Source organism: Eimeria necatrix, genomic scaffold (genome assembly GCF_000499385.1).
Source record: "Eimeria necatrix Houghton genomic scaffold, Enh_scaff77, whole genome shotgun sequence".
Classification (NCBI taxonomy): Eukaryota; Apicomplexa; class Conoidasida; order Eucoccidiorida; family Eimeriidae; genus Eimeria; species Eimeria necatrix.
The window spans coordinates 1-66,929 of record NW_013651754.1 but is presented as its reverse complement, the minus strand read 5'-3'; the positions used below and the strand labels follow the sequence as shown (position 1 = coordinate 66,929).

The following is a 66,929-nucleotide window of genomic DNA, read 5'->3' as shown; positions in this document are numbered from 1 at the left end:
CGTCGCAGCTGACCAGAGTCTCGGAGAGTTTGTGCGGCTGCTGCGGCAGACTTACCCTCAGTCTGCGTCAGCGATCAGCAGCAGAATGAGCAGCAGCAGCAGCAGCAGCAGCAGCAGCAGCAACAGCTGCTGCTGCTTGCCGGGCAAATGCAAGTGCAGTGGCGCAACTGCAGGAGCAGACTCGCAACAGAGAGCCTCCTCTCCTGCTGCTGATGCAGCAGCAGCAGCAGCTGCTGCTGCCGACCCACCAGTTGCTGCTGATGCTGCACAAGCAACGCCTGCTGCTAGTGATGCAGCGCATGCTGCTAGTGCTGCAGCGCCAGCAAAGGATGCTGCTTCACCTGCTAATGCTGCAGCAGCTGCTGCTGCTGCATCGGATGCTGCTGCCGCAACCTCTGCGGCCCCAGCTGCTGCTGCAGCTCCTGCAGCTAACGCAAAGACTGCAGGGCCCGCAGCAGCAGCTGCTGCTGCTGCTGAAGGCCCCCAGCAGCAGCCAGATGGTTTGTGGGTGTCCGTGTCAGCGCTGCTGGAGCTGCTGCAGGAGGAGGAAACAAGTGAGGCTGGGGCTGCACATGCTGCTGCCCCCGTTGCTGCTGCTGCTACGTCTGCTGCTGCAGCAGAAGAGAGTTCTGCGGCAGACGCAGCAGCAACGGGGCCCCCCACCTCCTCTACGCAGAAACCCGCAGCTGCTGCAGCACATCCTGGCAGCAGCAACAACAAAGAGTGTCCCTTAAAAGTGCCGCCGACCCGTGGGGCCGCAGCTGATATTTCAGAAGTTGAGAAGGAGGCACAGAAGCAGCAGCAGCCAGAGCAGCAACAGCAGCAGCAACAGCAGCAACAGCAGCAGCCAGAGCAGCAGCAAACACAGCAGCAGCCAGAGCAGCAGCAGCATCAGCCAGAGCAGCAAGAGCAGCAGCAGGAGCAGCCGCAGGCGGATGCGCTAGAGCAGTGCAGCCAGCAGAAACCGGAGCAGCAGCAGCAGCAGCAGCAGCAGCAGCAGCAGCCAAGTTCAGCAGGAGACGTTCCTAAGGGGGACAAGAGGCCTCTAGAGAGCGACGAGCTTGGGGCAGCACCTCAGGCTGCGTCAACAGCAGCAGCAGCAGCAGCAGCAGAGCTGCCGGCAGCAGCAGCACGAACGGAGGCGGCAGCAGCAGCAGAAACAAAGACAGCAACGACAGCACCGAAGCAAGCGGACACAAAAGCGGCAGCAGCTGCAGCGCCAGATGCAGAGCCCGCAACGCCTGCAGCAGCTGCAACAGCCGCAGCAGCAGCAGCAACAGCAGCAGCTGCCGAATCCGCACTGCCTGCTGCTGCACCTAGCCCAGCAACGCCGGCGCCTGCTGCCAGGGACTCCAAGCAGCAGCCGCTGCATGTAACTGCTGCTGCAGTGCAGCAGCAAATATGTGAGTTTGTGAAGGAGGCATGCCGCGCGCTGCCGCCTCCCCATTTGCTGCTGTGGCACGCTACGTGGGCTTCTCAGCGCACGCAGGTGGAGATGCTGCTGCAGCAGCAGTTGCAGCAGCAGCAGCAGCAGCAGCTTTTGCTGCAGCAGCAGCAGCTGCAGCAGCAACAGCAGCAGGAGGCTGCGGCACTGCAGCTGCAGCAGAGCAAAGCCTGCCACTTACCCGCAGCGCTTGCCGCCCAAATAGCTTACAGGGAAGCCAGCAAGAGAAGAGCTGCAGCAGCTGCAGCGACACAGCAACCAGCAGCAGCAGCAGCAGCAGCAGCAGCAGCAGTCGCAGCGCCACCGGAAGAAGCAGAAGAAGGACGGGCTCCACAGGATGATGCAAGAGGGGGGCCCCCCAGGGGCCCCTCGGGGACACCTCAAGGCCCCTTTGCTGTTCGAAGAGAGCTGCCGTGGGTGCGCCGGCCAACTGCTCCTGCAGCAGCAGCAGCAGCAGCTGGCAGTGGGGGGCCCCCGGGGGCCCCCAGCAGGGGCCTGTTCACGGGCCCCATTGCTGATGGAAAGAGCCGTGCTTCCTGCCAGGTTCGGGCGGACTCTTCTTACCCGCTGCAGCAGCAGCAGCAGGAGCAGCCAAAGCAGCTGGAAACGCTGCAGCAGCAGCAGCAGCAGCAGCCGGCGCTGCAGCAGCAGTGGAGCCTATTGAGAGGTGGAGAAGCAGTCGCCGCTGCCGACGAGTGAGGCCCCACCACCTCAGCGCCTGCTGCTGCTGCTGCTACCTCTATTCGTTTGCTGCTGGTGCTGCCTCTGTTTATTTGCTGCTGCTGCTGTTTCTTCGCTCATTTGCGTTTCCTCTCTATCCTTTCCTCTGGCTCGGAAACTCCCTTCCCTCTTAGAAGCTGCTGTTCCTTTAGTGTCTTTTCCCAGCTTTGCTGCAGCCCATGAGGGCCTGGGGCGGGCAATTGTGTGTCTCCTGCTGCTTGCTGCTGTTTGCTGCTATCTGCTGCTGCTTGCTGCTGCTGCAGAGATGGGCCCGCGAAGCAGCAGCAGCGATACAGCAACCACGGGGGCGACCGCCATTCGTCCCGTAAGTTTTCTGTCACGAATTCCTTAAGGCCAAGTGCCTGTATATCTACCAATTGCAGCAGCAGCTGCAGCAGCAGCTGCAGCAGCAGTAGCAAGAGCAGCAGAAGCTGCAGCAGAAGCAGCAGTAGCTGGGAGCGCGCGCAGCTAGAGTCAAATGCCTTAGTGCTGCCTTTGCTGCTGCCTCGGGTGTTGCTTTGCTGCTTCAGTGGATGGAAGAGTGAAACATCAAAGACCCCAAGACGACCTTTCGAGTACCCAGGGCAAACGGTGAGCATGCAACAGCAGCAGCAGCAGCAGCAGAAGCTGCTGCTGCAGCAGCAGCAGCAGCACTAGCGTGTTCGACTGTGGCTGAAACATGCAGCGAGGCCCCAGTACCCAGGCCGTCGCTACGAGGCGCCTGCGCAGCTTCGTTGGGGCCTTTGTTGAGCTGAAGTGGTCCAGTGGTTCGCCTCTGGGTCTGGCGAATAGCTGGCGCTGCGCTGCAGTGGTCCACTGGTCTGTTGCCTTTGCTGCAGGGCCCGGAGCCGCTGGTCCCCCGCCGAGACCGCAGCCTTTGTGGAGGCTGTGAACCACCTGGGCGTGGGCAGCTGGCGGCAAATAGAGAAGTGTTACGGGGCCGTGCTGGGCAGCCGCAGCAACTCGCAGCTCAAGGACAAGTGGCAGAACCTTTTGCTGCACGGCCACGTCGTGCGGCAGCAGCCGGACGGGCCCTGGGTATTCACCGGGCCCTGACGGCCCTTAGGGGCCCCCCGAGGCCCCCCAGAGCCCTCCACGGGCCTTCAGGAGGCCCCCGAAGAGCCTTCAGGGGCATTCAGGGGGCCCCTGAAGGCTCTGTAGGGCCCTGCGGCGCCCTTTGGGGGAATCAGGGGGCCCCAGAAGGTCCTGCAGGGCTCCCCGGGGCCCTAGAGGGCCCTACAGCGCCGAAGGCCCTCTGCGGCCTCACAAAAAAATGCTTTCAACTGCTCTTCAAGCTTAAGGGCTCATAAGTTACTTCTAGCTCTGTCTGAATCCCCTGCGCGCACCTGCCCGCAGGGAAAGTGCACTGCGTTGAGAAATCCTATCTTGAACAACAGCTTAGCTTTGCCAAATTTCAGCTTTTACGATCATTATGGCTGTCACAAATGCGACAGTGTGCAAGATACCCTTTAATCCGGCCAAAGACTTCTGAACCCTTTGTGAGGGGGATGCGGAGACTTCTCATAATTTCACTGCTGCTTAGAGCAGCACAGTCCCATTAGGCATTCGTTAAGCAGCTCAAAGTATGCAGACGGCTAGGTGCGCCTTGTAACTATGATAGTTCGGTCTTTTTTCACCCAGTATCCTCCAAAATTCTGCATTTCAACTTCAACGCAATGCTGTCTGAACTGCCCTCGGCCGCTTCATCAAAACAACTTTTAGACTTTCGCACGCGATGCCTGGCTCCCTAGAAATCGCCAGAACATCACAAATCATGGAAATCACAAGTTATGGCAGCAGCGGAAAAGTGGACTGCAGTGCTGGCATTGGACTTCCTTCCTCCCTACACCGACTTAGCGGAAATATGCCACAAAAGACCGTGGCATTCCTTTAAAAAGGAAAGGAATTTATGAACAGTTGAGGCCAAAAACAAAAAAAGGGGATTTCGAGGCTATGGGACTTGTAGTTCGCCTGCAGTGGAATCAGCTGGGCGCGATTCGGAAACTGCAAAATGCGAAAGAGGCAAGTTGCTACTGCCATTCCAAATGGCACGCCGGATCGGCGTCAAGAATGCAAGACAGATGAATTTCCACGAAGACTAGCTTTAAGTGGTATCATCCAAAGACAAGATCAAACCGTCATCGTACTCGCTGGCAAGTTATAGAACTTAAGCTCGCCTGCAAGCACGCTGCATAACTTTATAGGGGAACAAAGAGGCGTGCAGGCATTTGCCAGGTGCATATTCAACAAATGGAACTTCCTGAAAAAGCTTAATCTTTTGAAGTTCGAGGTGGGCGCAACCTCCAAGTTGAATAGAAAAGCCATCGAGATTCCCTAGGATCCCTACTAAAGAGGAAAGAAGCCAAAGAAACCAGCCAGTTAGTTTGCCTGTCCTGTGTCCATCTCAGGGATATTGAACAAAGTGTCGCGCTGCTGCAGAGATTTAAACTGTTACCTTTTTTCGCGTCATGCATGCCTCAGTTGGCACAGCAGTTTCTCTCGGAAGAAGAATTTGCCTTCCCCTGAAAGCGGTTTTGGAGCAAGCAGTAGGAGATTACAAGAGTCTAAGAACCACTCTTCTACTTCTTTGTAGCCTGTTTCTAATCTGTTATGTGATGAACTTTTTCCAGATCGGCACGTTGTAGCTCAGGGGGGAAATGAACGCTGCAGGACAGCGGTTGGCTTCTTTGCAAGTCCAGCTGGCAAGCTGGATCTTTCCGCTATGTTTCTCTATATGAAAAGCAGGGTATTTCCCTGATGCATATCCTCTTAGAGCGGCACGCAAAGGAAGTTGTTGTGCTTTCGTTCACGGAAGAACATGGGCAGCAGCCTTATCCGGGTAGCAGACATAGCTTAAGCATTCCTTCTCCATAATGAGCAAAGTATTTAGACCCGCTCTTTCCTCTTTGAGTCCAGGCTACGTGGTTGTACCAGCAAAATGATGTCCTTCAAATAAGATGCTTCCCAACCAGTGAAGAAGAGCTGAGTCCCGTTTCTAAGGGAATCACGTCTTGTGCGCCCCCTCGTTTGCAGTCTTTTCTTTTGTTTTTTAGCTTGTATGTTCTGTTTCTCCTTTGCTTAACTCCTCATGTGCCCCCTTGCCTCCTATTGCGCCAGCGTCTTCCATTTCCTGTTCATCTTTGTCCTCTTCCGTCTTCCTTTTCCTGATCTTTGCTGCCTCTTTCTTGTTTGTTCTTCTGCTGCCGCATTCGCTGTCTCGCCCTTTCCTTCAACTTTTTTCTCAGCAGGGGTGCAGCGTTTCCTTAAGAATGCCCAAAAGGCCCCAGCTTATCAAAATAACTACTGGTAACATAGTTTATTCTTACACAACATGGTGCGGGAGACTAAGTGAAAGAGTGTGATTAAGAGAAACTTTAGAGCAATGAAAAAAGCTCTCACGCCCAATCGGAGATGGGACTAGCATCAAATATGCGGTAAAGGCGTTTCAAGGGATTAGGCTTACAGGACCGACTAGCACTGTTGGGAGACTGAGCTATTGTTACATCGGGAGAGAAATAAATTTCTTCATTCTTCAGTAATTAAGTTAAAAAAAAGACTATCAAGGAATATGTTTCAGTAGGATGTCGGAGCAAGTTCAAAATCCCCAAAATTAGTCAATGGCACAGCTCCTGAGAGAGGTGGTGGCAGAAATCGCACCCATTCCCACCCACAACAATGACAACAGAGGAATTTCGCCTTCAGATCCCATATAAAAAGCCTCTATCTAGAAATAGGCAGAAGAAATCCCAGAGAATGCGTCCTTTTAGTAGTGGACAGCAAAAGCGCTTTCCTACTGACACAGTACTAGGCATTGCTCCAGCTGCCTAGCGAGTCCCATGCCTCATGCCATTGTCTCTCTGCGGCATTAATCTTCATCTCTGCACAAAGGCTTTTATTTATCACATTCGCTTTGTCACAGCGGCAGTTACAAGCCTATTGCTGTCCTCAGCAATACATACGGTGAATCTCGCTGGTTCTCTGTGGCGACTGCCATTTATTTATTGAATAAGTTCGTGTCCTACACTTGGCGGGCAAGGTATTTTACATATTGAAAACAACAGAGACGTTTGAGAGAAACAAGACCTCAGTGCACGCTAGAACCACAAAGGCTCTTTCGGCGAGCCCGCCACAAGTAACTACTTGATGGTTGACTGTAAGAAATCGCGTAAACACATAGGCCCAAACGCCGCAATCTGTTGTGTTTTAGATCATAATTCCCAAGAGTAGTTTTCTTTCTGGGTTGGGCATGCTTGCTGGTAGTTCACAGCGTGCAAGGAGATCTGAAGCCGAATTGTGATTTCCGCATTACTTTGCGAGGCCCAGAGTGCTGTCAAGCTCGAAAGACACCCGTTAGGAATTTTTGCGCATTGATTGATACTAATTTACATAATGCAGACAGCAAGCAACACGCGAAAGAGTGCTTGGGGCCCCAAACGAGGGGAGTTGTGACTGGCTCTCACAAGAGACTCGGCAACTATGAGTTCTGTTCATCGGCGCGCCTAGGCCCCGTACAGCAGAAGTCAGCATGTTGTTTTTCTTAATATATCAAAAGAGCATTTATGTAATTCCGTTGTTTCATTCCTTCGCACAGCAAGTGAGCTGTCGCGGACTGCGCGTGAGCTCTGAGGTCATCCTTCCTACACATTTGCTCCGGCAGCAAGACCGGAGAAGAAAGCTCTTGAAAAGATGAGTTTCTCGGCTTCTCCTGTTGATGAAGGTCACATAGTCTCAAATGAATACGGCACCAGCCCGATATTCAACTTGAAAAGGCGCACTTCTCCCCGAAAGACCAGTGAGCGCTCGCTGGTGGCGGTCGCTCTCGCTTCATTCATCATTGCCACTGTGGTATTCTTCCTTATAACGAGGTGCAATGTGCAAATCCGTGGCTTGAGGAAGAGTACAGGGAGAAAACTGGCAAATGGCGTGAGGCCGGAAGCGTTAACAGCCCAACCATAAAAGAACGATATAGTTCCTGCTGTTAAAACAGCAACAGCCGCAACTCCCATTGATGCTGTTATTGCTGCTGCTACTTCTCCGGCGTCGAACTGGATTTGTTGTGTCCTTCGTGGCCCATTGGCGCTACTGCGTTGCTGTGTGAGTTTGTGGAATATGCAGTCTAACCATCGCTGGCCAAGCCTCAGGGATCTGTGCTTTATGCACGAAGACACAACGAACCCTGAGAGTTCCTCAGCCTCAGCAGAGCTCTCATCGGAAAATCAGCGTGGCCCTGCACGTTATCAGGTGCCTGTACCCTCTGCGCTTATCTCAACTGCTCCAAAGAGCTTTTTTGAATTCCCCGACATCCTAGGCAACGATGTAAGCAGTGCGCGCACGCACGGCTCAGTTTTATTCCTTCTGTTTTTTATCCATTTCTATGCGCTAATGAATTTGAGACCGTTTGTCTTTGATGTCAAAAGGCTGGGAACAGACTGCTGGGGCTGAAAGTTGTGCAGGCTGTGAGCCCGAGTCTACACTGCTCAGGCAAATGGCGGGGCAAAGCATGTTCTTCAGAGCATTCTGGCGCATATCTGCAGCATGAGAAGCAGTTCAGGACCAAGAAATGTAGGTAGGTGAAGCTCTGCTACCTCCACTGCCAGAACTTTCTGGACCTGCGCTCTTTGGGTTTACGGTTTGGGACTTGAGGAATCTCATCCGGCCCTCGCACATGATGTAATTATTTACCTGCACTTTTCAGGACCATACGCACGCGTTTTTGGAACCACGTATGCAGGAGTAACTCTGAAGATTTTTGTTGAACACGAAGTGAGTTGCCAGTTTCACTTCTCGTGGGTTCTGCATAACCCAGTGCGTTGGGACTTGGTGTTATACCAGACTTTGTGCTTTTCGCAGAAAATTCGCTTTTTGTATGATTTTTTCATTGCAGGGAGTCACGCCCAGCTGGCCGCGGAAAAGGGTAAACTACTCAGAATAGATAGCGGCTCAGCTTGAATGTCGCAATTACCAGAGTGTCGCTTTTCTTTTGCAGTTGAAGTTCCTTTTTGCTCCACAATATACGCAGGCATTAAAAAAGCTGGGAGAACTTCTACAAAGCGCGGTCCTTCTTGCTGCTTCCGACGCGGTGCACAGCAGGCGTAAGGAGCGCCCATCCCAAGGTTGCTGATGGTGTCACCAAATTATTTAAAAAGGCTTCAGCGATCATCTGCATTCTGCGAACAAGTTAGAAAGCATTTAAAGCGACGAATGCTAGCTGCTGGGTTTTACGTGTTCTCTCTTGTTACTACAGCTGGCGAATGCTTTTAACGTTTGTCATTCATTATTTCATACGATTGCTGACCACACTGTTGTATATTACTTCGATTCATGTAATAAAACAGAGTAGTGTGTAACAATGGTATTAATAATAAGGCTGGCTGAATATATTTGTGTTGCACATCCTCTGCAGATGGAGAGCACATGGCACGCACATGCAATATTAGTTTAAGATACCCCTGGGGGGAAAGGGGCAAAGTAACTGTAACAGTTGTTGGTGAGTCTTAACCGCAGTAAACTGGACTGTTTGTAATTATACTTTCGATTTCGGCCCAAGCCGGTATAGTACAAGTTGGAGCGGGATGCGGATTGTAGCTTCTTTTGCCTTGCGTTGCCAGATGGTTCGCCTCTCTTCGTTTAGTCTTTAGCTGTGTGCTCCATTCCGTCCTTTGGGACCTCAGCTTATGCTTGCTCTTCAATCCTCATTTCGGGATGTTTCCTCGCCTGCAGCAGTGAAGTGTTTGAGTTCCAGCAGTCAAGCACTCGACATGTACCGTCAGTGTTCATGCTCGGACACCTCTTTGAAATACTTCACGTACACGAAATGGTGCACTACGCATAATTATGAGTACACCCTACACAGTTATAGAGTGATTTCGTTGCGTGAGAGGGAATACACTGAAGGCTTGTCGCTCACTGGCCAGTGGCATTGTATCTTTGCGTTTTTCTCTTCAGCTGAAAAGCCCTGGTTTCCGTCAAGAGCAGAAGGGGACGAAGTTGAGTTTTACGTATAACCCCCTGTGGGAAAGCTCTACTGCACCTAGGCTATTTCTGCGCGGGCTCAGACAATTGTGGACCTGTTCCATGCACCTCCGAGGTTTCTGAGCAAGCAAAATGGGGGCTAAGACGTTTTCTTTTCAGCCCATCGAAGAGCGAGGATGCAGCAGGGGCCAAAATATGCATGGCGAGAAGAAGACGCCTTTTGCTTTTTCCTGCCGCCCTCCTCTTCGATGCAAGACAGTTGTACTGCGCTTTGCCCTTTTCTCTTGAGCAGGGTTATTCCACTTCATTGAGCTCTTTTATGCGTACCCCCATATTTCCGACGCCAGAGACTCAGTGCATTCCTTCGGGTCATCCTGCGGCGGCTAGTTTTTTTTGCGCCTTGGAGAGGTTAGCGTAGGTTTGGCTACCGGACAGACACAGGTTCGATTCCTGCTTTTAAATGGAAAATTCGCCACTTTGCTGCTCCTACGATGCTGCAAAGCGGCCTATGGTTGGACAGTTTGTACACAGGGTCCTCTGCAGCAACTGCAACTGCCGGCACTGTGCGCCAAGCTGCAGCACCCGTCAGTGCAGAACGGTCCAGAATCCAATGCCAATGGCTTTTGTACGCTTGGCTTGTTTTCTGCAAGCTCTTATTTAATCAGTGTGCATCCTCCTGGCAAAAGGCGGTGGTGTTCAGCCTTTTTTCAGGCCGCAGAGCTTGCAGCCTGTTTTTAAGCGCCCGTGCCTGCCTACTTTTGCTTTGCTCGCCACAGAACTTCTGCATTGCTAAAAAAAGATCTGCTCTCACTGCTTTATCTATGGCTATAGAGAACAGGACCAGTGAGACACACCTGCTCCCCGCGAGCCCGGTTCCCGTTGCCTGTCTTCCCGCCGGCACACAGCAAGCTGTTCCTCGAGTTTTCTAGTTCATTTCGTTTTCTTTACTGTGCTAGTCGTGATGACGAGGGCAATTCGTCCCTCTAGCGTGCAAAAATCTACAGCTAAGCACTGTACCAGTGAGTCAAGTTCGAGTCAGCTCTTTCTGAGCGCCCTGGTCTGCGACGCAGCCCCACTACACCGCAGATTAACAGCAAAATAACTACTGGCTAATTGCTACTTCATGATGAGAGGAACTGCCCACACGGTTATTAGCGTATGACCAAGTGGACAGCTTGTGCCTCTCCACTTGTGGGGTCATCGATATCACAGCCAGGGCGCCTCGTCAACTCAAACGCGGCTCGAGATGGAAGCAGAAAATGTTGAAAAGCAAAGACAAATAGGTCCATGTTGTGCAAGTTATTCCTGGAGTCATGCTTCTCCGTGCCAGCGTAATTACCAGCCCTGAACAGGGGCTGAGTGGACAAGAGTTGTGGCTTGACCACACTACTTTTTCTCTGCTGCAGCTTTCCTTAAGAACCCTTTGAAAGAATGCTCGTTATTTTACAGTCTCAGGAGACTCTTATTTCTTGAGGTTGCTGATCTAGGTAACGACTGGCCTTTTGCAATTAGAGACCGGGCAGCTGCGGGAGTCTCGAGCAACTAACTGGAGGTGAAAAAGTGCAACAGCAGCTGTCTGCTATTCGCTTCAGAGTGCATCAAGTGATTCTAGAGTTATTACAGTGAAGCGTACTTTTAAATTTTATCCTGCACTTTTACTTCGGGCGTTTATTCAACTGAACGGTCTCACCGTTGCAGGGGGGCGCTGCTTTTCCAGTTCGCTGGACCACGTCAGCTCCAGTCTGTCTACTGCGTCATCCCCCGGCGTCATCCGATGTTAACAGTTATTTCATTTTTCCAGTAAAATACCTGGCATATATTTGAGCAGCAATGGAGCAGACGGTGCCCATGGGCCCTGTAGTGGGGGAGCCTCAAGAAGCGCCGATTGATGGTCGTGTCCACAGATGGAGAGGCGAAGCAGAACTGCGCCTCCGAGAGCGAAGGCAGACAAGACATATTTCTTCTCTTCTTGTTGTGGCCCTCTCGGTAGTCATGTTCTCTGTGCTGCGCAGGGCCCTTAACCTGGTATGGCGCGCTATCCAGTATTAGCGCATTTCTCGCTTACCAGATGGCTGTTCGACGCAGTTTTCTGCAATTCAGTGAAAAACGTGGAGTTTGATCCTCTGTCTTTGTTTCGCCAGTCGCGCTCCTGGCAATATGTCGCTTTTCCCTGTGAAAAGTTCCACAGAACTACATGCTTGCTTGTTTGTTGTCCTCTCTGCGCAGGCCTTCAGTGTCCCATCTCATATGTCGATGTCCTCAGGCAGTGAGGACGAGGCCGACTCCCAGAGTTTAGTAGACGAGGGGGAAGCTTTCGATTCTTTTAAGACCCTCTATTCGTTTCCAAAGATACACAATCCAGCTGTGAGGCAGCTAGCGTGGAGGCGGGGTCACTGTCGTAGAACTCTTATAGAAATGGTGCTCCAATAAACTCAGCAGAAGGAACTTCATTGGATTTTTGGAGCCTGTTGGGTATCCTGGGACTTCGCTGCATTGTGGTCTTCCTGCTGCTCCAACCTCTGGCAAAGAACACTTTGTTCCGTTAAAGCAACTACAAGCATTCTCGTCATGTTGTGACTGCTTTTTGGGCTCAGATGCGAGAGATGCTGCAGGAGGTGTTGCACTTCGTGGGGAACTATCGACGGAATTGGAGAGGCTACCGTGCTCGTGAGTTCATCATCACCGTCCTATACTGCTGCTGTATCTTTGGTTCACTGGACGCAAGCCCTCGATAGATCTAGATGCTGCTTTTTGCTCTTGAAAAGTCGACAAGAACTGCAGCACGAATTTAAATCCAAGTGCGTGCACTTTCTGCAGACACCTTCGTGTCGGAGTACCAAGGGCTCCGCCTGCACGTTCAGGTTCGATTGAAGGTGCGTAACTGCCTCTTTTGGGGGGGACCCGCAAGAACTTTTAGGAACTCTTAGGAATAAAACCCTCACGGAGTCATTTCCTGTTTCTCGTAGGGGCTGCAATGATAATTGTAGCCAGCTGTAGTGTGTCTGTATGTGCTGCAGGAAGAAGGAGAAAAGTGGCCCGACATGGACGTAAGCACACACAGCACATTTGAACGTAGCACTGAGAATCTGTATACACTTCCCTACGTTTCACTGGCAGCGTCTGCGGCATGTGCTGTCATTTGCCTGTACTGTTTGTGTGTCTGCGTGGCACTTCAGACGGCGGAATTGGCGGCCATTTACCTCGAGGCAGCCATTAACGGGTCTGTGAATGACGCGCAGGACTCAGGTATGAACTTTAGCCCGAGGTTGGGGAAAGTTAGGTTTCTTTTCGGGTGCACGGATATCTGGTTTTCTTGTTGGACAGAGACCCCAGTGAATGAGAAATTTAAACTGCAGCGGGGCCCTGCTTGCCTATATTTTTGATGGACGTCTTTGCAAGAAGGAATGCTAGTTTTTGCACGGCTTCGGGTGTTATTGTTTGCATGTCATTGTGCGTGCATGTACTCTCTTCCGTTTGTACCTGCTGTACACACCGTCTACCCATAATGCGTGTGTTGTGTTTGTCGCGCTACGCGTGTGCTTCCACGTTTACCTGAGTTCACAATTGCTTTCGTTTGTCGCGTTTCGTTTGGACTTGTTCCTAGTCGGTTCTCCCTTCTCGGTTTACACTACCTTTCTTCCACTTTTGCAGCTTGGTTACCAATCCCCTTTGTTTCGTGCATGCTGAAAATATCGCTTCTGTCTGCTGTAGGCCTTACTTCGTTTCGTGAGTGTTTTTGCCCCCATTGCCTTGTGCTTTACAGCCGGGGATACTGTTGAAAGAGGATTTAGTCTTTTCTCGTTCACAGGCAAAGGTCGTATGGATGTTGTTGTCCGAGGTAAATTTTAACGTTGAGAAAAATCAGCTGGAATTACACTGAACTTCTTTTGTGTGCGCCACTATATCCACTATATAGGGAACGTCAACAGTAGTGTGTAGATATTACCATTGCCACATACATCCACCCTACTGCGTCATGGGTTTGTCCTTGCCTCTGCTTTAGTGTCACCATACAGTCCCGTGTCTCATTTTCCTTTTTTCTTGCTTTTTTGCTTTCTGTTCAGCTGAGCTGCGTCATACGCTTGTCTGAAAACAATAGTGGTCAGAGACAGCGTGGAATAACGTTTGCCGTGGAATGCGTTTCATTGTCGACACTGGTACACATGAAGACACTGCAGGTATGCAGGAAGCATGACTTAGGATTGTCTGCTGTGTAGCCCTAGAGCAGCAGCAACAGCTGGCGCAAAGTGTTTGGCGCTTCATGTGGCTACCTTTTCTGCATGCATTTACAGTGCACGCCACCCCTACATTACAGAGTGCTTTTGTCACGCCAGCAACAACAGCCTTTCACCTTTTTATGGGCATGTGATGCGTGCACAAACAGTGAACGCAGTGTGTATCAAGACATTGATAAATGCAGTCGATTTGCCGAGGGTTGACACACAGTTGTGGCGGATGTAGATCGAGCAAAAGAATACAGACAGAAACGCTTGCAGCCCAGAGCACCAAGCAAAAGAAGGTGGCAGGGACACGGAGAAGCACAGACGCACAGACAGATACTACAGCAAAGCGGGACAACTTCTCCGTTCGGTTGCCCTTCAACTACTTCGTAGACCGCGGAAAGCAAAGCTTCGATTAAATGCAGCGACAGTCACTGCGTGCCAAAACCAACACACAGACTACTTCTGCTGTTGCTGAAACTGCTGCTACTTGCGGCTCCGCATCAGCTGCTAGAGCTGTTGCGAGTTAGTGGCTCATTTGCTACTTATTACGTATTCTGCGGTGCGCGGCTTAAAGATGCTTTCTCCTCTCTTTACAGGCAAAAGATCAAACACTCTTGACCCTAAATGCGTCGTACGCCGTTCGAGCAGTCTCGAATAAATAATGAAAGACAAAGTCAGAGAGCTCGACACTCCCCATTAGGAAAGGTGTGAAGCCCCCGTAGCCCTGCTCTTGCTGTTAATGCAACCGCATAATACAGCAGCCCGTGAAGAGCTGTATTGAGGCTCCCTACCATTTTTGGGGGAGGCCCTTCAAATTAAGTCAACAGCCCTTTCGGCTTCACCAGAAAAAGGGGCGCCAGTTCCAACTTACTTTCTCGTTAAGGTGACCCCTGCAGCAACAGCTGCTGCTGCTGTGTACGTTTCTGATGATCACAAGCCGCACTACGCACTGCCATCCTCATCAGCCCCGTCTGCAACAGCAGGAGCAGCTTCTGCTGCTCCCGCAGCATCTTCTCCCAATGCACCTTCTGCTGCTGCAGCTTCTCCCATTCCTGCTGAGCTTTCTGTTCCTTCCGGTGCTGATGCTACTGCTGCCGCATCTTCCACTGCGCTCCCTGCTGCTGCGTCTGCCGCTGCATCTGCTGATTCTGCTGCTGCGGCATCATCCGTAGATCCTCCCCCAACTAAACCGTAAGCTTCAGGATTTTCAACGTAGGCTGTGGGCGACAGCATCAGCAGACGCAGTAATGGCAAAAGTTGAACACGGAGCGACAGCCGCTGCAGCAAATCTCTATGCAACAGCCAAATAAACAACATGTGGCAGCAACAGTGGAAATGAGCAAAGCCTCCCCTTACATGTAGCGGAGGCGAGAGCCTCTGCAGCAGTCATGTCCTGCTGCAGATACTGATCGTAGAAGTACTGCAGCAGCAAAGGCAAAAATAAGTCAACATGCATCCCATTTGTTACGGCCGCAACCCAAATAAAAAGCCCATAACCTGAAGCCGCAAAAAGCGCTCAACACAAAATTCATAGAGATTTAAACCAAAGGGAATACTTCCGATACCTCAATCAGATCCTTCTTGCTCCATCCCTCCAAATATGCTTCTGAGGACAAAAATTCCTGCGTCTTAGATGCGAAATAATCGGAAAGCGCCGACTGCTGTTCTGCTGTTCTTTCCCAATCGCCAGCAGCAGCGCCGTCTTCATCTCCCTGTTGTTGCTGCTCCTGTTCCTCCTGTTGCTGCTGCTGCTCATCCTCCTCTTCTTCCTGCTGCTCACCGTCCTGCCGCTCCTGTTGCTCGCCCGTTCCGAACTCTTGCTGCTGCTGCTGCTGATCCGCAGGAGCTGACCCAGGGTCACCCTCATTCAGCCCGACGCCGCTCTCATCCTCCAGTGCGTCCTGCGTCTGCTGCTGGCGCTGTTGCTGCTGTTGCTGCTGCAGTTTCTTCTGCTTCTTTGCCTTCGCCTTGTTCGCAGACACCTTCCTTTTCTTCAAAGCCGCAGCAGCCATGGGGGCCCCGGGAACCCCCGGCCCCCCAGGGGCCCCCATTCCTGGATGCCGGAATGGCGGGGGGGGGGGACCCCTGCCATACCAGACTCCACAGAGTCCTCGAGAAGGGTCTGGAGGAGGCGGCGGCCCAGGGACGTCTTGAGGGGGCCCCTGCATGGGGGGCCCCGGCATGGCTCTTGGAGTTCGCAGTATGAAAGGAGAGGGTGCGTCTGGGAGGGGCCCCCCAGGGGCCCCCGGTCGCCGTGCCCTCAGGGGCCCCTGCGGCCCACACCCGCCGTCCATGGGAGGGGGGCCTCTGAAGGGGGCCCCTCCTCCATCCTGCATGGGGGAACCGAAAACTGGAGGGTACTGCTGCATGTCGCGGGTTGCACCTCCCTGCAGGTTGGGGTAGCTGCCCATCATCGGGGCCCCTGCAGCCCTGTGAGAAGCCACATAAGGGGGCCCCCCGAAGACAGGATGAGGGCCAGGAGGTCCCATGGGAGGGTTAGGCGGAGGGGCCCCAACAACTCCCCCATGCATGGAAGACTGAAGGGGACCCCCGTGCATAGGGTGCCTCTGCAATCCCCGTGGCTGCTGTTGCTGCTGGTCGTACATCCTCTGCTGCTGCTGCTGTTGCTGCTGCTGCTGCTGCTGTTGCTGCTGCTTGAGTGCCACATCCGCAGCGTAACGGCGACGCAGCTCCGCCGCCTCAGATATGAAGGGCCCTAGCAGCAGCAGCGTGTGCGGGTTGAATTTGTGGTACACCTGGGGAGGAATGTGCAGATCTAAACAAGAGGGGCCCCTCGAGCAACGGCCCCCCAGCAAAAATTCCCTGCAGGCGCGAGGCGGGGGACCCCCAGTACCCCCCGGGGAGCTTTCAGGCGGGCGGGGGCCCTGGCTAGCTGGGCCCATGGGGGCCCCCCCAGCAGGCGCATCTACAGGGGGTGGTGGAACCGCTGCCCCTGGAGATTCTATTGCTCGCTGCTGTTGCTGCTGCTGCTGAAGCTGGGGTGGTGGCTGCTGCGGATGGTGCTGCGGCTGCTGCGGCTGCGGCTGCTGCTGCATCCGGTGGTGAGCGTACTCGTCGGGGGGGCCCCTGGGGCCCCCGTAGGGCGCAGTTTGCGGCCATCCTGCTGAAAGAAAGCCATCATTTCTTGATGCTGTCCCCCACATGCTGCTGCTGTATTGGTGCTGGTGCTGCTGCGCTGGTGGCTGCGGCCAGCCTGCAGCAGGAGGCCCTTGCGGGAAGTAGTGTGGGGTTCCCTGAGGGGAGTACGCGGGAGGAGGCCCCTGGGGCGTGTATGGAGGTCCTGGGGGCCCCTCTGGGGGCCCTCTCTTGACCCTAACTGTAGGGCCCTGAGCACTGTAGAAGCCCTCAGGGGCCCTCAAGTGGGGATGCTGCTGCATGGGAGGCGGCAGAGATTCACCAGCAGGGCCCCCCCATCCGTACCCCATCTGCATTTGCATCGGTTGCTGGGGTTGCTGCTGCTGCTGCCACTCGACCGCGGGGGCCCCTGCAGTCCCTGGTGCTGCGGGGGGGGCCCCTGTTGCTGTGGGCCCCGCTGTTGCTGCTGCAGCAGCACCACCTGCTGCCACCCCGGCAGCAGCGCCGTTTGCCGCCCCCCGCAGCCGGCGCTGCAGCTGCTCTCTGCGGTGCCTCCATCTTTCTCTCTCGTCTTCAAGAGGGGCCCCCCCTTCTGTTGGGGAAACGCTTCCTCCCCTGGAGGCCCTGGTCCCCTCCAGGGGGGCCCCCGGTGACCCTGAGGCCCTCGAGTCATAAGAGCGTCTGCGGTGGTGCCCATAGCTCGAGCTGACGCTGTGCCTGTTTCGGCGGGTCCTGCTGCGGCTGCGTTTGCTGCTGCTTCTGCTGCCGCTGCGGTAGCGGGGGGCCCCCTCTCGGCCCTTTTGCCGGTCTCTGGGGGCCCCTCCTTCCTCTCGCGTGCAGCTGTTGCTTTGTCTGCTGCTCCTGCTGCCGTGACTGTTTATCCGGGGCCTCCGGCTGTGCATGCGCACCCTTCTGCTGCCGCTGCGGCTGCTGCTGCGGCTGCGAGAAGGGGGGCCCCCTGCAGCTCCCCGGCCCCGGGGCCTCCCCATTCTTTCTCTGGGAGAGCCCTGCGCTTCGGGCATACGTCTGGGGGGCCCCCTGTAGCTCCAAGAGCGGTCTCTCGCGGCCCCCGAGTGGTTCCGGGGGCCCCCCTGGGGGCCCCTGCGGGGGTCCTCATACGCGGGAGAAAAAGACCTTTCGCTTTCGGGGCTTCTCGGGGTTCCTCTTTCGTAGGCCCCGCTGCCTCCCCCCTTCCCCTCCCACTCTCTCCGCCTACTTCTGTGGGGGCTGTAGCGGGCCTCTCGAGGGGAAGCTCTTCTGCCTCTGGGGGGCCCCCACTCCCCCGCCGTGTCCCTGCTGCTGCTGCGGTGTCTGGGCCTGCTGCGGCCCTCCAGGGGGCCCCCGTGGGCCCCCCCGGAGTGCCTCATAGTGCTCTCTTTGGCTGCGTAGCGGCCCCTCGAAGAAACCCGCGCGGAGCTTCTCTCTCTCGAGCCCCGGGAGCCCCAGGGGCCCCTGTGGGGGGCCCCCCCCGGGGACGGCCTGTGGCTGTGGTGGTGTCTTTGCTGGGGCCCCCTGTGGGCTTCTTCTGCAGGGGAACTGCCCCTTCTCTTCGAGGCCCACCTCTCTCCCCGGGGGGCCCCCTCGCTGCCCCCCCTGCCTTGGAAAGGCTCGGGAGAATGCCTTCGAGAGGCCCTCCGGCCTTCTCTTTCTGCTTCTCTCCAATCTCCACTGGACCCTCTGGGGGGCCCCCCGTAGGGCGAGCCCTGGGAATCATATCCTTCCCCGCTCCCCCTAGGGGCCTCCTCCCCCGGGGGCCCCTCTCCCGCAGCGCGGCCTCGGCCTCGGTGCCTCCGCAGCTCTGTCTCGCTGCGGCGGTCCGGGGAGGGGCCCCTGGGGGCCCCTGGGGCCCCGGGGGCCCCCGGGGCCCCCGGGGAGCGCGAGGGCCTCTCCCTCAGCCGCGGGGGGCGAGGCGCCTCGCTCGAAAGATAATGGGTACCCTCTCCGGGGCCCCGGGGGCCCCTCGACCTGCTGGCGTCTGCAGAAGACTGGGGGCCCCCGCTCAAGTCCCGGACTCTGCGGTGCTCCCCAAGGGCATGATGCCCCGGGGGGGCCCTCCCCTGGAGGGCCCTTTCAGATCCAAACAGCGCATTGCGGGCAGAGCCGTGGTGCTGCTGCTGCTCGTCCTGCTGCTGCTGCAGCTGCGTCCTTGGTGGGGAAGGGGAGCGTTCTTGCTGTTGCAGCTGTTGCTGCTGCTGCCCATGCAGCTACGGCCACACAGCACAAACACACAGCAGCAGCAAAAGCAACACCAGCAGCAAATCGTCATTCTGTTGAGGGCCCAAAGACTCCTCAAACGCGCACAACACTTGGAAGCACAAACCAGCTGCTGCTGCTGCTGCTGCAGCTGCAGCTGCTGGCTTCGCAACTGCCAGGGGCAGCTGCAAAACAACAGAGCACTTCAAGTCAAAGCACCATGCAAATCATAGGACCACGTGCCGCCGTAGCTGCTGCTTGTCAATGGGCTAGTGCCCATCTGCAGCAGCAGCAGCAGCAGCGGCAGCAGCAGCAGCAGCAGCGGTGGCCGCTGCCGCTGGAGCCGCCACTTTACAAGGAGCAAATGAAAGAGCAGCAGCAGTCGGTTTTGCTGCTCGCACAGCTGGCGCGGCAGCAGCCGCAACCCCTGTCAGTTGCACCAAAGAAACAGAACAACAGCACAGGCGAGCAGCAGCAGCAGCAGCAGCAGCAAACGCAGCAGGTATTGCGGCGAGATGGACACAGCGCTAGACGCTCGCAGGAGGCACAGTTCAGCGAACAGCAGGCGCTGCAGCAGCTCAGACACTCCAGAGCTGAAGTGCGCATGCAAGGCAAACTGGGGCTCTACGAAAAGCCCCAAGTTCTTGTCCCTAGAGGCAGCCTCTCGAGCCCGGGGGTCCCCTCTGGGGGCCCCCAGACAGCGGAACCCTTGCGGGCCTACAGTGAAATCCCTGTCTTGCATCCTACAGCAAGCCGTTCCGCTGGAAGGTCTTATGTGGCGAGAAGCGTTAAGTGTGACTCCCCGTGAAGCGTGGGGCCCCCCAGAGTGTCCTGGGGGCCCCAGTGCTTTCTGAGGCTCCCCCTCCGCCTCCCCTCCTAACTCACTTTTCCTTTCATATGTTGTTGCCGTATGATGTCGCTAAGTGCCATGAAGGGAAGCTTCCGCATTCCCCCCGAGCCCCCAGAGCCCCCAGGGGCCCCCGCAACGGAAGCCTCCGCGGGCGGGGGCCCCTGCCGGGCACTTATTACTGGGGAGCTCCCTGAAAGCCTTTCTGTGAATCTACCAGAGGACTCCAGAGACCCCGGAGAGCCCAGCGGCCCCCCCCGGCGGGCCCCCGGGCTCATCACAAGGACTGTGCGTCTCGTGCTGTCCCTGGGCGCTGTGTCGCGTGCTCGGGGCCTATCATTCTCCCAGGGGCCCCCCGACAACTCTGGGGGCCCTCCCCTGTTGACTCGCCTACTCATACTTGAACTGAATGACAGCACAATCCGCGGGGCCCCAAAGGGGGGCCCTTCCCCTCTCCTGGGCGTCGTCCTATGTGCCCGTGGAGAGTCTCCCACTACCAACAGTGTCTCACAGGACGGCTCCTCAAGCAAATTTAAATGCAGAAATCATAGCCAACGGCCCGAGGGTCCCACAATCATCCGCGAATTTCAGCGGCTACAGTGGGAGGGAGCAGCAACAGCAAGTTGCGCTTTCGTGCGATAGGCAGCAAAAGGTATGAGGAACCCCCAAGACCCCCAATGTGCATACATAAAACCAACAAAAACGTTAAACAATACAAACAAAGTCCAGGGAGCCACACAAGCAGTTGCTGCCAAACAGCAGCAAGCAACACCTGCAGCAGCAGAAGCAACAGCAGCAGCAGCCGCTGCTACTGTGGCGATTCGTCCGAAGCCCCATGTTCCTGAAACGAAGTAGAAAGACACCAACAGTTTCCTACAAATCTTGTCACTTATTTTAGAGTTCTTTTTATCGCAAAGGGGCTCTCAGACGGAACTCTAGCCGCTGAAGCAACACCGCAGATGCTGCAGTGCATCGGCCGTTGAGCAAGTAAGCAGCAGCAGCTTCTGCTGCGGGCAATTAGACAGGCTCGACAGACTAGAACAATCCGGGCTGTTCTGGAGCCAAACACATCCTGTTTTGGCTGAGCAGGTGTAGACAGCCCTAAAGTGGGTCCCCATAGGTTTGAAGGGTCCTGCACTCCTCACATCTAGTGGTGGGAGGGCCTCCTCGCTCAATTGCATACGCTTAATGTGCAAGTCTGTTCTATCTAGTGTAGACGCATGAGTTCCTAAGGAAAATGGGGCCTCCTCTGCTAGTATGTGCGGCGTGGGAGCTGCACAATAGGCAGTACCGTTGCAGCATTCACGCAGCGACACAAACGCAGGAAGTACACTTACACATGGACAGTGATACAATCTACAGCACAATAAGAGCGAAAAGAACAGAAAGACACTGGGAGATGCTCCGTTGAGACAAGCTCAAGGCAAGGGCGGTGGGAAGCAACCGCTCGTTGCTTTCTGCTCGTGCCTGTTGTGCTCATCTTGTGAGAGAGCGTCGTGTTTCTGCTTGCGGTTTGCGCGTTTCTGCGCAAGTGAATTTCCATTCTCATACATGTGCTTGCCTTTAGCGTTCATTTGTCTGTCTGCTACCCCTTTGCGGTATTGGCGCTTCCCTTCTTGCCTCTGTGCGCTCTTCTATTGCTAGCTGCTTTCTGTATGCTGGCGCTTCCGCTCCTTCCCAGTCTATCTGTATTTCTGTGTGGCTTATCTCACAGTTTCGCGTGGACTGAAAACAAGAGCTGGGAAAGAACTGGAAGGGGAAATGAGCCTGTGTTCGTGCTTCTTGCACATGCTGCTTAGCAGCAGCAAGGGTGGTAACGCCACGTTCCACCTCTAGACAACTATAAAAGTAAACGTAAAAGGACAAATGAGGAGAGACGTAAACGCGCAACAGTCATCATCAGCAATCTCGTCAGAACTCGTCTCCCAATAAGGAGGCGAGCTGCACATTTACTCGAAACTATAATAGATTAGGGGTTGTCCGAAGCCAACAGTTTTACAAAAACAAAGATGCCACCGGCATGCAGATGCTGCTGGCCTTCGAGGCCTTCTGCCTCCGTCTGCTAGCTGCTACAACACGGGTCTTAAATGCCATTCTCCGTAAGTTGGACGCATACGCGCTGTTTTTTATTTCCCCCACAAGTGGCTCTACCCAGATGAGGGCAATTCCTGGCCGTCCCACCGATACCCGAAAACGTAGCTGCTGCTTCCGCGTCGCACTGTGCAGCACGAGCTGCTTCTCTGGTGTCCGCTGGGACAGCTTTGGGGACTACATCCACGCGCTGGAACTTACGTTGATGCCATCTTGGTGTGCCCCCATGGACACTTCGAGGTTGTCTTGTGCGTAGGCCTCGAACGCGTTGCGGCTGAGCATTCGTCTCCGCAAGACGAAGCAGCTGATGAGAGTTATCAGCAGCAGCACGCCCACAACTGCTGCCCCTATGATGAAAGGGATAAGATCGACCGTGTCCTCCACACACTTCGGCTGGCCGTCGATAGTGTCCAGCTTGTAGTTTTTGTTGCAGACGCAAGTGTAGGTCGAAATTCCGGGCTCGCAGCTCTTAGCTGCGGTGGAATCCCCACAGGGATCGAATTCACAGGGAGAGAAGATGCACCGTTTTTTCCGCTGCTCGGTCACCAGTCTGTAGTGCTTGTCACACACACATTCCGGGCCTTCTGCGGTGTCTGTGCACGACAGCAGTCCTTCCGTGCCGCAGGGTTCGTCGGCGCAGGTTACCGTGGCTTGTGCAGCGATACACTTCTTTACCGTGCCCTCAGTGCCGAATTCGTACCCCGGGCGGCAAACACAGGTGTACTCAAAGGCCTTGTCAGTCCTGCACTCCAGTACAGCTTCGGGGGGCCCGCAAGGATCCCCGTCGCACATGCTAGCAAACGCGCATGTGGGTTTGTAGGGATCTGTCCCGTCCCAGGTGTACCCTTCGGGGCACTTGCAGTAGGCGCTGCCGTTTGGCCTGCTCTTGCAGGTTCCTGGAGAACACTTATTTTTGGTGGAGTCCGCACAGGGGTCGGGGTAGCAGGTGACCCCGTCGCCGACGTAGCCGTCTTTGCAGCGGCAGTAGACGCCGCCGTAGTTGCCAGTGTCTTGTTCGTCGCAGACAGTGTTTTGAGGGCACTTGTGTTGATGTTTGCTGCAATTGCACTCCGACGAACTCATGACGGCCCAGCCCCCCCCCGTGCAGGAACTCATACAAATGAGTTCATCTACGTCGGAGGCGCAGCAGTTCCCAGGCGGGCAGTACAGGGGCACTGGCCAGCCCTTGAACTGTTTGCTGCCGTAGAGGCCAATTGAATCCCAGCAAGGAGCGCTGAGGGCTGAGAACCGGCACAGATAGTTTCGGTAAATGTTGTTTTCAGGCAGAGTCCAGCCCTCTGTTATAGACCAATCTAACTTCGGAGTGTCCTCGGCAATCAACTGCGCTATGCGCTCTTCATCTGACAACGCCTGCTGCGGGGCAGCTGTTGTTGTGCTGCTGCTGCCAGTGCTGCCGGCGCTGGTGCTGCTGGTGCTGCCGCTGATGGTAGTGGTGCTGGTGCTCGTCGTAGTGGTGCTGGTAGTTGCTGTGCTGTCAGTGCTGCTGGAGACTGTGCTTTCGGCTGTGCCGGTGCTGCTGCTGCTGTCAATGAGGCTGCTGCTGAAGCTGCTGCTGACACCAAACGTTCTGCTGTGGCCTGCCTCCAAGCTGGCAGGGCTGCTGCCGCTGCTGCTGCTGCTGAAAATGGCATTGATTGGTGACTGAAAAGATGAAGACGGCAAATTGTTGGCCTCCACGAAGCTGAAAACGAGGAATTTGAAATAAAACAAACTCAAGAACCCTCCAACCGGTGGTTCGGCTCCTGCTAGTACTGCAGTTGCTGCGCATTGCAGCAGCAAAGCAGCCCGCCTCATGCTGCTGAAGCCCGGAGAAACCACCCTAAGTTCCTACCAGCCGTTTTCAGTGCATGAGGACCCATGGAATCGCAACAAGGTGGCAGTGGGGGTTGTTTATGAAACTGTGGTGGGAGAGCTGGGCAAGGAAAAGCGGAGCCGAAGTCTAGGGGTTGTTTGAATAAGCGGATATGAAGCTAAACTCCGCAAGACACAAATATGCAAATGATAAAGGAGGGAAGAAATGTCTCCCCCTTGCATGTCTCTCCCTCCAGAGTTCGGAAACACATAGATGGAAAAGGGCGAGTGCAACGAAATGGCAACGAAAGGCAAGATCTTCGTGAAGGCCCGACACGGGATCCGCACCCACCTGAACTGATTCTCCCGGCTAAGACGGGGCAAACCCAGGGTAAAGCTAAAAATTTCATGCAGAGTGACACTGGGCCACAAGGCTGCACTTCGAGGCTCTACGTGCTGAATGCCTTCAGAGTAACTCGAGCGGCTCGAAGCAGACCAGACACAGTATTGCAGCGTCGCCTACGTGGCATATGCAATTCCAACTACCCTTCAGATTCATAAAAAATCTTATGGAAAATAAAAAATGCGTTCTTTTTGGGAACTTCGAACATTTAAGGTAAGTGAGCCTGGTTTCTTCCACTTTTGCGTGCTGCTCCGCAATATACAACGGTCTCAGCCTGCCCCCAAACCTTCCTTGACTTCGGCAGCGGCACGAAGACAGAAACAGAGCTAATTTGGTTCCAAATTTCTTACGTTGGAGTTCAATCCAAAATAAGGCCACTCTGCAACAGTTTTGCTAAAACTGTAGTTGCTGGTGTTAACTGTTCAGTCGGGCCTCATGACAGAGACAGGCGATGAGTCTCGATCTGCAGACGCCTTCTGGAACTCCAAGAATGGCGCTCAGGATTCCATAAATATCGGCAGCTCTTACATGAGCTCAACTGAAGTGTTACATTTTGGATAGATGCACACAAAGATAACCTGATGCTTCATTTCGCGTACGTAACCGTGACGGAAACCAATGGAGAACTGCATGCGAAGCGTTCGGTCTGTGTCTGTATATACGCATAGAACCGTAAACAGACGGAAATGCCATGCTTTACAATATACTTTGCACTTTTACGAGACTATGGGTCATATTTACCACCAATAACTGGAAAGTAGCGTATCAAGTCGCCCCCGTACCTGCGTTGGGGTGTGATCCAGATACGGGCTAAGCAGGCCTCACTTGCTAACTACAAAGGCCGACGCAGTCCTTCCTTGAATGGTTCTGCTGAATGCAGCTAGCGCCTTTTCCTATCCACATTTGCTTTGAACCTGCCGGCTGCCACTGGACGAAAGCCATAGCGGCCTTATTTCCTTTACAGGCGCTCAAAGATGAAACTAGCCAAGAAGAATCTCTACTGTACAAGAGTTGCAGCTTAGCTGCATCTCACTGCAGAGCCCTTGTACTGCGCAGGTACTACAAGAGGGCTTACTAATGACCTTGAGATGTTAGCTAGCCGGTGGTCTATAAGAGTTTAGGACTCTTAAAGAATGCGGATAACTTCTTATCAGTAACGCAGTAAGTCAATTTATAAGCAAAATCGCATGCGTAGACCACGAGTGTCTGTAAATACCGTAAAAGTGAGGTAGGCGATGACGCCGGCACTGGTGTGGGGCATAGCCTCAAGTGGGTCAGGAGAGTCAGAACTAGGATTCTCGCCTTCTAAGGTTCGACTTGCAGACTCGAAGGATGACGAGATATATGTCGAATATAGAGGATTTGTCAGAAGGTCGCCCTATTCGTGCGCCAGGAGGTACCGAAGTGGAAGCAGAGAACGTGTTGTCCCACACTAGCAGCCTAGGGGCACCCCAGTATTTGTTAGCTAGCTGGAGGCCCCCTAAGGTTGGAATTAATCAACTTGGGCAGGAATATTGATTCCCTTACGGAATCCGTAAACTCGTACGGTTGCGTGTAACTATTACTTGGACGCGAAAAGCTGGAATGGATACATGGTCCAAATGGTAAACGTGCCAGCAGCCACCTACGGGCATGTGGAAAGGTGCGAGCTTGAATAGGCAGCATTCACAGTCTAACCACATGAGCTTTGACCCAAAGCGTAGCACTTTTGAAAATATGAACGCATTGAATCATTGGGAATTCGCTTCTCGTTGCCCGCAGCACCAGCCGAATACTGCATGAGTATATCCTGGAGTGCCAAATATAGGATAGCCGCTGTTAACACACCTTAGTCAAACGGAGGACATCCCAGGCACAAGCTGCAGTACAATGCGTTCTCTACAGCGTCTACGATGCTGCACTACCCACAACTCTGGCGCTCTAAGAAATCTTCTCTTCTACAGAAGCATCGGTCTCGTAACGTCTACTAAATTATTAAAAAGACAATTTTGTTTCAAGTTCCCAAAAACCGTATTTCATAAAAGTCACTTCTTATGGTTCTTGCTTTGCTGGTCCGGTGAGGATGTGACGCGCACCGGTGCCGGCGTTGTCGGCATCCCCAATCTTAGGGCACTCGCAACAATTTCTAGTTCATACAGGTTAATCTGCTAACGAATTGCGTTTCTATTTCACTAGTAAGAGGTTACAGCGTTCAGTCCACGTCTCAACCTCTTAACCGCTTATATGTCATCAGTTAGCTATCCTCTATAGCTCACCAGCGAGCCCTATTGTAGTGTCTGCGCACTACACAAGCTGTTTATAAAGCAGCTCTGCAATCATAAAACAAAATGTATTTAAGGCCTAGCCCCGTATGCATTGCCGAGTTAACGGCCCATGCTACGGGCGAAGGTCCCATTCGTGGCCATCCTCACTGACAAAAGGCGCTTCCAGATAAATAATCACTACAAGAATTTCTTGAAGTGACTTGGCCTACAGTACTTCTTGCGTACTTCCTTAATCTTGGAAAACTAACGCCATATAACCACTACGGGCTGTGGACCATTATTAGACACTATTGCTGCCGGCAATACCACATGAATGCCAAAGATGGCACCTGTAGCTTATCTGAGGGGATTGATCGTGCACAACTCGCAAAGAAGGTAATAAAGACCACGGCAAACGGAATTCCATAAACAATTTTGGGTAATGGCCCTAGTAAACGGATGACCACGACCCTTCCGGAGCTCTTTTCCGGCGGCATACAAGGAAAAATGACAGAAAACGTTTTCCTTGCGCACTGACAACATTATACACAGGCGTTTACGTGGGATCGCACCCGATGGAAGCATCCCTATGGCCTTCCTTCGCCCGAACTGTTCTCGTTCTTGTCAATACAGATTTGTATTAATAAATACCCTCAGAAGCACTATAAAATGAAGTTATTGCAGCACCTTCTGGTCCACCTCATTAGCAGCGGTCCCACATCTCGTATGACCGGGCAACGAAGAGAGCTCTTTCGGTGGTCTAAAATCGCGATAGCGACTGCTGCGAGCAATACATATGAACTGTTTTTAGAGCATTGAAGGGAGCTCTTATCTTTGGCTCGACTACTTTCGGATTCTTCGGTCAAATTCCGCATTAGCTGTGACACCCACCAGTATCACCAACTTCGGCACCCCATCGTTTTACAGGCTACACTGAGAAATAACATAGTTTCAGGGTCATAGAAGCAACGTCGCTTTGGGGATGAACTATCATTGGGGGCTCAAGATGCTTGAGTAAGCGAACTAGTGTTGCAGCTTCAAAATGAATTCGCAGCTAATGAATCTCATTTACCTGGCAGACCTTCCTGTAGTGCGTAGCTCTACAATGTTGCGCCAGTACAACCCCATAAGGTTGCAGCATTTGTTATTCTACGCATAAATCATTCTTAGAAAGCTTGTCCCTAAAAGGCCCTGGCTCTTGCCAGATCATAGGTGACTGTAAAGGAGAGAACTTTCCAATTTCGAACAAGTAAACAGGAAAGCCATGGTGAGTTTTGTTAGAGACTTCTCCTTACCGTATCCCCGTTCAAAATTGATGAACCCTGGCCTTACGATCAGCTGTGCTATGTTTGCTGTTCCCCCTGCAGAATATGAGGAAGCGCAGTGGCCCAACACACATATCTTGCAGTCGCCACTGCTACTCTGCAATGCTATAGAGCCTTCTGTTTGAGAGCGATTAAGCCCCACAAGTGTAGCTACCAGAGCGCTTGCATTTAGCGGAATCTCGAAATGGTTTCTGTACTACTGAGCAACAGAAGAACACAGCGCTATTGGGGATCAAGTGAGCACAGGCGACGACGACCAGCAACACAAAACAATGGCGGAACATGCAGTCTTAGAAATGAACCAAGGCACAATCGTAATCTTAATTCACATGGCTACAGACTATCTTGCGACCTGCAGGAAAGTTTTGCCAGTGGTGGCAGACTACCAAGATGTAGCAGGCAAGTAAATGCAGCACACCGAAACGGCAAAAAATCCCTCCAGGTTTCAACATGCTGGTATAAGAATTCGTTCACGTGAAGCGGAATGTAAATAAGAGACAGCCGCGTAAGCTTCCAATAGATCAAGGCGGCACTGGACGTAAAATTTGCCGTCAAGCAGTGGCAGGCTGCTTAACGACACGAAACGAACAGACACTCTGGAGCAAGCGGTGGAAACGATTGTATCCACTATTTTCTGGAATCGAGAGAATGCTGGTTGTTTTCAATCCAATACGAGAGGTGCACCGTTGGTTGTGCCCGACGATAATACTGCTTGCAATTCTTCATCAAAGAGAGAGCGGACAAGCACAGTGCAGGACCATGACGGCTGCTCGTCATTCAGCACGCTTCGCCCTTATGGCACAGTAAAAACGGGCTATTGCGGCCCTGCCTTGTTGCGCACCGGGAGAGCACATATGGAAATCCCTTGCCGTTTTCCATGGAGACATGTGGCAACGTCACTGGCCAACGAGGAGAGAGCCAGTGTGAGGTTAAGTGCTTGCGCAAAATCACAGAGGTGGTCCGAGCTCATGCATGCTTGCCATACTGACCTCTCCATACCCACTTTAAGCTTTGCTCTCGAATGCAACTCGAACTGTTAAATTTTCGAACTGGGAGTCTAGCCACCTCCAAATTCATGTACATCACCTTTCGTGGGATTTTGCCACCTGCCTGCTCTGCGCGTGACTTTATTCTCCCCCCTTCGTGACAGTCGTGTTTTTTTCATGTTTAGCTCACGCGTACTACAAGTGGTTCTTACCATCTGCGATACACTTAGGTTCTTAGCTTACCACATTGTTTCTGCCAGGCTGTCGTATGTCGTGTAAACCAATCATTCCAAATAGCAGATCCTACAGGAAGACTCCCAGAAAAGCTCACCCGAAAACCTTAAAGCCCACAGCGCACCGTTAGTTTTATCGCTATATTGCCAATATGCAAAGGCGCGTCGTTAACCATTGTGAACACGAATTTACTAGGGGATGGCCAAGACTAGAGCCATAGCTCTGCAATGGCCGAGCTAATGTTGCCTGTTGACGCACCATTGGCTGACAACAGTACTGGTAAGTGGCCAGTGATCTGAACTTGTACGGTTGCTTTCATTTCCATATTGCACATTGTGCCACGGCTTTCGCTACTCTGCTCTTCATTTTGTTGCTTTCGCCACCAGTAAGGCACATTGGAAACTAATCGTAGGAGGCGGGCACCTGGCTTCGAGCTAGCACTGTTTTCAACTCCTACGCTGACTGTCCAGCAGTCCCTCCTGATCCAGTTTCTGCGCTTGATGGCAAACTTCTGTTCGTGAATGTGAGCTGATTTCATATACTGCTGTCGCTTTTGTTTTCTTGACCTCATATTTCTGGAGTTGCAGACTAGCGCTCGAGCAATGCTGATCGTATCTTGTTGCTATTGCTCCATTGAGGTTCGCACTATGTTTCTCTTATTCGTCTCCAGCAAAGACTGAGCACTGAGAAATTGATACCATTCTGTGTTTACTGACTCCATCTGAGGCGTCGCCTCTCACAGGACCAAATATCTCCAGTCCTGGCGCCTTATCTAGATATTTCTCCTGTGTGCCGCTTCCTAACGTCTCATGAAAGACGCCCTTGAGCTAATAGCAGCAAGCAGCTGTCTTTGTACTGTGTTAGATCGTCCTTACACTTTCCCTCTGTTAGGGGAGGCCATTATTACTTCCCAAGACACGCAACGAAAGAGACCTGGGACAGTAGTTTAGCGGTGTTCGTTTTATTTTTGACTTATTTCCATTGTCCATCCACTACGAGGTATCCCTGACTTTATATGCTCCATTCGTGCCAAGCGTAGGAACATTCTCACTTTTCCATTTGTCCCACAAGCCCGTATCGCGTCTTACTTGGCCCGCTGTAAGAATTCTGCCGGCACTGTCCAATTTCCGATGTTGGACTCTATCAATGAGCCGTGGGACCTTGGATGTTACTGAGGCAGCCATGCCCTCTTCTGTTTTTACTTTTCTCTTGGGTTTCTCTTAGGTGCATGCTCCTAGATTTCCGTACCTTCTTCAACAGAACGAAATTCAGTTTACCTGTCGCGACTCTGAGTTTTGTGTGCCCGCACTGTATGGCATGGTTTGAGAGTTGATATATAGTTGCTGTGCAATTGTATGGGTGTATATGGCTCAATAATGCCATCACTTCTTCAAATCTGTTGAACAGGCTCACTCACTAAGTACCGTTTAAGCGGTCCAAAGTATTTCGGATGCGACTAGTTGTTGTAGGAAGCACCCCTCACCTCGGCTCCTGAACATGTCCTGTGACCAGCTACAGTGTCATTGCCTGCTTCAAGCCTGGGCCGTGAAGCATGGTGCACAGGGCCACGCCACTCTAATCGCTCTAGCCTGCTCAAAAATATGGCCTATATTTTAGTTGATCAGTCTTACGATTGATTTTGGCCACTTCAGAAGATCACGCTCGTGTTTCTTTGCAGTGCCCGGCACTACAGGGTTTGCTGAGCATATTCTCACTGTAGGAAGAGCAACTGCCATTTCTGCTCCAGGAGCATCAAACCAAGCGGCTAACACGGCATCAGAGAGGGCCTTTTCTGCTCCAGGAGCATCACACCAAGCGGCTAACAGGACACCAGAAAGGCTTCTTCGGGGAGCTGACACCAGTGAAAGTTCTCTAGGGCGCTGTAGCATCCACTGCCAGTGCCGTGGATGCCCAACAGAGGAATGCACACTAAAGCTATTTTTCGTAAAAGGCAGTAGGGCATTGGCGCGGAAACTCCCTGTAGTCGCCTGACCTCGGCCTACAACTCCTCGCATCCCTTCCGCATGAGTTAATGTATCGGCAGTGCGTCCGCTCATGAGCTGCCAGATGCACAAGACTTTTGTTCATTTCGCAGGGAAAGGAACCGCTAGAAATGAGCCAAGCGATAAGGAGCGTAATTGCCAGACGTCCGCGGCACGCTATTGCTGCATGAATGTGCCCCAGAGAGACAATGTGAACAAAATTTTACAAGAGGTGTGGACCACAATAACACCAAACGCAACAACACGCATGCAAAACCATAGTCCCCTCAACGCTGTGCATGAACAGCCAGTGCACACATTCTGACTCGCGTGACTGTGGTACGGTTGTAGTGGCAGCCTCAGTGAGCTGGAAAGGAAAGGCACGTCGTTAAGAAGAACCACAGAATAGAGGGGAATTGAATGAGGTACAGAACGCAGATACAACTACAGCGGAATAGCGTGCTCACGTCCGTGCGAGCACAGAAAACCTGCTTCCACACACATTGGGCGCGGTTTCTCTTGCATCATCGTACTGAGATATGGTGGCGTTTCAACTTCCAGGTCAAAAAAATGCAAGACGGCGACAGCACAAGTGGGGAGGCTTTCCTTCCGCTCAACCTGACCAAGCCCCTTCAAGCAAACTACGCTGCAGCAGCAGCAGCAGCAGCTAAGGAAGCGGCTGCAACAATTGTAATATGTGTAGTTCAAGTCATAGGCAAATGCATTTTACACCAGAAACGGGAACCTAACGACAGCGGTCAGGCTACACTACACTACAGACACCACTGCAGCATGAGCACCAGCAGCTACAGCAGCAGCTGCTGCTGCTGAAGATCCCAGGCCCCGAGCAGCAGATGAGTCGGTGGGGGCCCCTTCCTCTCTGAAGCCATGGTTATCCACGCCTTTTCATTGACATTCTAATTACCCAAGATCCCTACATTCTCGGCAGACACAGGGGTGGCGGTCCCGTAGCCGCTTTCCTGTCTAGCAGCAACTGCATGCGCTCCAGGAGCGGCGGCAGTTACTCCAACAGCGACCATAAGGGGGACGAGAAGAATAAGTACCCATATTGAGGACTAAAACTTTCGAAGTCGCAACTTGCTCACTTCTAAGGCAGCAGCACCAGCGGGCCATCCTCCCACCGTGAGCGATTGGATCGGCGCTTGTCGTCGTCTGCTGCCGCTGCTGGCGTTGTTGTTATCGCTGCTCCCGCTCCATGGTATAATCTTGTTTGGTTGGACACCTAGGCAACAGCAACACCTCAGAAAGCCATGAGGCGAAGAGCCTCCGGCGCGGTCTGCCTCCAGCCGTGACGCCGGCAGCACTAGTTGCTGACGCAGCAGCTGCAGCAGCAGCAGCATCAGCAGCAGCCATGGAGCTGCCTCCGGTGCCAGCTGACTTTGATGCTCTTGCAGATGACTTCATTTCTGCCCTCGGTACGTGGCTCGGGAACTCTTGAAACACATGGGCGCTACGCATCCCGCGGAATCTTCTTCGCGATTCTTCTGCAGAAACGTCCGTCAGAGCAGTAAATATTCTCTGTGCGTGCTTTGCAGGCCCAAACGAGGAGCGGTCGAGGGTTCGGGCGGAGGCATTTGAGCACCTCCGCGATGCCATCATCGAAGCCTTCACGGACTTCAGAGTCCTGTTGCGGCAGCAGCAGGAGTTGCGGCAGCAGCAACAGCATCAAGAGCTTCAGAAGCAAAAGCAAATACAGCTCTTGCTCTCGTCGGACCAGCGGTCGCAACTGACTCAGCAGGAAGACCAGAGCAATCAACAGCTGCAGCCACCAGCGCTGCAGCAGCAGGACCCACCACAACCGGAAGGCGCTGCAGCAGGAAATATATCTCAAGAGCCCTTGCAGGAGCGGCTCTCCCCGGCGGGAGATGCAGTGCTGCTGCCTCCCCAGGCCTTGCGGCCGCATCATGATAAACAGCAGCAGCAGCAGAATGAACAGCAGCAGTCGGAAGGACGTGCTTGCAGGGGATCTTCGAGCTGCTGCAGGGCTCGCGCTGACTCGCCGTCCTCTTTTTTCTCGGTGTCTTCGTCACCTTCGCCCACCACTGCAGCAGCAGCGCTGACAGGAGCAGCTACAGCAGAAGCAGCAGCTGCCCCAGAGTGGGGTGCAGGTGCATTGTCTGGCGTTGTGCCTGATAACTCTTCTTTGCTCCCTTCGTCATTTCAGGCCTCGACGGAAGATCCCAGCAGCAGCAGCTGCGACTGCAGCAGCAGCAGCAGCGGTAGCCTTAGCGCCAGCAACGTGCCCAGTAGTAGCAGTAGCGGCAACGTGTCAAGAGGGAGCAACAGCAACAGCAGCAGCGCCACCAGTAACAGCAACAGCAGCGTGCGGTGTTTGTCTGACATATGTGTGGCTGTTTTGCGTTACGGATCCTTTCCTCTGCTGACTTATTTGCCAGACGGGGATTTGGATGTTGGCGTGATAACATTTTCTCCCGAGACGGGAGTGGTGGAGGGGGAAGAAGAGAGTGAGGCGTTCTTGGTGTATCTCCACCTGAGATTTAGACGGGGAGACCTGAAAGTTGAATCCCAGGGTTCGGTCAAAGACTCTTCTGGAGTCACCGGAACTCTCGATGCTCCCAAGGGCCCGGGGGGCCCCGGGGGGCGGGGAAGCCGGGGCCCCCGCATACGGAACGTGCATTTGGTCAAGGCTGACGTGAAGATTTTGAAGCTTGAAGTGGACAGCCTGGCTGTGGATTTGTCAGTGAACAAAGTAAGGATTGCCCTAGTCTGAAAGAGCACGAAAAGATGCCCCAGAGTGCTGCAAGGGGTGGCTTAGTGACACGCCTCCTGAAGAAAGGAGAAACTGAAGGAGCCAATCTGCCCGCAAGGGAAAGGGGTTATACATGCCTGGCTTTTATCTGTTGTATTTGTTGATGTATGTGCTTCTTCGATTTTAATTTGCCTTCAGGTTGGTGGCTGCTGCTCCTTAGCCCTTCTGGAGCTACTGGACCGCCGTATTGGTCGGTACCACCTTTTCAAGCGGTCTGTAATCCTTGTCAAGGTGAGGTGTTCCTTCTTTGTTGCTGTAAAGGCTTCCATTGACCGACTTGAATTTGTTTTTCTCTGCTTGACGGTGGCCCTGTGTCAGGGCTCGCTTCGCTTTAGCGGGTCTTGCGGATACACAACAGCCCACTTAACGGGTCATGCAATTCTGGTTTTGAGAGCGGGGCAGTGCTGAGGCTGCGCTTAATGGTTTCACGTCTGGACAGCAGTTCTTGTTGCAACTTGAGCTGTTTCGAAACAGGTGTTGCGGCTGTTGTTACTTCCATGGTGGCTTTGCATGCTGTCTTTTCTCCATGGCCGGAACTCTGTTTGTCAGCGCGGCTCCTGGAAAATTTGATTTTCTTCTGTCGAGTATTTGTTTGTTTGTAGGCGTGGATGGCGTATGAGAGTCATCTACTTGGCAGCCGGTCGGGTCTCCTGGCATCATACTGCTTGGAGGTGCTGGTGCTGCACTTGTTCTCGTGCCTTCCTCCCGCAAGGCTTCAAAGTCCTCTCCAGGTTCTCCAGGCGTTCCTCTCCTACTTCTCTAGTTTTGACTGGGCTGCCTTCGCTGCCACTGCGGCAGGACCCCTCCCCTTGTGGCTGCTGCGCCTCGCTACGCAGCAACAGCAGCAGCAGGCGATGCTGCTGCAGCAGCTGCAGCAGGAAGGATGTGAACCTCAGCAGCAGCAGCTGCACTTGCAGCAGATGCCGTTTCTGAATGAGTTGTTGGAAATGTCAGAACACAGCAGCGGCAACCACAGAGATGGAGACCCGAGACTGGAGCGCCTGGCCTTTGTCGCCCAACACATACAGCCTGAAAGAGGGGTCCCGCGGGACGCAGTCACAAGCCACGTTTGCAAGTGCATAGCAAATTTTGCATTTGTAGAAGAGTGCAGGAGGCGGTGAGTCGGGCAACTTGTATTATTTGCAGCTGCGGGTCTTCCTGTTTTGTGTTTGTCTTTGCTTGCTCTTTTTTTTTGCAGGCCTACAGACTTCAAATCAGAAAATGCAAACCATTCGCTCATTTTTCTTGTTGCTGCCACTGTGTTTTGTTGCAGTTTTCGCATGTGCTACGGAGGCATGGGGGGCACTTCACGTTTTCCAGGGGCCTACCGAAGCGGCCAGTCTTTTGACTGGCCCGATCCGAGCTCCCCCACTGCTCCCGTGAGCAGCAGCAGCAGCAGCAGCGGTAGTGGCAGTGGGCGCGTAAGCGGACCAGCGACTCCGATGAATCGTTGGTCTCAGTCAGGTGCTCGGGGGTTCACGGGTGGTTTCTCTGTTCCTCCTTTTCACCCGCGGGCACCGCCCCGTGCTGGGGCCGCTGGTGGCTTCACATTGCGTTGCATCAATGTGGTGGACCCTTTGTTAAACACAAACAACTTGGGCAGGAGTGTCAGCGAGCCCGCCTTTATCAGACTAGTAGATGCTCTGAAGAGGGGTCATGCCACCCTCACCGCAGTGCTACAGCGAGGAGACGGGGAGGCTTTCAAGTCCCTGGTTTTCAAGAATAGCTACAGCTACCTTCAGCGCCTGCGACACCGGCAGGCTCTACAGCCACAGATTAAGCCGCTAATCCTGCTGAGATTGAGCAAGGGGCCATCACAGTACCCCAGGGGAGCTCTTGAAGACGATGAGGTCCCCTGTCCCACGAGAGACCCTTATGCAGAATTTTTAAGGTGCCTACGCTCGAAAACAGGGGCGTCGCTAGGTGCATCGGATGGTCAGGCCCCCTCAGAATCCCGTGTAAGCTCCGGGAGCTTGCCGCCGGGGCCTTCTGAGGATTCTCAGAAGCCTCAACTGTCGTCTAAGGGGCTTTCAGGGGCCGCAACCACTGCATCAGTGCATGGTGGAGTGGCTGAGGCAGGTGAAAGCGGACAGCGTGCAGAAAGGTCTGACGAGAAAGTTCGTGGGTCTCCTGAAGTGGAAGGGGCGTCAGCTCCTCCGTTGATGGCAAATCACTCGTCTGCTCGGCAGCAATATGGGGAGCAACGGGAGCAGCACCAGCAGCAGGAGCTGGCTCATCCCGCGCATAAACTGAATCTGAGGCTTGCTGAAGAAGAATTGAGGGGCTTGTTGGCTCTGTGTCAGCTTCTGTGCAAAGTCCCGGGAGATGGCAGTCACTGTGGGCCTCCCCGGGCAACCTCCAGGAGGGGTGGCCCCCATTATGCATGTGCATCTCTGAACGCCTTTGGATCTCGTCTCTGTAATTGTAGCCATCAGCCTGTTGCTTCTTCAGTAGCAGCAGCTGCGGAAGACTGTGCTGTGCCCCTGTCGAGCAGCAGTGACGCGTCAGTAGGAGTTGCGGAAGAAGGCTGGGTAGGGCCTAGGCCAGTGCCGCCAATGCCCGGTGTGTCTGAAGTAGCTGTACTGCCAATCGAGGCAGCAGCAGCAGCAGAAGCGGCAATCACCATTCAGATACTTCTCCCGTACTGCACACGGGGGTGCAGGAGGAACAGTAGCGCTGGCAGCTACGCCAATGATGTACGAGCTGCTGCCGGACCCCCTTCCATCGGGTCACCAAGGAGTGCCTGCAGCCTGGGACGCACCCCGTGGGAAGCTCGGGGAGGGGGGCATAGGACAGGAGCTGAGGGAGCCCCGCGAGGCTCCCGCGGGTCCTACAACGACCGCATGAGGAAGACGCATCCATTCTCTTTGACTCGCCATAGAGCTACGGGGGGTCGAAACAGCATACAGCAGCAGCACCAACAGCACCACTTACTACTGCAGCATCTGCAGCAGCACCATCATATGCAGGCACTTCCTCCAAGCAGAGACCCTTTCTGGCAAACTGCACGGCCGTTCTCCACCCAGGCGGCGTTGTTTGGGGGGCCTTTGGAGGGAATTTCCTCAGCTGCAGCAGGCGGCCCTCTCGGGGCCAGCGCCGTCTCTCACTGGCGTGGAGATGACATTAACTCTCCTTCGCTTGCTGCTGCAGCGGCTGCTGACTTGTCTCCCGTAGGAGGCATCAGCAGGAGACGCCTACACAGAGGAGCGGCCCGCCAAGGAGGGCCCGTAGGTTCGGTGGGTGCCATAAGCTACCAGCACGGGCGCCATCTACCCCCCTTTTCCACTGTCGTCGCAGCAAGGGTGCAGCAGCAGCAGCAAGGTCGGGGATACGTGTCGAATTCAGGTTTCGGGGGACCGCGTCCCAACATCCCTAAAGAAGCCCAAGGGACTCCAAGGAGGCCCGGGGGCTGGAGTACTTCGGCGCCTATGGGCGACGTTAGTGAGCCTCAGCGCGCTCTGAACGCTCCCAGGCATGCATCAGCATCTGCTGAGGAACGGAGAAGTAGCAGCAATAGCAGCAACAGCAGCAGCAGCAGCACAACCGACTCAGCAGTTCTTGGGGAACGGTCAGCAGCCGCTGCCGCTGTAGGCTTCGAGCAGCGCCAGCTGCTGCAGCAGCAAGATATCCCTGCATGTGGCGGCTCCTATGTTGCGGCTCTGACAGGCCATCAGGGCCGATCAGCTTCTCCTCCACCTTGTGGGCGGCCACAAGACCAACAGCACCACCGAGGAGGCGGGGACCCTGCGCGAGAAGATGCACAGGCCCCTGTAGCCAGTGACGCTCCCGAAAGTATGGGGGAAGTGCCTCTTAACGAGAGGCATCGAAGAGTTTCTGGTGACTGGAACTTTGCAGCATCCGCCGGAAGCAGCATTATCAACAACACTAGAAGCGCGCAGCCCAGAGGCATGAGAATTCCACGGAAGCTCCCCCAGCCGACGGCTGACGCTCAGAGCCCTCACTGGGGTGCAGAAGGGGCCCCACCCACTCCCAGCACCTGGACTCACCACCAGCAGCAGCACCAACCGGGAGGGATATTTTCTCGTGGAGGGATATCACTGCCTCTAAGGGGCCCAAGGGGAATGGGCCCCAATGCGGTGTTGCAGGGTTTAGGGCTGCATGTGACGACGCCTTCTGCTGCCTCCGGCAGAAATGCTCGCTACCGCGATGGAATGTCCAAGCAAACGGGAGGGGCTTTAGGGATGCCTTCATGGGGCATTCCAGAACCCCCTCAGCAGCCACCGCCACCTCCTCCTCCTCCAGTTACTCCCAGTGGGGCCTTGGTAGTCTCAGAAAGCCAGGCGGAAGGACCTCAGAGGGCCCCCGGTAGGCGTAATTGGGCCGCCGTAGTGGGGGCCCCTGCAGCTGGAACGCCTACGTCTGTGGGTGCCCCTCGAACGCGAGGTACCCCCATTCCAGCAGCAATGGTATCGGCAGCAGTGGCAGCATCGCCTTCGGCTGCTGGCACTGTAGTCCCCCGCCCAGCGTCGGCTGCAGCGAGGCCGTCTTCGCCGTTTTCTAGAGGAGCATATTCTCAGAAGGCGCCCTCTGAGGGTCAGGTCCGCGTAGGCGCTCCCTTGGAGGAGCCTTTGAGAGCCTCTTCAGCAGCAGCAGCAGCGACACCACCAGTAGCACAAGGAGAAAGCTGCGGTCACATTGATGACATTCGTGGGCTTCCTAAGCAGCCTGCAGAGCATAGAAAGTTGACGCCTCAGTGGGGGGGTCTCTTGGCCTCTGATCTGCCGGCCGAGGACCCTCAGGGGAAAGCGGCAGCTCCTAAATGGGCTGTTGGGGGCGCTCCGGGGAGCCCCCGTGTTATTCCTTGGGGATCTGACGCTGGCGGACAGGAACCAGATGAGGCTTTCAAGGTGTCGGAGCAGCAGCAGCAGCAGCAGTGGGATGGGTTTTCTACACCGTCTTCTAGAGGTCACTCATGGGCTGGAGATTCAACGGGACTGTGGCGGCCGGGACCTCCGCCATCAACGGACCCACCGTCTGGGGGCTCATCAAATGACGCGCGTTCTAGGCCACCTTGGGGGATTACTGCAGCCCCTCTTTCAGACAGGGGCCCCTCTGTTAAACAGAGGGAGGCCCCATCCCTAACGAGCGACCTGCTCTCCCTCAAGTTGGAAGATGTGGCACTGCTCAGCACGGCAGACAAGGCGAAGGCTCTGCTTGTTGCCAAGCAACAGGTGGCGGCTCTTCAAGATGCAGCCGAATGGCGGGTAAGCATTGTAAATTCTTATTAATTTTGCAGCTGGATTGGCCCGTTGCTGCTGGTGTTGCTGTAGTGGGAAGAGGGAGTCTGATAGGCGTCGGGGGTGCACTGCGCTGAGGGTGCATTGTGGCTGGTTCATGTGAGCGTGCATTTGAGAACAGACAGCCACAAGCAAGCGCGAGCGCAAGAAGTCATCTGCGTCGGGGAGACATGCGAAGACCCAGCTAGCGCATTTGCTAGCAGTGCAGCAGGTGATTATACTGCCTCCTTTTCTGTTTTCCACTTTTAACCACTGTTGCCAGTTTGCTGCCATGAATATTGCTGAGGTTGCGCCGTTTGCAGTGTTGGGCTGTGCTTTCTGCAGCTACTGCTGCAACAGGAGCGACCTCAGCAGGAGGCTTCACAAGGGAGTGGGGAGGCTGCTGCAGCAGAAAGGCCACAGCAAAGTTCCCAGCCTGACAATTTCAAGGGCAGCAGAGAAGAGAAAGAAAATTCGAGCGGCGAAGGGGTGACGAACAGTGGCCACGGAAGTGATCTTGGTGCTCCCGCAGCAAAAGCAGCCGCAAGGCCGTCGGATTCTCCACCGTAAATAGCGGTTTGTATGAATATTAGTGACAAGTAAGGCTGCAAGCCATGCTACACAGCTTGTTGGTGCTACCACTTGCTGTTGCTGTTAGAGCAAGAACAGCACGAGCTTAGTGGGCGGCGGAGCTTTTGCAACAGATGTAGCAGCGGCGTACGGATGCAAGCGAAGGCTTGCGTTTACTTGTCACCAATTTAGTCACTCAAGCTGAAGCCGTTGCTGCAACGGCTGCACAGATGACGGCTGCAGCAAGAAGTGTTGCTGCTTCATTTTCGGGAAGCTCGGAGAGTTTTTGAGGACGAATTTTTTTCGAGGGAGACGCTGCCCCATGATATTGCTGCTAGCTGAGACCTCTTCCTTTCCGTCTAATTTTTGATGCAAGTGAAGGACTGCTGAGAACCCATTCAAGAAGCTTGCGTTGTGTGACACCAGGCTGAACCCTTTAGATTCACGGAGTTGTAGGCAGAAGGGTACTGCTAATTGCTTACCACGAAGCAGAAACACTAAATCCAGACTATCTGATATGCAAAGGTCTGCGAACGCTCTAGGCAGATCCGGGTCGACTGCTTTAGTTCCAAGTGATCTAAAAGTCCGAGAAGTAAGAAGCCCTCCAGAGCAAAATATTGCTCGCAGTGGATCTTGAGGTGGGACGAGGAACAGATTGCCAAATAAGCAAAAGAAACAGTGGCATCGAGCCTCGGGTTCTGTTACATAGTGGCGATTTGCGGGACGCGCAGACTTCTGAAGAGCCGTACTGCAGACTTTGAACGCAGGCGCTATATCTATGCAAAATCTTTAGTCAGCAGACTCCGCTATAAATGAATGGGGACCCTTGCAATATATCTCTCTACAATATGAGAATAGTGCACCTTGCCTAATAAGTTTCATTTGCTCAGGCTTTCGCAGTAATCACCGAATATTCGATTTCTAGTGAGTGCCCCTATACGTCTATGCAGAGTTTACCGATCTACTGAATTGGTTGTTTCTTGATAGTCACACCTCTATGTGCACAGGCTGCGCAATTTAAAGGCTTGTGGTTTTATAATTGCGACCTTGAAGTCCAAGCTGTTGGAATTCTGATCACGTCCACTTGCCCACTGGATTTATTAGGAGCAGTGTTGCACCTTTGGACCAGCGCCTCTGGGCGAAACCGCCAGCGCTTGCTTGGTCAGGTTGCAACTGGGAGTTATGTAGCTGTATCCCACTTTGGAGCAGCTTACAAGGCACGCAACTCGTGCGAAAGATCTGACCAGACAAAGCAACGGCTGTACGAAATGATGGAACCAGTGCAGACTTCAGATTCACCAAACCGACACTACCAACACATGCTAGACAAAACGCGCGGAGCATGGCCGTAGTTGGTCCCAACAAACTGTTGACACCACGTGGCGAAGGTCTGCACGTCCAACGTAGTCCTAGAATGCCAAAGCAACATATAGGCCAATTCCTATGGCTACAGCAAGAACTATAGTAGAAAGAGATCCCATGCGAGCCTTTTCGGAAACTCGGGTAACAGATAGGGAGCAGTGAATGAGAGTCAGAGTCCCGATCCAGCCAAGGGTGAAGGCGAGGAGAAGCTGAATGATCATGAGCCACACGAAGTTGTTTATAAACGGAACATTCTCCATCTTCATGGCCATGAGGAAGGGGACGTAAAAGATTAGGCGCAAGAACGACGCAATGATGGTGCCATTGCGCGGAAGAAACAGAAAACCAAATGCGGAATGTAAGTTCGGGAGTGTTAGACAGGATCGGCCCAAGAAATCGCCTACAAATTCCATGCCGAAAAGCAACACCATCTTCGATGGGCTTTTTCCTTCGAAGTTGAATGAAACGGGGCCAACTTTGGGAAACAGAGAAAATGTTATGAAAAACACTAAAAATAGACTGAGCAGTTCCCACCATGAACCCTTTATCATCGTCAGCCAAGGTCTTGGCGGTAACAGCGACTCGTCCTGACTGCCGGCAGGTCCACTGCTCTGTCTGACCTTCGATTCCTCCAGATCAACAACACTTGTGGGAGTGTCATCTGGTACAGTTTTTGCATCTGATTTACCTTCTAGCGCGTTATTCACAGACTGTACGCATACCTTCGCGTTCAGGAAAAAGTGCATGTACATCATTGAAAGAACGCACAGTAGCACCGATATGCCGCAACATATGCTGCAAAACCACTTCACGTCAATCTCCTTGTCCATGTCGAACACTCCATTCATAAGGATGGCTGTAACGACGAAGGCCACTAAACCTGCAACTGCCTGTCCTATAGAAGTTGTGCCGACATAATTCCGAGGCAGAATTGCCGCTCTAGCAAACCCAGAAGACTGTAAAGCCCCGTTGCATGCGCCCAAGAGGCCTAGAATTATGTGAGCAAAGGCAATACGGCAGTTTAGTGCTCCATAGAAGAACACTGGAGGTAAAGCGGCCATACACGCCAATGATAAGAAGAGCCCCCCTTGAATAAGCCACTTGTGGAGAGCTCCTATCTTGAGAATTACTAGAAGGCTGATCACGCATATTAGCTGGTACAACCCAAGCATAGAGTTGCCCAGCTGTTTTCCTTCAAGGAAGTGATTCGAGAGAACAGGTAGCATTACTGCGACGAACTGAAACGGGATTAAGGTCATCGTACCCGTTAAGGCGCAACCAGCTAAGGCCATATAATGTTCTCGGCGAGTCATCTTCTCATCCTGCGGAGATGAGGGGACCTTTGGGCAGTTCCCAGCAACACCACTTTCCCCGGTCATTATGCAAACAGTATGGATTAAAACTCCTAAAACCACTTTAGTGAAACATCCGTAAGCAAAAAAAAAGACGAAATGAAGGCGAAGACGACCCAGCAGATATGTAGGTGGAGACGCTTGCATTCGACCCCACGCAAACCCCAGGTGAGCGGTGTCTAGACAGTCTTGGTGCCCCATCTTGGGGCTTTTCCCATCTTGCACGGTTTTTCCTTTTTATAGAGCTATAAAAAGCCCACAGATGTATTAGTCTCATGGAAGTACAGAAGCACTTGCCGACTGCAGCATTACATTTGAAAGCAACTGCGCCTTTATTATCCTCAAATATCCTTGTCCCACCTGCATACGGCCCCTCCGGTTGCGTGTGTTTACGAGTCGAAACGAAATGAGCTGCGTCTTCACACCGGCATTTTGCTGAAAAACTAGTGCATTGCCGTTTAGTATTATGTCTTTTCAGTAAGTGAACGTTTGACGCCGTGGTCAGACTGCTCATGTGAGGTTGAGAGTTGGGGGTGGATTGTTTCTCCACCTGAGACGCTGCACAACATTCCAGTGGAAAACAAATTGAATGCTTGGCATTTCATTGGCATTTTGCGTATAATTCGAAGCTTCCTCTTAGAGTTTTCGCCAAGACATCCCTGTAAATTCGGCGACACCCCGCGGGGTGTCATAGGAAAACCGCATTGAAACACTTTCGAATATGTTCTGAGGTGTGTCAAGGCTCCATGCGTTTATTTTTCTCCTATAACTGGATTCAGGAGTTGAGTTTCTTCTGTGCTCCCAGCCACTCCGACACTATTCAGTCAGAATATGCTACGTGTAGATTTTCCAGCTCCTTTTCCAGTCTAATTTTTTTCTGCATTCAGTCAACCGTTTAATTGGCTACTTACTGGGGAAATATTTAACTTCTTCTCTCTTTGTCAGCTCTTGCGTCGCTGTTTCCCATCACTCTATATTTGAAGCTGGGGAATTGCCCGAGTGTGGTAGCCAACCTGGCAGCTTGAAACAAGCTCGTATGAACGTGTGTATTGTTTTGCCTTTCGAAGGCGATGCCAAAAAGTTGGAATTTGTTGATATTTCCCTCTAACTAATTACCTGTGATACAACATGGCTTCTTTCATACGGCAGGCTTCGCAAGCTAGTGACTGCGCTTGAACACTCCTGCTCGACAAGCCTACCGATGAGTTTCGGATAAGGGAAACCCAAAAAATAATATTGCGGGCTTCGCAGCTCAGAACCTATCGCAGCTTCAGCACACGAATCTCTAGTCTGGGAAATACTACCTGTAGAAAGCGCGATTCGAGCTGCTAGCATGCGTTGGGAGTCGATCAGTGCCTGCTGCTGAGCGATACCGTTTCACTGTCACTGTCTTAGACTGCACGACGTACGGAAACAGCGTGTGCCTTTTTTTACCGCTTGCCGAGAAAGATGTGACTTAGCGCACGCCCACAAAGCTGTCCAAAGAGCTTGATTATCGGAAAACTTAGAAGGGCCGGATGACCAATTACATCAAGATCAGGAGCCGTAATGCAGTTATGGTTTATCGTAACCTTGGAGGAAGTAAGCACTGTTGAAGAGTGTCAGATCCCTAGCGCGCGGGATCTTTACCTTGGCTTGCTGGGCTGAATATGTAAGTAACACTTGTTCCAGAATGGTGCTGCCTGGTTCTGTTTGCTCATCAGTCTGAGGGTGGCAAGCCGAAGGCATGACGCGTTTAATATCAAATTGGCTGCATAGTTATTGCCACGAACCAAACTGAGAACGAGAGTCACGGCCGGAAGTGGCGACCACAGCGAGGCCATGGTAGCGGATGAAGCCGTCTGCATGCAGTTCGACGGTGTGAGCTGTTGACGCCGTTTACTTCGTTGAGATGATGTGCGACATTTTGCTCAGAGTGTCAGCAATGAATAAAGTACAGTCGTACCCCGAACCTTTGAGAGGTAGATCAGTAAGAAATCAAGCCTGATCTGATTACAGCCGCAGAAAGAAATGAGTAACAGTTGAAGAAGGTCGGCAGGTTTGTGTGTAAGAGAATTGATGGCACGGCGACAGAGACAAAATTTTACGTATGCCGTAGTCTAGTTGCGCATCCCAGGGCAGTGAAATTGTTGTTAGAGAGCGAGGATGCCATTTTTCTGCCACTGATGACGCGCTGTCGAGTGATCACCTTATGACAGGTATAAAGAACGGCTGTAAGGATCTCCGGGAACTGTGGCACAAAAAACGTCCAAGTGGCGTCGATTTAAAGTTGCATATAAAGCGTTACAAAAGCGGAAGTGAGGTAGCGGTTGCGAGGCTCGTATAAAATGGGTTCGTCATGATGCCCGGCAGCTGCGAGCCTTGGGCCGGGCACCTCGTGAAAGCTGGAACCGAAGTATTAAGCGAAAGGGAATTCTCGATGTCCATCGTGTGAAGTGGTCTTTGTATTATGAAGGAGTGGACGTTCGGCAAGGGCTAAGCGTCGCCTTGAGGGGGCTCATTCTCTGCAATATTCTGTGCATGTCATGGTCTTGCGTTGTGCCATGCGTGAGTGCTGTGGATATCGGAAGGCATGGACTGGGTGACGAGAAGCTCTCGTGTGTACGTCCGCTAGATCATGATAGATGGTGGAGCGCGTTGGCACGTCGTAATGCATTCAAGGTCATTCTGGCCTGAGTGCCAACTCTACGTTCGTTTGAGGAGAAGTGCTTGCATCCACAAGACGTTCACTGAGTGCGGATGGAGGATGAAAATCGGCGGACGGGAAAAGTCATCTACCACAGGATTGCGTGCACTTGGTGAGTATATGATGGTGAGATGTTGGAAAGGAGCAAGGAAGTCTATTCAACGAGCAGTATGATGACGATTTGGCTTCGAAATATATAGCTGCATCACGTGATTAAATGGTTGGTTGTCAACGTGTGCTGTAACCTTTGCGGTAAGTAGTAAGTATGTCCGTTTGTCAAGGCGGTGACCAATACAAAAAGTTCCTGGTCAAATATCGAATACTTCTGCTGAGCGGATGTCATGACCTGTCTGAGGAAGTCCAGTTGTTGGTGTTCCTGTTCCACAACCGTTCCTAGCGCATAAAGGAAATTGTCAGTACACTGTTAGGGACCTTCAGGGAAGTATAATCAATCAGTTGCAGGTTTAGTTGGTGCATAGAAGGGGTATGTCTTTGATATCAGACTGAAAAGGGGTCGGGCTACTCCGGCGTAGTCGAAACCCATCAACATACATGAGCAGTTGACAGTACCAAGCAATGGGCATTCTTATGCCATGATGGTCAGCACCTCTGACCAAGCAAGCATAGCTTGAACTTTGCATGCTGCGTGTTGGGAACCATGAGCGGAGATTTTGTACATGAGCAGGCTTCATGCAAGCTTGCACTCACGAAACGTCGGCTACAACTTATGTTGGAGGAGGATGTCACGCATTTGTCGCAAGAAGCCTGCATGGGCAGCAGTGCAGGGCCTGAAGATAACGACGTCGTCCAGATAAACCACGAAACCCTGTACCGAGAAAGGTTGAAGGTGAAGGCTGGTGTGAGATTCAAAGGCAGCTGGAGCTCCTAAAAGGCGAATGCATGACCTTGCACTTGAATAGTCATAGGACTACGTGAAAGGCTGCCTTCCTCCGGTTCTCTTTGGCCACGTGAATTTGATTAAAGTTGTCTCTCGCCATCGGTCCTGGAAAAGCCTCTATTTTTGCTTCCCCAAGAATCTCTGAAATAATCTGGATGGGTGATAGAGGAAAAGCAAGGGCAGCTATAAAAGCTGCCACTGATTTTCCTCGACAATTGAGTACCACACACATTCTTCATTCTTCAGTGCCATCATCATGTTCCTCAACAATGTTGGTCGGGAGAATATGTCTGGCTTGTCCATCCGTGGGCAGAAAGTTTAGCTATTTTTTGCGTGGGAATGGAGTTGATCTGGTGGCATGCGGTATATGGCTGCTTTGCTAGGTTGCATGTCTGACAATATTAGTATCATATGGGGGTACTGTGGTATCAATGCGAGTAGTCTGTCTGGGAATACCCTCCTGTGCGCCTTAAGAGCCTCACGTATTTGCGTGGGCAGCCTCTTGCCCTCTTCGGACTGTAACCACCAGCCAAACTGTGTAGTGTTTGAAGTGACTTTCGCCCAAAGTGAGTCTTCATCATCTGTATCGTTTTGTGAGACTGGTAGCCGAATACGTGACTGCACCATTAGGGTCCGGGTACAATGCTCGCTCAGAGCAAAGCACAAAAATCCCCGAATCACTAACGGCTCCTTCTGCCTTGGGACTACAATAACAAAGTTTCCGCCTCGTTCGAAGCAGAGGAAGTGCTCACTAGCTCCGCTAATGTGAAAGTGAGCTGGGATCGCCCAAGCGTGTTACGTGAGTGCAAAAGACACATCTATGGGGACGCGGTAGACATCAACATATGCTGTACACAAACATAAAACACATCTCCAACCGAGGTACGAACCTGTTCCAGAGCAGCGGAGCACTACCACGGCTGAGAAGGCGCCTTCATCATTAGGACTGCAGTTGTGGCGACGGATGAAATCGTGGATGATTTCCTTCCCTCTTCAATCTCTGCATAGTGCCTCGCCAGCAAACAAAAATGCTGTTTCACTGCGCTCTTTTGCCTGCCAAGGTCCCCTGCCTACGGAAAAAGGCATGCCAACCCAATTGTTATCCAGGATGTTCCAGGCAATATTACCGGACAGCTGGAGGATAGGCCTGCACCTTGACAAGTGGGTCATGAGAACATCAGAGAGCTTATCGAGGGAGAAGCGCATGGCAGAAACGGCTACAAGCCAGAAATGCCAGACTCGTGACTCTGGTGAAGCGTGAACCAACTCCCAACCTATTCCACAATGAATATAGCGCGACTCTTCAAGCGGAGAAAATTGGAATGCTTAAGTGGAAAGGAAAATTCAGGATTTCGAAAGAACGGAGCTGGCGGCTGTGTCAAAGATGAAGTCAGCCAGGTGAGCTTTGATGATGCTGATGCGCGCTCAGTGTGTGTCCTCGCCACCCTGGACTGCAAACCTTTCTGCTAAAGCATCTCTTTCTGACATGCTACGTAAGATTCCTTATACCGCCTGCAAGCTAAAAGAAATCGCATTCCACAAACACTCCTTATGCGACCTGGAGACTAATTTACGTTGAATCATCTCTTCCGTTTGGGTAAAGAGAAAGCCTCTCTATCTGAGTATGCACATCGGTTGGCAGCAGCTTCCTCGGTGGTGTGTACAGTGGCTTGAGCAACTGCAACTATGCTGTCGTCAAATTCCGTGTTACACGATGATACAATGGGATCTGGCTAGAGGGAGCCATGCACCGAACTTTCACACATTGGTGACCACGTTCAGGCTTCAAGCTGCACTGTATCGTTAGGCCCATTGTTCTCTCCCAGATCTGCAGAAATGTGAGTCAACCGATGAGCGTGCAACGTATAGCTGCAGCTAGCTCTGTTGATGACAGAGAATCACTGTAAGCCCGCAAAACTTCTAGCTTCAACGCAGAGTGAGGGGTAAGATACGGCGCTAATTCCCCTTGCAGATGGTGATGTTGGACATTTTCGACTTGAGTATATGCACAAGGAGCCAATAGATAGAGGCAAAAGTGAAATTTCGATGTCACTATATGGTTACAGACAATGAAATTATGCTGCTTCACCACTGGTTAGCGCAAGCCAACCCCAATTATCCCACTGGCCCGCTTCGGCCGCGAAAATACGCGCCTGTGAAATTTTGCAGCATATATCTGGTTGGGAAACTTAGCAATATTGCTGATTTAGCGAGCTGTACGAACTAATCATTGCGGTATGCGTAGGCGAGCGAGCATGCGCCATGCTGAATGGGTTCAACGACAGCTGCTACGTGGTGGGAGCTTTCGAAGCAAGTAAATGATATGACTAACTACCAATAGTGTTGCAGAGAGGCAATGCTGAAGAAGCCATCAGAAATATACTTCTTCTACCTTCTCCAAGACTTCAGGTCAGTCTTTGATTGTTGACAGCTGACGCGCTGTCGCCGCCGTCTTCCACAACCGTCTTCCTAGCTCGAGCGCTAACCTTCGATTCGCAGCCTTGACAGTGTTCGTACTTGCAGTATGTGGCTTATATTTTGTAGAACTTATATTCCATTGTCGCTTGTTTTGGCTGTGGAGCTGTCAGCGTAGTAGACGTGCTTGGGTCGTCACCAACGCCGCACGGCGCTTGGGATGTCAAACATCAGTGGAGCTGAAATATGGAATAGGGGTCGATGAGACAAATCTTCTAGTTTCAGGAGCTGGGTGCTGCCAATGTAGTCAAGTTAGAGACAAGCTCCACAGCCCGAGTTGATGGATATGCTATAGAGGGGTGTGTCATCTCCGTCTGCACGTTGCAGGCTGTACGGAAAACTTTGCCAACTTCGTGCTTCGGGTCTTTTCTGACAACTTCACAGCTCTCCCTGTGATTTTTGGCTAAAAAGCAGTGGAACCTTTCCGCCTTATCGCCCAGCTTCATCCCAGGTCCCCTATCGCTCGTGACCAACCGAAGACCGCTCCCGTACACCGCCCGTGATTACATGTTGCGGACATATCTTGGCATACACCTATAGACATATTCAGCACACATCGGCGCGATACCCTTGTATCTCGACTTTTGTGAGCACCACGGGCAAAGCTCCCTCCCCCCGAAAGGTGCGTCCATCATTTGGACGTCGTCCTGAAGATGCAGCAGCAATCTAAAGACGAAGCAAAGTCGAAGCTGGCATCAAGCAATTCAGAAATAAGAGCGGAGATCCATGCTGATGCCTCATCGGCTCCGCAAATCATCGTCGCTGCCCCTTGCCTGGATCCGGCGCCATCCAAGACAAACCCGGCGCTGGACGGGAACTTGTCTGGTTTTTCAGCTGACGCAGCTACACAGGGCACCTGTGTTCCTGAATCCATTGAAGGAAATGGGCAACTAAGGGAAAAGAGGGCATCTGTACACCGTGTGAATCACGATGCTACATCATCTGTGGACAAAGCCGACGTGGGACTGCTAGGTATACACATAGGCTTGCCGAATTCTAGCGATAAATCGGCTTTCAATGACGCATTACAGGATACCGGGATGAGCAACCACAATATTATGCAGAGCCCAAGGAAATTTCAACGGAACTGCATGTCCGTTGGAGCTAAACGCCATCGCGTTCCAATGTCAGAAAGTCGCGCAAAATTAGAAATAACTGCCGGCGATTTCCAGTTACCCACCGGGAGACTACACCTGCGCGATAGCTCTTCACTTATTGGGAACGAGCCCAGGAATGTGTCATACTCTGCCCCAGCGGCTCCAGAGGCGAGAACCTCTGGGACGGGCACACCAACGTCACAGTCGAGTGCTGCCGCATCAGTGCAACATGCAAATGCCGCACGTGAAGGCGAGCATAGCTGGCAAGTTCACCAACGTGTTGCGGCTTCTCCAGAGTCGGCAAGCCCGCAGATGGTGAAGAGCGTATCTCCTGCAGGGGTCATCAGGATCGGGGGTCGTAACCGCCGGAAGCGTACGAAGTACGATCTCGCATACAAACAAATGGAAGAGCTTGGGCCATTCGAAGAAGAGGCTAAGTCCGTGGATCTCTCCAAGGTAAGCACACATTTTCTTGCTCTACCTCCAAAGTTTTTACTGTGCTCCCACTTTGAAAGCCTGAGGTGTTGAACCGCGTGCTTCGTGCTCGTACACTCAGGTTTCCGGAAATAGTTTTGCATTAGAGCTTCTGCGCAATCCCCAGCAGTATTCGCATGACTCATGGGCGTACGGGCAAGCATGGCCAGTTGGTGCCGATGGCCGCCGACTTCTGCTGCGGAAGCTTCGAGGAGTTTTCTGGTCCAACCCGGAAAAGTGGCAGCGCGTCTTACAGGAACATAATCTTTACAGAAGGGATTTGTTTACGCTTGCCACAGTCCAGGTATGCTTTTGTGCCAGGAAATTGCACCTGTATCCTTGGTTGTTGGCATCAGAAGCTTGGAGCTGAGAATTGCCGCTGTAAAAGTGTCAGTTGGCTTTGGGTTGTCTTTCTTCTATAGGAACTGTTTAGAGTCACGCACCTGATGGGCGCGGAAGCGTGGGACTTTCTTTTGAAATGCACAGCGCTCACACAGAAGTGCGATGCTCTGACAAGCAAGGACCTTGACATTGGAGAGTAGGCCAGTTAGTTGCGCTTATTCGTGAAGTTAGCCGGTAGAAGTCTACGTGGTTGTAATGTGGCGCAGCGGGAATACCTTCTAGTGCCGTGGTTGTACAGTCGTTCAATCATGAAGCTCATACGCATGACGACTCTAGAACAGTGGGTTTGTGCGTATTATGGGAAGAAGTGAGTTTGTGCATGTTGTGGGAAAGAGTGGATTTCTGCTGGCTGCGCTTCAGGGATGATGAACCAGGGAGTGTGAGCCCACGTGGAATGAGTCATCGTACGCATCAACAATCAACCGTGGATGCATGCAAATCAGAAGACGACATGCATTCTCCCCCGGACGAGATTTTCAGCAGCGCACTGCCTACTTCAGGATTCGTACGCAAAAGGGTATCGCACGGTGTGAGAGTTGATAAGGAAGTGAATAAACGCAGTCGCGGGAGACCGCGAAAGGCACCAGTCAAGACACAAAGAGCCTCGTCAGAACCTGAAGATGCGTCTGAGGCCTCACCGACAAGGCATCTACAAACTGGCCTGTCGACGCCTACCAGCGAGGCATCCCGGTGGTTGCCAGAAGCGGAGTCTCTAAATTTTACAGACGGATGCCGTGCTCTGTTGCACTCTGCGATAGGCGAGAGATCAGAGAGCTCACCCCTTCAGCCCGACGACGAAAATTGTCCAGAGGGAGGTGCCGAGATGCTTGATGAGATTACTGGTGAGCAACGACGGTTGCTAGCTTCGTTTATGAAGACGGCCCCGCCCATTGTTTCCACCCATGACAGCTTTGGTCTACCAGCCACGGGCAAGTCCGCCACTTCGTCTCCAGAGCTTCGGCTAGCTCTTGGAGGGAAGCCAAGTAATAACATGCTGAGACTTACTACTCACTACGCATTCATGGCACAATTCATGCAGTGCTGTATGCTTGTGGAAGTCCAGCGGTCGCTCCTGAGGATTGCAGAGGAATTTAAAACCCTGTGGCCGTCTGACAAGGATCTGCAAGAAAGTTCCTTTAAACCAGAAAGTAGCATGGACCCCACAACACGGGCTTGTTTTGATTCGCTAGTTCGAAGCACCAACGTTCATATGCAGTTCGTACAGGTAATTGTGAAGCAGCTGCAAAGAGACTCCGGCAATGCCCCGGTGTCTGATGCCTCGGAGGCGCGGAATGCACCGTTTCATCTCAACGAAGACTTTAACACTGCCATGCAGCAGCTGCAAATTCAGCATATGCGGGATCGTCTAATGTTCGCCAATAAGGAACAAGCGCCGCTCGTAGCAAACGAAGTTATTGAAGCTCTTCGGGATATGGCCGACCACGTGGAACAGCGCCCCAGTGTGCCATCCGATAGGTCAGAGAAAGCGGAAACGGCAACAGTGGGGAACCCACAAGGTGAGCAACACTGAGAAATGCCGTGTTGGTCCTGACTAGCACTTCCTCTCAATTTATTAGGACACCCCGGGGCATCACAACCACCTTAAAAGCGGTGAATGTAAAGAATGCCTTGGGTTTTCAAGTGAGAGCAGCCGTGGCTAGATGCCAGCATAACAAAGAGTATGTGGCCCACTCGACAGATGGATAGGGGAAGCACGCATGTGGAAGCTGTGTCCATAGGTGGTTTAGAGTCGTCGAAGGGCAGCATGGGTGTGACTTCCTTCGCTTTTTTTCGTCGCTCGGCTTCGCGGAGCTAGAGCTCAAGAACAGAGTATCTTGGCAAAGTGTTTACTTTCAGGGTGTAAGCTGTTCGAGAGTGTCGCAACCAGCAGCAGACGTGAAAAGTGTCATAACAACTGAAGGACGCCACCACCGGAGACAACTCCCGGAGATGGAGGAGGGTACCCCAAGCCCTTAGGGGAATGGCTATTCGTCGTTTTAGCTCTACTATCGCCCGGTTCTGTCCTTTTTCATGAAGAAGGCGAGAATAATTACAACTAGTTTGCACATCAGTCTAGCCAATGTGTAAAGAAAAACACAGCTCTTTGCGGTTTGCTTTGAAGCGTGGTTTGGCGTTGGAGAACAATGGCCTTCCAATATCTGAAAGTGCCACAGATCCACTCCATCGCCCCGAAGAGGAACTGTTCGTCGATGAGGACAAACATTCATCGAAAGAAGGCCTATCTCGACTTCGCATACCAGCGATTGCTGTAGCGCCAGAAACAGAAGTACAAGGGAGCTCTGAATGGGTACTTTCGTAGAGTTCCGGCATCCCGATGGCCAGTCGACTCCGTAGTCATTCCGCGAAAACCCTAATTGTGTTTCCATTAAGATCGCCCTTGTCAAATTGTGCTGCAAGCACAAACAGTTTTTCAATGTTGTCACCAATAGACAATTGCCCACCCTGGGGATCCTATTTGAAATAACAATCGCAACTGATATGCAATTTAACGTGACGGGAGGCAACTACCTTCCCTACCCACTGCTGTCTTCGCGGCTTCCGCAGAGGCAAACGCAATACACACCCGGCCAGTGTGTTCTCCCTGCAGTAGGAATCGCAGTTTCGAACAGTAGTGAAGCCGTATTGCCGTTAATTTTTCAAAGGAGAAAACCAGTACATGAAAGTCAAAATCAGGAACATTTACCCGGAAATGTGTGGGAGAGAAGGCAGGTCGTCTCCCACACATTTCGTCTCCAGGATGGAGGCCTACCTTGCTATTGAGCATAATGTCGGTGCGTAAGACAGTCCCCATACAGCTGAAAGCTTCCTGGATTTCCACTGCCGGGAGATCTTTGGGGACCTGAATCACAGAACCGAGCGACTGCGAACGCAACTGCCACTAACGGCAGCTCTATTAATCGAGACCTTCAGGGACTTCATCTGGTTTCGCTAGTTCACTGAGGACATCAGTTGCGACATACATTTGAAACTATCACTGTGAATTCCCTTCCTTCTGCTAAACAAGCACCAGCGCGAGCCCCAGATGGAAGGTCTGCGTCTCGGGCCGGGAAATTCCTCAATCCTCGGGCGCTGACGCATTGATCTGGAGTTGGCTGTGTGTTCCAAACGCTTTCAGGATCACCAGAGGGACCACGCCGAACCGAGGGGGATACCAGCTCCTCTGGAGAAGCAGAGTTAGCATAGCCCCGTTCCAATGCCGGGTCCCTCCGGTACGCTGACCCATAGTACTCAGTAGACGGACACCTCGAACCGTATCCGTAGGGCATCTGCTTTGGCACAGGGCCGCTTGACTCATCCAGAAGGTGCGGACTACGGCTAGGCCCGTAGGCTGGAAGACCTACTGAGTACGCCATTGGGTTGTGCGGCGAGTGGTGCCCGTTTTGTCCCTCCACTTCATCCGCGTACCGAGAGCGCCTCCACACAGGCCTTGACGGACCTGTGATAATCACTACACAGCTCAGTGATACGTTGACACACGGACGCTCGTGAGTTTCTGCAGAGCGCACTCTAAACAGAACTACATGCAAAACTGAAGCTTAGGCTTCATCGCAAACAAAAGGCGCCATGGCGACAGACCAAAAGTTGTACCCGATGCGCGCGAGTCTACGTAAGGTCCAACCACCGGCCGCATCTGAGTGTACTCGAGCTCGCCCGTGCCACTCGGCCGAGGAGGCAAGGGGAAAGCTCGTGGAGCTGAGCCGCAAATTCACAACAACCTTACTGCTGCATGCAATAAGCACGCAATGCACTTCGCATCGTGAGACTGCCACTAACAACAGCATACAGCTCCTTGGCGCCACGGAGCCTGGAACAGCATATCTTCATACAAATTTCACTTCTAAAAAGAATGAAAACACCGTACGTCCGCCAGAAGGATCCCCAACGGGGGGAGGTGGAGGCTGTACACCGTTTGGAGGCACCAAAAACCCCCCGCCTGGATGCCGCGGCCTCGGCCATCTCGCATCCATCCTGGGATGGCCAAGAGGTACAGGAAAAGGAGGTCGAGGACCCATAGCAAAAGGGGGAGCTGCAGGCAGCCTGCCGGCTGCGGGCCCCATCAGCGCTGGCAGCGGCCTTGCAGGGGGTCCAGGCCTAGAAGAAAAACTGCCGATGCCCCCAGGGGCGGGGGTATAAGGCGCAGCAGGTCTGCCTACATATTCACTCTGTAAAGCTGGTGGGGGTCGATACGGTGAAGGAAGCGTTGTAGGAGGCGGGACAGCAGTAGAACCTGTGAAAACAGCAAAGCCAAATACTAAGTAGCGCGCCGTGTGTGAGGGCCAGCGAAGAATGTGCACGCGAGGCAACAGGATTTAACGAGTGTATGCCGGGTGACACCTGTAAATCCGCTCTTGGCTTTGCGCTTTTTCATCTGGCCCGAACCATCTTGCTGTTCTTGACCAATGATCTCGTCCAGGCTCATGTCCAACCTTGCTGAGACCTGCTCATCATATTCCATTGTGCCCAGACATGCAGCTCTGAAACTTTACCAACCGCGGCAAGCTGGCCCAGGCGAGCACTAGCTGTTGAGGTAAACGCTGCTTCTCCGCCCGCAGCACGGGGGCACTGGGCTGCGGCACATACAACCGTGCGGCCTGGGTATCTGCACCACACGTGCTGCTCATGGCAGCAGCGCAACCGACTACACCCAGATGCTTTTATGCCGGGTAAGAAGTGATGTTACGGGAAATACCCCGATATCAAAAACACGGAGGGTCAGAGGTGCCGGGAAGGTAGCCCTCTACAAGTGGAATGGACGACTTTCCGTTGCACCTGCACGGACGCCTCCCCCTTAGGTGCAAAAATCTCGTAAATAAACACTGGGCAGTGTACGTGGGGGCGAATGCTTAAAGAGTCGCGGCCGCACCCTCCCCATGAACCAGCAACGTTGCCTGCGACACGACGGCCTCTCCTCCGATTCTGTGAAGCCAAGCTACCCTAAACGCTTTTAAAGCTCATGATATGTGCAGAATGTGCTGGTGATGTAGTAATGTAATTAGAATGGTGGAATGACATCAAGCAGAAGGAAGTGGGGCGGCAATTTTAGGACAGCGTGCATGCACTGGGGACCCAGATGAAAACGCCTAGAATGGGCACTACGGTTTCTCCTTTCCCACCCCTTCAGGAAACTATATCTGCGTATTGTTGATTCTGTCGGGAGATGTCATCTGCCCCCATGGCCTCAGCATGGACCCCGAAATGGAATTCCGTCAGCATCTTGCAGATCAGCAGCAGCGGGTTGCCACTAATGACTCCACAGCAGCAAACAATTACGACGAATTCCAGCCAAATTCATCGCCGAATTGGATTACAAGCTTGGAAGAAGAACTAGATAAGAAAATCCTGGTCATTTTGCGCGATGGTAAGAATCTGATCGGCGTATTGCGCTCATTTGACCAATTCGGCAACTTAATGCTGGAAGGATGTGTTCATCGAATTATCGTCAATACTTTTTACAATGACGTGTACCAGGGTGTCATGATCATTCGCGGGGAGAACATCTTGCTTTTTGGCGCACTTGATGAATCGAAGCCAAACCCTTTAGAGTCGCGACCCTTGTGGGAGGTCTTGGAGATGCACGAAGAACAGGTATGGGCCCGAGTCACTGGATTCGAGTTCTTCAGTCATTATCAATAACAGCTTTTGCCGTATGCTGAGCCGTTCATTCTCACCTTGCAAGGGTACCAACTCCCGACCAGTCGGTCCACCGCGCAAGAATCCCTTAAGGCACGCGTTATTCTGCTGCTTTGCTGCGTTTCATGCATATTATCTCTTCCAGGAGAAGTACGAAAACCGGAGACGGAGAAATCTACGGCGTTTGGGTGACTTCCTGTATGGTTATGACCTGCCGGATGAGTGAAGTGAGTAAACTCAATACAAAGTCTTGACGCGCAGCAAGGGAAATTCCCTGAGGCGATCTTCGCACCATCACCCGGAGCAGCCATCTGCAGCTCTAACTTCGTATATCCCAGGCTACGGAGAGACAGCAGTAGATGGCGGCTTACGGTGACGGTGTTCGCACGGCATTGGAGAAACCACTCGAAACTGGGTCCATTTTGGATGAGGTCTTGTCTAGGGCTGCCACCAAAGACAGGGACTGCACATCCTAGTTGATCAGCGCATGCAGTTCGGCTGCATCTAACAGTCAGTCAACGCAGTAGATCTGCGTGCAATTTGTTTTTTTGAGGTGAAAGGGGCTAGGGATTGCTATGGGCAGCACTAAGATTCGCCATTGAAGTGGTTGTATTCACATACGCTCATTTCGTGCTGAAAGCCCTCAAATGCCATTCCCGCCGCGTTCTTCTTCGTTTTGCTTTAATGAACTGCTTGATGGGAACTGGCGTGCAGCATTTGGAGCCGGGCATGGCCGCCTAGGAGAGTTGCACATGGGTTCTCTCCAACAATAAGCGGCGCAGACCTGGGCATGCTTGCGCATTTTTTTTAAACTGACCAGCTAAGTGCTAGCGGGTTGTTCTTCAGCTAAGGAAAAATCACAGTTGGTTTAATAAAGAAACTGCAGCATGATAAGCCAGCTCGGTAGCCACAGACCGGGTGTGCATGGAGACTGCGAAGGGCATAGCTAGAGCAGTTCTCTGCTGATCCCCAATTTCAGCGCCTAAACAGCCGAACAGTAGGCACCTAAAACTCTGAAGTGTGTCATGAGATTTCCTCTTCCGGCCATATGAGCTCTTTCGGACAGAGCAAAAGAACCTCTGCTTTGCTAAATTTTTCAGTAGCTTTCCGTGGTTCTTCCGGATTCCAACTCAGTAGATCTTGCTTAAGAAACTAGGTGACGTGAAAAATTAGGTGGGGAGCCTTTATATTGCGAATTGTACATCGGAGCGCTGCATATCGTCTCAGTTTCTTAGCAAGCAACGTGCACGCATCAGTCCTTGTAGAGGCTGTGTTCTAGTCGCGCAGACAAGGTGAATCGTACTACACTCACTGCGTTGAACGTTACTTCCTGGTGATGGCTACGCGTTGAACAGCTCTCAAAGAAGTGGCCGTGCAGTCATCTCAAGAAATTCTGTATATAGTAGAGCTATTTACAATCCCTTGCCCGCCACAGCGTCCTCGAAAGAATAGGAAGGGGTCGGGCAGAGCGCGTTTTTGTTCAGCGGTATTACAGCACACATGGAACAATGGCCTGCGATTGGGTACCGGTATTTGGCAAGAGCAACGACCTGGAATAGTCGCCGAACGCTGAGTCAATCGCGACCCTAAATAGTACACGACACTGTGGGGAAGCATCTACTGTATGTTTATTTCGGACTTCTGTCCAGGTGCCAGTGGAGTGACAGATACTTGCACATACGGGTTGGCTTGCCGGCCTGCAGCAGCAAGCATTTCGCGCTGCATTGTACTCATACGTTCTGTACCAGCGTCCGGAGTTTGTTGCTGGGCTGGTTCTTGATCTGCTGGCGTGGGCTGCTGTTCTTGGGCCATCATGGGAGCTGGAGGTGGAGGACCCATGGGGTGCTGCTGTGGGTATCCAGCTTGAGCAAGCACTTCGACCGTTCCCGCCGTAGCTTCTGTAATGTGGTCAACCCTCGGGGCACAGCACGAGGACATTGTGTAGCAAGCCCCGCCAGGCTGAAAGCTTCCCTTGAATTGCTCTTTGCTTCCTTGGTAGTAGAGGGGGAGGAGTTGCGGGTTCCCCATGGCTTCCTTTGGCACCGGGTGTTCAATTGTTCGCTGCACGTGTACAGGGACTGGAACTTCCTTGTATCGTGGTTCTATCTTCGGGCATAGGTATTCCTGCACAATTTGAAGCTCTACTGGTACTGGAACATTACGGTCGACAAGTTTCTCGACGGGGATGGGCCTGTAGTGAGTCATTGGGACCTCGACTGGCTTTGGTATGTGCCTATACTGCGGGGTCATCACATTCCTGTAGGTGTGCTGAATATGAGGCACTTCGACAACCTTTTCCATTTCAAAGGGTCGTTGCACAACTTGGGTATACGCTTTCTCGACCACTTCTTCTTCCTTGACCTCCTCGGTAACCTCGATAGGTTGCTCGAAAGCGACATCGCGGTACTCCACTTCAGGGATTTCAATAAGCTTTTCCTTCACAACCTTGCGGGGAACTGGAATAACTCTCTCTTGCACTACCACGCGTGGGACTTCAATTATTTTTTCTTGGTAGACGTACTGGGGCACTTCTACAATCTTGTCAACCACCTGCATTCGAATATCAGGGCAAGAGTACAAGGTGTTCAATGAGATCACTTGTTCAACTGACCCTGCCATTAAAATTTTATCCATTTAGCCACTTGGATTCGCCTCAGGCAAGATTATGAATTTCACGAAAAGCGCATCTTATTCCCATGCGCCTGCGGGTCTTCAAACTCTCAGCTCACCTTGACTTGGGGCACCTCTACTATCTTCTCCTGGTAAACCACCTTTGGAACGTGCTTTATGCGCTCCTGAATGACTGGTTTGGACACATGGGTAATCTTTTCATGCACGACAGTCTGAGGGACCTCAACAATGCGGTCAACATATTGCACTTGAGGCACTTCGATGATCCGTTCTTCTATTTCATGCTTCAAGACTTCCACAATACGTTCCTGTAGAAAAATCAGAAAAGCCATCGTCGAACTTTTGTAGCGGCACTTGCACAAAACTTTCACTGGGGCAGTGCACACGAAAATTCAGCTATGTGCTGCCACTTTGATTCGGCTCTCAGCAATGAAGCCGGCAAACACGGAATTCACCTCTCAAACAAAGTGTCAATCGCGGTGCAAAGTGGAAAAAATATCTTTTTAAACTAGAGAGGCACACAGTGCAATTTGGCCCTGCTTCAAAGCAAAACATTCAACTTTTTTGACTACTGGCCATCACGGGCTCAACACCCACCTGAACAAGAGGCTCCAGAACTCTTGGTTCTCCTTGCTGAGCAATAGTTCCAGAAACCAGGCGACTTCCAGGAGGTAGTTGGCCCTGCTGAAGTTGTTGTTCAGCCTGCTCCGTTTCGGCGTCGCCAGGGCAGCAAGGCGCGCAACACTCGCTGAAGGCCTTCATTTTGACGCACTGCTTGGTAGAGGATAATTCGTCCAATAAATTTGCTTGAAAAGAGCTCGAAAATATGTTAAGAGGGACTGTATCACGGAGATGGAGTGTCAAGAATGTCAAAGGGAATGCTGCTTACCAGCCAGCGGTCACGGCAGATGAGACCTGTCGGCACCGGCTGGCAGAATGGTCTAGCCGAACACAAGGTTGTGTTGGCAAATAATATCTATCGTGGGATATTTAAAATCCCTTTTCCGAAAGAAAATCTTCTTGTAATCAATGCCGCGGTGAAGTGTGAAAGCAACGGTCAGGCCAGGGTCTCCCAACGAACAGCCACCGTTGACACATGAAGTTCGCAGAATCGATCGCGCCGTCGAGCCATTTCTCACGAGTAAGCTGCCAGCCGTCAGCCGCTGCTATAGCAAGCTGCGCCGGCAGCGCAGGCCGATGCCGCAGGCGCAGCGTGCACGGGCCAGCGGCGGCTCGAGGGCGCATCGGCTGCCGCCGGCCGTGGCTGGCGCGTCGGCAGCTGGTTCAGTTTGCTGCATCCAGCCATAGACTTTCTGGGCATCGATTTGACCTAACTTTGTTTGTTGTGAAGATCATTGGACGAATTGTCCAAGAATATCCTATATTTAGCCATTTCAACTCCATATTCCGCCATTCTTGACGGCCTCGCCTGCTGCAGGGTCGCAAGTGGCTCGATACCCAGGCAGCCGCAACACCGGGCACCCTGTGGATGGGCAGAGCCGCATCTCCTTTCCCTTCGATTTAATACATTAGTTCAAAATGTTCTCTGGCTGCAGCGATTGCTGTGCTCCCGGTGGGGAGGGCAGTCAGGACCAACAACAGCAACAGCAGCAGCAGCAGCAACAGCATCAACTACGGCAACAAGGCCAGCTGAATGTTCCCTCAAGCGCTCATCTCCACGCCACCGCAGAGTCTGTGAGATCCGTTACTCTTGAAGAACGAGCCGAAAGGGAAAGAGCAGTTGCTATCTCTGAGCAAACCGAACGCCAATGGGTGAGCAGTCTCGGTGCGTGTGGTCAACTAGTAACTAACTTGTTGCGCGGGCTCATCTAGAAAGCAATGTATTTTTTTTTAACATTTGTAAAGTGGACACGCTGTGGGTCCGTGAGCAGGCGGTGCAGTCAGCTCAACCAGCCAACATACCTACCTGTAGCACGAAAAGCAACATGGCAGTTTCTAAGTGTCAGCCACCACCCCACCCCACAAAAGCGGCACGTCAGTGAAGAAAGACATCCCGCTAAGTGGAACCCTTTCAAGTGGAGCCTTAGCGTGCTGCTTTTTTGAACGCAGGTCGCTATCACTGCATACCAACCAGTTGACACCGTCGTGAAGACTGTGGAGGTACCTGTCGTGAAGACCGTTGAAACTTACGTTCCAAAGGTAGTGGTAGAGGAGAAGATTGTTGAGGTTCCTAAATTCGTGCCAGAATATGTGGAAAAGGTGAGCAACCACGGGATTCAGCATAAGCCATCAAGGCAGCATATCTCTGCTTAAACCTCGTGCCTTCTCCCCCACAGACATGCTTTCCGCTTGCACATTTACACAGATCGTGGAAGTACCTGAGGTCAAGGTTGTCGACAAGATAGTTGAGCTCCCCCGTGTGGAGTACCAGTACAAGTATGTGCAAAAGATCGAGACGCAGGAGAATATTATTCAGAGGCCCAAGTATGAGACAAAGTACGTCGAGAAGATTGTCGAAGTCCCGCAGGTCAAGGAAGTTGTGCGTTATCAGGATGTCGAAGAAGTCGAAGAGGTTATCAGGTGAGCGCCAGAAAAGGGAGGAACAAACGCATGCAGCTGTCAAAAGCGTTTCTGCTAGAAAGGCTCACGAAACGCACTGTTCACTTGCTTTTTCTGACTACGAACTTGACAGGTATGTCCCTAAAGGGCAGGTGGCTTCGGAGGAATGGGAACGGCTGAAGGAAAAACATGAACAGGAGGTGAAGATGGAAAGGGAAGCCAGAGAGGCCCAATACAAGGCTGAACAGGAGTACCAGCAATTAATTGCAGAGGAACAGGCTGCCTATGAAGCAAAGCGTATGGGCATGCCTACTACCGGAGCTGTACCTATGCCTCCAGTGAGTTTCCACAAAAATTTGGGTCAAATACATCGCGCAGTAACGTTACCATTTCAACCGTGCTCTTCAGATTGTTTGGGGTGGAGGCGAGTAATCTATTTTTGGTGCTGTGCGCTTTACTGCACATGCAGGCTCCCCGTCTAGAGCAAGTGTTCAAGCCCAAAGTCGTTAAGACTGTCGAAATTCAAAAGCATGTCCCAGTTTCTGTTGACGTGCCCGTACCCTACATGGTCCCGAAGCCCATCGTAGTCCCCGTCCAGGTTCCCGTTCTGAAGTTCAGAGACCACTTCGTTCCAGTTCCCGTGCGTCGCCGTGTTGTCCCTCGCATCCGCTGGACAAACGAGGTTTATGAGGTTGAGTGCATCAAAGAGAAGCCTTATCTGCAGGTCCAGGATATCATCAAGCCTGTACCATGCGATGTTGAAATCAAGGTCCACGAATTCGTCGAGAAAGCACAGCCGATTAACCCTGCAGAGCTCTCACAGGCGGACGTTCACGCAATGTGGATGAGAGTCAACGCCGACCTAGCAGAAAAGCGAAAGGAAGAGCTAGGCGACAAATATCCGTATGTCCAACACCCAGAAGGAACTGTTTTCGGCGAGCCTGGCATCAAGAGGACCGAAGAAAATGCTGAACTGAGCGACCCCGAAGCCCGCGAAGGCGTTGAGCCTCTGGCACTGCACCCTGGCCACCCACTGAACATGACGTACCTCCAGAATGAGTGGATCAAGAAAGAAACGACAGCAACTCATGAAATGTATACTCCTGAATGGTTCGAGGCCCACCAGAAAGCGATGCACAACCTGACGATGCAGTATCCAACTCAAGTTCAGCTTTCAGCTGAACAGGCTGCCCGTATGCAGCAGGAAACTCAGACCTTTGGAGAGGCGCCATGGGTTGAGGTCGATGAACACGGACTGCCAAAGGCCAGCAGAGCTCAACAAGGGGAACAATCAGCAGCGTGCTGCAAGGTTTGCTCTGCCACATGCGGGGGAAGCAGCAGCTCATGCTGCACTTGCAACGGAAGCAGCAACTAAGCATGCTACTAGTTAGAATGCGTTCTTTTCCTCATCTGCACAGCGTGAAACATAGCGTTTCTGCCGAAATTTCGGCCGTTCAGAATGGCCAAATTGGAAAATTTGAGAATATCTCTTTCCTTGGCTATTCACCCTTTTTATTATTCAAATGCTTTGTCAATTTTTACCCATGCAATGAAATCACATCATTATCAGTTGCAAGGTTGCATGCTATTCGTTGATGCTGGCAATACGGTGGATTCAACAGCGTAGGCGTTCACAACTAACTGTGGGCCATGATTGATTTTCTGCCCGTGATAAGGCCTGGTGTCTGCCGCCCGCTTGTTGCCAGTATCAGTCGTGTATGTGGCTGAGCGCATTTTGTCAGCGCTCTGCAAACTCCAACTACTTCTAATAATGCTTACAAACAACACGTAACTACTTCTTGTGCTGTAGTGATATTCGACCTGACACTGTTGTTTGCATTACACATTGAATAAATGAGAGCTCTGGCCTGTTGGTAGGTGTGCGCCAGCTAAGTGCACGACAGTCGTATCCAGAATATGCAAGATTCAATGAAGATAGTTTTGCCCCGCTCAATGGAAAAATTTAGTTTATTTCTTCAGGTACTTGCACAATCCAGATTTATAGTATTGGTCAAAAGCTTCCTCCACCATAGCCTTTGTAAGTGATACATCTTGAAGTGTGTACTGGTGCTTGGATAGTTTGTTGCGTGTCTTCTTATCTTCTTGGTAAAACTCAGCCATGCGCAGACGTGCCTGTTCAGTCAGTGGGATGTTGAAATGGCTATAGATCTTCGATACAGTGCCCAACGGATCCTCAATCAAATCTTTGTATTGCACGTCCAGTATCTGATCTTCTAGATCGGGCCTGGAGGAGCGGAATTCCAGTGCCCTATTAATCATTGAAGACATTGCCTCAAGCTCGAGTTTTCCTAGCTCGGCTGGGTTGACGGAATCAAGGAGGGACTGCTGTGCACACCTTACCAAGCTAGCCCAGCTAGCTAGAGTGTCTTTTGGGTCCCTGCACGCAAGAAGCGAGCAGGCAGAGCCTTTCGAGCTGCATAATCATCAAGAAGGCAGAGCCCTCATCTGCGAGTAAGCGGGTAGCTTTATCGAAAGCCCCGAAGCCGGGAACCGTACCTGTGCATGAAGATGATTCTCGCGTCTGGATACGTTTCAAACAGCGCATCAAGAGTGAAGAGGTGGAATGGCATCTTGAGAAGCCACCGATCTGCCACCCGCTGATATTGTAGATGCTGCAGGAAACGCTTGTGGAATTTGTAGGCATTTTTCATCTCCTGGAAGTCATTTGCATACAGCCATTTTCGGTAAGATGGTACATTGAACTCAGTGCATATTGAGTAGCATCGGCCGCAGTGCTCAAGGATTACGAAGTCTTCTTCTGGAAGCTCTGCGCTTTGTGCATGAATGCTAATCCATTCCTCGGAGAGAGCTAGTTGGCTATCGAGCACCTCTTGAGCAAACTTGATCCGCGGGTCCTGCATAAAACATAATGCCGGCACAAGACAACGATGCAGTAGTCTGCGTAAAAAGGAGAAACCAGTTGTGATCACAGAGACTGCTGATGTGGTCTCACTCACATGCTTCCACGATTCTGGATCGTTGCTGAGGCCCTTCTGGCAGTATTCACCATTGTTGCCATAGGGAGCAATCATCTCACAGTAACGGGCTGAGCGGTTCGAGATGTCAGTTGCCATAATGTTTTGTAGGAATGTTGTGCCTGTCCGATTCAGACCAACAATTATCAGTGGCTCCTTAATCTCCTGCTGCTCAATTTCGGGATGCTGATGCCTCATCTTTTCCATGTACATAAGATTCATCAGTTGCTGGCGAACAGTGCGAAACATGGCCAGCTTGCCGCAAAATGATGGATTGGACTCCTGCAGAAGAGAGTCTTTCAAGATACGTAACGGGTTCATGAAGTAGTCGTGGTCTTCGCCGAGTGTGTCTAAGCCCGACAACTTCTTCGCGTCTTCCAAACAGGCTTCAGGATCAACCCTTATCGCTTTGGAATTTTTGGGGAAAAAGCCTGACTGTACACTGCAGGGAACAGCACATACGCCCGGCACATTCACAGTGATTACACAGGATGGCCCTGAGAGAAGGGGTGTGGCGGCACAATCTCAAAATGTCAGCACCGCAGAAAATTGCGTACCTATATAGCAGTGAATTTTTGAATACGTCCCTTTGATCTGGCCACTTGGCGTCCGGTAACTCATCAAATATGTTTTTAGTTTCGATAGGGAAGTCATCTGTGCGTTGTTCCGAATCAAACCAGTACTTTCTCATGAACTGCATGAGAGGCACAAATTTGAAGACTGGGGATTCAGGGCCACGAGCCTTCACTGCAGCAAGGAACTCGTCGACGCTGGCACCTTTGTACGCCAGGCCAAGCTCTTGACTCCAGACTTCTAGATGTTCCCTGAAGATTGCACGCAAGTACAGGGAATAGAAGCAGGTGAGCCTGCTGAAGCCTATACCTCAACAACTTTCACTTTCATTAAATGCATAATAGCCCTTCTCAGTTAATACTCACCTTGTTATGGCACGGGGGTCGAAAAGGTGATAGACAAAGTGCTTCGGCTTTTTCAAAAATGACACTCCAACCTGTGGTCGTAAGTACCATGCACATGCAGAATTTGTGGCTTTCTTCATGCAAAATACTAGCTGTACGCGTTATTTTTGACACTTGCTGACCAATTTGTATCTACGGCTGCTTACCAGCATTTCGCATATGATATCAACTGGCGTCAGTGGAGCAGCAGCGCAGCCAACTGGGAAAATTCCCTCTTGAATAGTTGAAATCATCAAGGCAGTGGCATAGTCTGTTCGGTTGGTGTAGCCCGTCGAGTAAGCAACGTAGGTGTTCGGCAAGCGGTACAGGAACACAGGAAGCCCTTTTTCCCGCGCACTGCACAAGACTAACTCAGCGGCCCACTTTGACCAGGGGTACCCCATTCGCAACGGTGGGTAGAAGGCATCCATTTCCTCTACGGTAGGTCGGCTGTCTTCTGTAATACGGTAATTTTCGTATGCCCCAGTGAATTCACAAAAGAAGGCTGGGAACTGCCCAAGAGTAGATGCAAAGTGCAAGGGCTTCAACTTGTTTTTTGTGCAGAAGTCGATTACTCCTGAGATACAGAGGACGTTTGAAGAACGCAGTCTGGCATAGTTGCTGAGTAGATTGACATCTCCTCCCGTGTGATAAACAACATCTACTTTCTTCGAGAGCTCCTCAAACTTTTCCTCTCCAAGACCCAAGTTTGGAAGAGTAAAATCGCCGGATAGAGGGCAAATGCGACTGCAGTATTCCTCTTTCCAGCACTTGGCCTCCTTGCATGCTTGCCGAATCCTGTCAAGAGCATGGTTTGCATCTTTGGCGCGGACGATGCATACAACTTCCAGTTTGTCTGATGCTTCCAGCAGTACTGACAATTGTATGCGGCCAACGAACCCAGTGGCTCCAGTCAAAAGCGCTGTCGTGTAGTTTTCCGGAGATGTGGGGGGCTCAAGAGCCTGAACATCGAATGTCAGCTGGCTTATCAAAGAGTCAACATCTTCCGTTGGGTGAGGCACCCGAACCGCCAAGCGGGGCTTCCGTTTAACAGCTGCTGCGGCTTCAGCACGGTTAGCATATGCATCTCGGAGCTCTTGCCACGCTACATTCAAACGGTCAAAGTCCTCTGAAGCTGTAACCTCGAGTTTCTCAAGGGCACCAACAATATCTTCGACAGCAGCCATGTCACTAAGAGATCCGTATGCGGAAGTAAGTGAGTCCACATACAAAGCATAACGCTCTGCCGGGACAAGCACAGCCATAAGCCACTGGTCGATACTGGTTTGAAGTGTATCAACTAGTGTCCCTCTTGTACCAGATGCACCATCTGGTGACTTCGCCCTGTTCAATATATATTCGGCAATGTCCTCAACACTTGGGTTTTCGAACATTAGATTCTGGGGAAGCTTTACGCCCGTCTTTTCTGCAACAGAGTTGCGGAACTCCACTGCGCCTAGGGAATCAAGCCCCAAGTCAATAAGCGGTGTTGTAGCATTCGGCTTTTCTGCCGATCCGGAGACAGCCTGCGCGACATCAACGAGAATTTCAACTAGGGCACCTTTACTGATGGAGTTCAGGTCAATTGTGTTATTGAACGTGACGGCTGTGACAGTAGACACATCTGAGAAGAAAGGTGGAGGGTCAAACGCGTAGCGCCTGAGGAACTTGCGCCACATCAGAGCCTGGGCACAGATGATGGCTTGTCCAGGACTCTTGAGCACGTCCTGCAAGATCCTTGTTCCAAGCTCATTGCTGATTCCCATCATGCCAGCCTTGTCAAGATGCTGCCGCAGACCAGCTGCCATTCCCTGCTCCACCCACGGACCCCACTGGATGCTCTGACCACACAATCCTATAGACCGGCGCCACGAAGTGAGCGCATCAAGGCAAGAGTTGGCTGCTGCATAGTTCGCCTGGCCAAAGTTTCCCAAAAGCGCAGCGACTGACGAAAACATCAAGAAGATTTCGAGGTCCTTGTTCAAATCCAGTTCCTCGCACACCTCGTGCAAGTTCCAGGCCCCCACAACCTTTGGAGCATAAACCTTCTCAATCGACGCCTTGTCTTGCTCGGCGAGAGCCTTGTCATCAGTCACTCCTGCTGCATGGAATATTCCGCGCACGGGAGGCCATTCGCCAGATTGGATCTCTTCAAATGCCTTCCTGACGTCTTCTTTCTTGCTCATGTCGCACTTTACATGCTTGATTTGAATGTTAGGTTGGGCACTCAACAAATATTGCCAGGTTTCTCCTTCCTTG

General features: G+C 52.4%; 14 protein-coding genes across 14 annotated transcripts in view; 7 read left to right on the top strand and 7 right to left on the bottom strand.

The window, feature by feature from the left end:
- The window catches only part of ENH_00075560 (hypothetical protein, conserved), a gene marked incomplete at both ends in the record, with an annotated part of 6,164 nt that extends 2,944 nt beyond the window's left edge, over positions 1-3,220 (top strand). Inside the window, 5 exon segments of the mRNA XM_013577646.1 lie at positions 1,071-1,083; positions 2,145-2,500; positions 2,518-2,693; positions 2,771-2,909; positions 3,124-3,220. Coding sequence (XP_013433100.1) covers positions 1,071-1,083; positions 2,145-2,500; positions 2,518-2,693; positions 2,771-2,909; positions 3,124-3,220 — 781 coding nt within the window.
- A 3,662-nt stretch (positions 3,221-6,882) lies between these two features.
- Positions 6,883-7,288, bottom strand: ENH_00075550 (hypothetical protein, conserved; the record flags this gene model as incomplete). Its single annotated transcript, XM_013577645.1, is given in 2 exon segments — positions 6,883-7,242; positions 7,247-7,288. Coding segments are annotated over 2 exon segments (402 nt in total).
- A 3,678-nt stretch (positions 7,289-10,966) lies between these two features.
- Positions 10,967-13,226, top strand: ENH_00075540 (hypothetical protein, conserved; the record flags this gene model as incomplete). Its single annotated transcript, XM_013577644.1, has 8 exons — positions 10,967-11,161; positions 11,363-11,500; positions 11,731-11,803; positions 11,954-12,009; positions 12,154-12,183; positions 12,313-12,382; positions 12,900-12,974; positions 13,201-13,226. 8 exons carry the CDS (start codon positions 10,967-10,969, stop codon positions 13,224-13,226), a joined length of 663 nt encoding a protein of 220 aa, XP_013433098.1.
- Positions 13,227-14,301: 1,075 nt separating this feature from the next.
- ENH_00075530 (hypothetical protein, conserved) lies at positions 14,302-15,773 on the bottom strand (the record flags this gene model as incomplete). Its single annotated transcript, XM_013577643.1, has 3 exons — positions 14,302-14,576; positions 14,716-14,779; positions 14,925-15,773. The coding sequence occupies 3 exons, from the start codon at positions 15,771-15,773 to the stop codon at positions 14,302-14,304; spliced, it is 1,188 nt and encodes a 395-aa protein (XP_013433097.1).
- A 3,788-nt stretch (positions 15,774-19,561) lies between these two features.
- Positions 19,562-20,137, top strand: ENH_00075520 (hypothetical protein, conserved; the record flags this gene model as incomplete). The annotated part of the gene is made up of 1 exon (XM_013577642.1): positions 19,562-20,137. One exon carries the CDS (start codon positions 19,562-19,564, stop codon positions 20,135-20,137), a length of 576 nt encoding a protein of 191 aa, XP_013433096.1.
- A 1,626-nt stretch (positions 20,138-21,763) lies between these two features.
- Positions 21,764-23,401, bottom strand: ENH_00075510 (microneme protein, putative; the record flags this gene model as incomplete). The annotated part of the gene is made up of 1 exon (XM_013577641.1): positions 21,764-23,401. The coding sequence occupies one exon, from the start codon at positions 23,399-23,401 to the stop codon at positions 21,764-21,766; it is 1,638 nt and encodes a 545-aa protein (XP_013433095.1).
- Positions 23,402-31,141: 7,740 nt separating this feature from the next.
- Positions 31,142-39,169, top strand: ENH_00075500 (Nucleotidyltransferase family protein, related; the record flags this gene model as incomplete). Its single annotated transcript, XM_013577640.1, has 9 exons — positions 31,142-31,328; positions 31,502-31,591; positions 31,819-32,007; positions 32,128-33,302; positions 33,501-33,593; positions 33,965-34,479; positions 34,636-38,587; positions 38,742-38,831; positions 38,945-39,169. The coding sequence occupies 9 exons, from the start codon at positions 31,142-31,144 to the stop codon at positions 39,167-39,169; spliced, it is 6,516 nt and encodes a 2,171-aa protein (XP_013433094.1).
- Positions 39,170-40,578: 1,409 nt separating this feature from the next.
- On the bottom strand, positions 40,579-41,910 carry ENH_00075490 (adenosine transporter, putative; the record flags this gene model as incomplete). The annotated part of the gene is made up of 1 exon (XM_013577639.1): positions 40,579-41,910. The coding sequence occupies one exon, from the start codon at positions 41,908-41,910 to the stop codon at positions 40,579-40,581; it is 1,332 nt and encodes a 443-aa protein (XP_013433093.1).
- Positions 41,911-48,595: 6,685 nt separating this feature from the next.
- Positions 48,596-51,892, top strand: ENH_00075480 (hypothetical protein, conserved; the record flags this gene model as incomplete). Its single annotated transcript, XM_013577638.1, has 5 exons — positions 48,596-49,495; positions 49,596-49,817; positions 49,936-50,051; positions 50,276-51,432; positions 51,792-51,892. 5 exons carry the CDS (start codon positions 48,596-48,598, stop codon positions 51,890-51,892), a joined length of 2,496 nt encoding a protein of 831 aa, XP_013433092.1.
- Positions 51,893-52,270: 378 nt separating this feature from the next.
- On the bottom strand, positions 52,271-54,392 carry ENH_00075470 (RNA binding motif-containing protein, putative; the record flags this gene model as incomplete). Its single annotated transcript, XM_013577637.1, has 7 exons — positions 52,271-52,326; positions 52,454-52,517; positions 52,686-52,775; positions 52,897-53,372; positions 53,525-53,629; positions 53,799-54,164; positions 54,272-54,392. 7 exons carry the CDS (start codon positions 54,390-54,392, stop codon positions 52,271-52,273), a joined length of 1,278 nt encoding a protein of 425 aa, XP_013433091.1.
- Positions 54,393-55,120: 728 nt separating this feature from the next.
- ENH_00075460 (U6 snRNA-associated Sm-like protein LSm1, putative) lies at positions 55,121-55,793 on the top strand (the record flags this gene model as incomplete). Its single annotated transcript, XM_013577636.1, has 2 exons — positions 55,121-55,522; positions 55,713-55,793. The coding sequence occupies 2 exons, from the start codon at positions 55,121-55,123 to the stop codon at positions 55,791-55,793; spliced, it is 483 nt and encodes a 160-aa protein (XP_013433090.1).
- A 1,391-nt stretch (positions 55,794-57,184) lies between these two features.
- ENH_00075450 (membrane skeletal protein IMC1, putative) lies at positions 57,185-58,960 on the bottom strand (the record flags this gene model as incomplete). Its single annotated transcript, XM_013577635.1, has 3 exons — positions 57,185-58,117; positions 58,297-58,506; positions 58,796-58,960. 3 exons carry the CDS (start codon positions 58,958-58,960, stop codon positions 57,185-57,187), a joined length of 1,308 nt encoding a protein of 435 aa, XP_013433089.1.
- Positions 58,961-59,737: 777 nt separating this feature from the next.
- On the top strand, positions 59,738-62,093 carry ENH_00075440 (membrane skeletal protein IMC1, putative; the record flags this gene model as incomplete). Its single annotated transcript, XM_013577634.1, has 5 exons — positions 59,738-59,971; positions 60,269-60,418; positions 60,525-60,739; positions 60,852-61,056; positions 61,188-62,093. The coding sequence occupies 5 exons, from the start codon at positions 59,738-59,740 to the stop codon at positions 62,091-62,093; spliced, it is 1,710 nt and encodes a 569-aa protein (XP_013433088.1).
- A 593-nt stretch (positions 62,094-62,686) lies between these two features.
- On the bottom strand, positions 62,687-66,856 carry ENH_00075430 (type I fatty acid synthase, putative; the record flags this gene model as incomplete). The annotated part of the gene is made up of 6 exons (XM_013577633.1): positions 62,687-63,116; positions 63,236-63,594; positions 63,697-64,156; positions 64,272-64,538; positions 64,653-64,723; positions 64,838-66,856. The coding sequence occupies 6 exons, from the start codon at positions 66,854-66,856 to the stop codon at positions 62,687-62,689; spliced, it is 3,606 nt and encodes a 1,201-aa protein (XP_013433087.1).
- Positions 66,857-66,929: the final 73 nt, after the last annotated feature.